We start from the raw sequence: 72,089 nt of genomic DNA on the forward strand, positions 1-72,089 counted from the left end.
TTATGAAATCTTTCCACATATTAGATTTTGTTACAAACAAAGTGGAAGTTGCAATATTCAGACTGTTTCTAAATATTACTCTAGCTTGTAAGTAATTTTGTGGCTAAACAATTGCTCCTCAACTAGCTATGTCTCATGTGTGTGTGTGCGTGTACATACATACATGCATACACACATACATATAAACTCTCAATTTTCTTCCTAATTCTACACATTTCATATGTTTTCCATATAATACAAACCACTAGTTTAGGAATTACTTAGAGATTTCAATCTAAAGTATTCTACATTTTGCATTTATTACATTTCTAGAGAAACTAATCTCAAGCATCATATCATAGTTATAATTCTTATGTATCTCAAGCATCATATCAAGAGATTACATAGGATTATGCAAGTGTGCATAGATAAACAACACAACTAATTGATATGGTGCACCTTTAAATGTTGATTTTGATATTTATAACAACGGGGCATAGCTTTAATTAGTAATTTCTTTTATATCTATAAGCTTACAATTATTCCTATTGTTAGCATTTTGTCATTTAGGATTGTGTTATTAATGCCATACTTGAAAATTGAAACACGCACACACACATGCGTGCACACACACACCCCCACAACTCTAGATTATGCAAGTGCACAAAGAGTAATAACATAAATAAATCAACCAAGAAAAATTTCACGAGCTATAGTAGTTTAAAATCCCCCAAAAATTCTATGATTGCTTTCTGCCTCTTTGACCTAATCCTTTTACTTGGCACAATGTTCTATTAAGCAATAAAGTCAAATTTCTAACTAATCTCTCCCAAATGTCATGATCTCCAACCAATATTTGGATACAAAAAATTGCTATATTTGTCTAATTTGTTGTTGATTCCAATTTCGTAATTTATTTTGAATCATTGTTAGCTTAGTAGATCACTAGGGGAATGCCCCCTCCACTATTACAAAGGCTCCAACGTCTTCACCTCCTCATGATAGACTCCTTATCAAAGTAAGTGGGACGGTTGTTCAAAGTCCATTCAATTTTGCTCTCATAACTAATGGAAAGGCTTTTCTTTATCATCAACTAGCAACCTTCTAGCTAGTCTCCACATTCTAGCCACCAAGATGGATGATCACCACCTCCTACTCAATGGCAAGAGAGTAGGGTCCTCAACATCCGGTGCTTGAGTAAATTCCACCTAATATTCAAGATTCACAACCAAAAGATGGGCCCAAAGAGGAAGAAGACATGAATCTCACTAGTTAGGAGCCAATGGAAGGTGAACAAGGCCCATCTAATAGAGGCTAATACCCGAGTGGTCAAGACCCCTCCCAATACTAATTTTATAGCATTAGTTGGTCGAGTATGCGTTTGTATGTTAAAACTTTAAATTGTCAGTTTAGACGGTTGTTTCTATTTGGGGCATTATGTATTGTAGTTGTTTCTTTTTGGTGGGCCACTTGATGCTACCAGTTTGGATAGTTCGGAGGGCACAATGCCATTCCATCGGCATTTTTTGGGTACATTTCTCCTTTGATATTAATATACAACTCTAATCATTAAAAAGAAAAAGACCGGTAGACAGTTAACCACAGTACCAAATATCTCACTCAACAATAAATTAGAAAATTACTAGAAAAATGCTTTTTTAACACTAGGATCTAATCAGGAGAAATCAGGAATCAAATAAATGCTAAAAAAAAAGAGAAAAACTATTGTTTTAATATTTAAGGGCAATTTAATTATGCCTTCAATTTAAATTTTCTAGTGCTATTCTAGAATAAACTAATATGCATGCATCCTTTGAAAGATTGTTGCCTTGTTGTATGATTTGTGATTTTCATATAAGACAACTAATGGCATTCTAGTAATCAAGAATGTATTAATCTAAGGCATCAATGTTCAAAATAGATATTAAACTACATGGTATGGCTAGATCTTGTGTCTCCTATTTTTAACATATCGTGCACATAGTCTTTACTAACCTAATTTTCCCAATTTTCCTTGTTCCTCCCGATTTGGCCAAAATTAACTTAATTTGACCTAATTAAGATCTTTGATGTCAATTTGACTAATTTTCCCTTTTTAAATTTAATTAATTGAACCCCTTTTACTAATTATTCTTCCTCATCTTTTAATCATTCATCATTAATCATCTCCTTTTAATTAGTTAATTAAATAATTTAAATAAATTATTCAATTATGAGAAATAGAATTAAATAATAATATTATTTAATTAATTTTGAATTCACTTTTTAATTAAAAGATTTTAATTATTTAATTAAATTTTCAATTTCTACTTCTCATAATTGAATAATTTATTTAAATTATTTAATTAACTAACTATTTCATCATAATTAAATAAATATCTTTATTTATTTTATTATTTTCAAAATGAAAACAATTTATTTGTTTTATGTGTTTTTGCACCAAATCTTCCTAATTTTCGAAAATGGGAAACTAATATTTTCTTTGATTTTCAGAAATATATCTTTTTGAAAATACCTCATTATTCTTAATTTTAAATTCGAAGAATCTGCTTTTTGTGAAGAGAATAAATTATCCTCTCGAGATAATTAACCAAAAATTTCATCTGTCGCTCAATCAAATCGATCTGGGACACCAAAAATCATTTCGATCTGAGACCTTATTCTTCATTCGAATCATCTAATTTTCATGCATTTTTACTATCAAATTATCAATCTAATTTTTATGCTTTGTCATCATCTAGCATTCATTTTATCAATTTAATCACGCTTCTCTGTCCTTGCTTTCAATTTGTATTTGCACCTATACAAAAGCATTCAAGGATGGTTTGCATCATGCTTTGTTTTAATTACTTTGTTGGTCAGATTAGGAACAATTTGCATCTTGTTTGAGCTCCGTGATTAGGTTTGATTTCTCTCATTCCTGATTTTTTCTGATATACAGATTCAGGCTTAGCAAAAGACTTGGCCAATTTCAAACCATACGAGAGAAACATGCTACTGATTGAGGGCAAACAAAACAGTTTACTTGACATTATTCGAATAGTTTTGAAATTAAATTCATGTGAAACAAAATACGTACCTTACGTAACTTTTCCTTATTAAATCTTTTTTCATTATATCATTCTTGGTGCCAAGTCTGATCCAACTCTAAAATGACTTAGATTATCTCTAGCTGGTTTTAATTCTAGTTACTAAGAGAGGTGTCCCCCATGGAGTGGGAACCGTTTTTATTCTTGTGCCTCAAGCAATCGATGCGAGATATTTAATTATAAATCTGTAATACACAAAACCATATTCATCATATGCATCTACTTCTTAAACAGGAGATTATCAGGCAGGGATGGCACTGGTGGCCGCAAATTTGAATCATCCATTTGAAATATTTTAGGGAACAAAACAAATATTGCTGGAAATTGCTGCAGATTCTCAAAATGATGTGGCAGAGCAGAAGACCTCATAGAATAGGACCATTTTCCACCAAAATGCACTGGCATTGTCTTAGCGGTGTCATCAGACAAAAATTACACCTAGGTGAAACTGATAGTACTTGAAATAAAACTAATTAGAACCATGCGCCTTTATGACACCTACATTAACTTACAGCTATTTTCCACTCTGCTTTGATCCGGTGAATTGGCCTGTTTATTTTTGGAAAGCAGGCTGCCCTCCTACATTATACAGTCCTTTTCTGAAACACTTACAATTTATGCCTTCACCTGAGCGTGAAAAAATTCTCAGCTTATACAATCAAGAAGTTAACTCTTTCTAACCTTTAACTTTTGTACGAAACTCAGCATCTACCTGGAGCCTGCCTACAAAGATTTGAGCCCGAATCATGTTGCAATTAGTGCCTCAGTTTATGACTAGATTACAACCCATTAGATGAGCTATTTTTCATTCAAGGAAATCAAGAAAAGTTTATATGACGAATCATGATCCTAACGTGTAGTAATTTTGTCTAATTTCTGTGTTCATTTTTCCTGTTAGGAGTTACCAAATTATTCTACTCTACCATGTCATGAAAAAGCTATTTCATAAAGTAATACAAATACTTGAATGCTTAATGGGTACTTGAGCAGATTACTACTACCAAGTAACCTGATTATGTTTAGCTGTCTTAAGAAATATTTAGTACAGATCATGTTCACTTGTTTTACTATTGAAGCATCATCATTTATTGCAATTCATAGCCTTTTATTGCATAGCATGATAAGTTCTGCGTACTGTTACATTAAGTTAAGCTCGAAAAACACCTTAGGCCCTAAGTACGATTACATTGATGAATCCGACATGACAGCATAAGAGAAGTTGTATAGTATTCAGTAAAGATCACATTCACTTGCTTTAGTATTGAAACGACATCATTTATTGCAATTTATATCTTTTTATTGCAGAACACGCTAAGTTCTGCATACTGTTATATTCAGTTAAGCTGGAAAAATACCTTAGGCCGTAAGTACGCTTATATTGATGAATCCGACATGACAGCATAGGAAAAATTATATTTCACTGTTTGTGAACAGGTGTTTTGGACATCATGATTCAAGAACATTTGGACGGATACTCGGAAGATTGTAGGTATGCTATGCTCACAAATGGGTAAATATGAAATCTTAAAACCATCATATATAATAGAAGCTGAAAAAGAGGAGAGAAATTCAAAGAATTTGGTCAAAGAACAATCCAATATATTTAAAAGACAGAAATACAGAGAGACACGAGTGAACCAAAAGGAAGTTGTGGAGAGAAACAATAAGTCATCTATTTTAGTTAGTAAACCCTTAAAACTCTGAAAACCTCAAAAACTTGCCCTGGAAAAAGGTTCTGAAAATCTAAAAAATTCACAGCAGGATGAGAAAAACCACCAAAAATCACAGTACACAGGCAAAAAATTGCACAGGCCAAAATTTTGTGATTCTGTTTTTTTTGGTGAGTTTATTGTTATAAAATGGCCATACAAGAATGGTCATTTTTTGGCAATTAGTGGGCAAAATGTTGTATTTGACACTTTTATATAAAATCACAATTTTCGGTTGACTGATTTTTTGGCAATTTGTGGGCAAAAAGTCGTTTTTTAAACTTTTATATAAAATCACAATTTTAGGTTGAAAGACTGGGTTTTTATGGTTATTTCCAACTTCTCACGATTTATTGCAATTTTTTCAATGGAAGTGACATTATTCACAAGTCATGGTCCTTACACCTGAGAAAAATGGGACAATCTGTTTAAAAATGACCCCAAAGAAATATACAGCTACCTATCTAAGTGCCCATCAGTTTTTTATATAAAGAAGAGCGCAAGGAAACTTTCCCAACCATTGTTACCATTTTGCCAAACAAGGATCAAGATGGTTAACTACTATATAGTGAAAATTACTTCCTCACTCTTACAATAAAATTGGTTGAACATTAGTGAAAATAAGATTGGAGGTATTGAACATAAATAAAAATGAAATCTTCAAAGCTACATCGAATCAGCAAAAAGTCTTCAGCTTATCTCAATTCTCACATGAAATCTGCGAACATAATAAAAACAGAGGTGATCAGCGAAGTACTAATGAATGGCAGAATCAAGAAAAAAATTACAAACTCTATGCAATAGAAAAACATAAATCTCAGATATAAACAATGAAAATTCAAGGAAAAACAACTTGCCTGTGGCTAATACAAAAGATGTCCAAATAACAGTGGAATCACTTCAGAAAAATGGAAGCCCCAGATTTAGGCAACAAAGGCCATCACAACCACATACAGTTTCTTTTAAAAATTGTGCATTTCTGGTCCAAAATGAAACTGCAGGCAATCAAACGATTCACATCCAATTGCATTTAGCTAATCCCTTTGTTTACTGAAGTATCAATGCTTTGGATGAATATCACATGCATGGAAAACCTATTACAATTTTCACTACCATATTCAGTTATCTCCTTATTGTCCATTATTGTCATAGTATCCAGATTCAGATGCAATACAGGCAAGACAGAACCAAGTTAAAAGTGACTAGGACATGGCACAGAGAGTCAGCAAATATAGGAAATTGAATAATCATAAAATATAGGAAATTTCATTTAAAAATACTTAATTGAGAAACAATATGATATAAGAAGAAAACCAAACTCAATCCTGTAGCCTACATAATAGAAAACCCAAATCTGTGATTCCCACCACAGAAAATTGATCACAAATACAGTGCCACTTCACTAACAACCCTTGAACTACTAGAAATTGGGTGACCCGATATTGAAAAATATATTTTCAGATAAATATTATATGATAAAATTCAACAGTAAATTCTGCCAATAAGAATAGGTACATAAAAGGTATTCATTGAAACTAATGAGTTTTAAGGTTTGAGTTAACATATAAGTAAAAACTTTAAGAACCTCAGCCTACCCACTACAAAAAAAATCCAGACTTAGCGAGAACTGTCTTAGTGATGGTGTCTAACTCACAACTAATGTGAAGTGAAAACTGTCTTAGTGAGAGCATAGTTTGAAAACTCGACTAGGACTCGCAGGACTCGCGAGTCCTTTGGCTCGCCAAGTCGACTCACCACGGACTCCAAGCCGCATCCTGCTGAGTTGCCCCAAAAAACACCTGAGTTTTTGCAAAAGACTCGCGTGAGTCCTAGGGTTGGAATTGCAAGTCCTGACCTAAGACTCTCGCACCTGCCTGGAAATGCCCAAACAGCTAGAAAAGACATTTTTTTTTTCCATTTCGTTCTACTGTTTGGTGCCCAAAATAGGTCTGCAGGTGTCCATTTCTTCACATTTTGGTTCAAACTCGTCCATTTTCAATCATCAGAAAAAGAAAAATCAAAAGCACAAGTGCATTTCCCAACACCCCTTCTATTATTGGGCTTTTCTCATATCTAACACCGTGTGCAGCTTATCATCACTGCCCCTCAAACCCATTAGGGTCTTGTTGATGTGTTTTTTATGCACATGCGAACACAAAATAAAATACCAAGGTATCTTATCCTCTCTTGAACAAAGTTTCCTCGAATGCTGAAGATTTCGCCTAAGGATCATTCGAGAAGACTTTAAGGTTCTTATATGTACGGTCTCTACGTGTGGATAAGCTCAATTTGGTCTGATGTGATTATGCTGGAATCACAAGGGGACTTACATTTGAGTGTCTAAGCGTTTAATCTGCTGGAACTTGAAGGGATTGAGTCAGGTGGATCTCCTCAAGAAGTCAGGTCAATTGAGTGATTAGGAGTTATTTAGATCATTCCTAGGATGTTTTTTGTGTACTATCCGGTTGCACTTCAAGTTGCTAAATCAAACCCTGGTTGAATGCATAATGTCCTCCTAGGTCCCATCCCTTACATCAAGGATAGAGTGAATTTGCCTTAAGAAGTCTGGAATGTCATCCTGATCCTCAAATGTCCTGAAATTTGGCGTTGTCTGGAATGTCATCCTGATCCTGAAATTTGACTAAGTCTGGAAAATTGAAGAATCCTCCAAAATCTAGATTTTGCATTATAACTCCTGGAGGTCCGAAACCACTCTCAAACATCCGGACAATATATATGGAATATAACTTAAAGTATAAGAATACTTAAATGTTATATTCCCTATATGAATCCTCACGGAGAGACTAACATGTCAAATTTCGCTCCTGACCCTTCCAAAGGGTCTAGAGCGAATTTCCTTATATCTCCCTTCTTGGTCCTAATTTGCCTCATAAACCTTATCCCTATGGCGTAGTTGAGAGAGTATTGATGAGTGAAACAAAGTGAAGTGATGAAAAGTGAAGGATTTGAGCATAATTGCAAATTTCGCTCTTGACCCTTCCAAAGGGTCCAGAGAGAAATTTTTCTAAGCTCCTGACCCTTCCAAAGGGTCCAGAGCGAAATCCTCCAAATGACTTATTTCTTCACTAGGGACATCAAATGGTGGACATACATGGCAAGGAAGGGATTCAAAAAGGACAAGTCTAAAGCAAGCTAAGTGAAAAAGGATGAGAATTGAGCCTAAAACATCAATTTCGCTCCTGACCCTTCCAAAGGGTCCAGAGCGAAATTTTTCTAAGCTCCTGACCCTTCCAAAGGGTCTAGAGCAAAATCCTTAGGAAGACTCTCAATTTCGCATAGTGCACTAAATGAACCTTGTTTTGATACCAAATTGACTTGATGGTGATGGGAGGAGGTGTAGTAAGTTAGATTCAAGACAAAGAAAGGATGAATGGATGAAGAAATTGGGCCTAGGAAGAATTTCGCTTTTGACCCTTCCAAAGGGTCCAGAGCGAATTCTCCTAAAAACACTATTTTCCTCCTTGTTCAAACCAAGATCTTTGTTCCTAGGACATGGTTGAGGGAGGATGGATATATACTTGCCTTAAGAACTGAATGGAAGTGAAGGCAATGATGGATTTGAGGTCAAAAGACAAAATTCGCTCCTGACCCTTCCAAAGGGTCCAAAGCGAATTTTCATAGAATCCTCCCTTTTGCTTCAAATTTAGACTAATTTTGTGCCTTGGAGCCTTAGCTTGGATGTCATCATGCCTTGGAAGCAATTGAGGGGTGAAAAAATGGAGGATTTGGGCCTAAAATGCAAATTTCGCTCCTGACCCTTCCAAAGGGTCCAGAGCGAAATCCTTAGGATAGCCAAATTTTCTTGCCAAAAACGTTGAAATGGACATCACTTTGAGGGTAGATGGGCTTGATAGTATGGGGGGAGGACCCAAAGGCCTAGCCTAGGATGAAAGTTCAAAGAAATGATGAAAGGTTGAGTACAAATACAAATTTCGCTCCTGACCCTTCCAGAGGGTCCAAAGTGAAATTCCTAAAACCTCTATTTTGCTCCATGTTTGAAACCAAGGTTTTTGTTCCTATGGCGTAGTTGAGGGAAGATTGTTGTATTCTTGCCTTGAGAAGAGATTTGAGGCAAAGAGATGATGAAATTTGGGCTAAAATGCAAATTTCGCTCCTGACCCTTCCAGAGGGTCCAGAGCGAAATCCTAGGAGGTCTAATGTTTTGCCTAGGTCCTTGAGCAAAACCTATTCATAAGCAATTTTGAAGGCAAGCGACTTGATCTTGGTAAGGTAATGTTGAAAATGAGGTCTAATTGAGCAACTTTGTCAATTTTCGCTCCTGACCCTTCCAGAGGGTCCAGAGCGAATCTCATTATAGGTCCTGTCCCTGGAGAGGATCCAGAGCGAATCTCATTATAGGTCTTGTCCCTGGAGAGGATCCAGATCGCATTTTCTTATAGATCCTATCCTTGGAGAGGGTCCAAAGCGAGTTGATCTTAATGCTTTCTTGTTGATGATTTAAGGTAAGAAATGCTATGTTAAAGTGAATATGTCATGTATTCTTAATCATCTTTTGTTTGTTTTGCAGATCAACAAGACCGGGCTAGAAGGAAGAACAAACAACGGCGACCTATTCAAGTTCCATCATCATTAAGGACACCTCAAAAGCATGGAGGACTCAAGGTGCTTCTAAAGTGTTGGAAGACTTCAAGTGTTCAAACAATAAAGCTAACCATCCTCAAAGACCCCATTCTACTGCATGGAGAAATCACAGGATGTCAAGTAGAAAGATCTTATAAACATGTCGATATGAGCTACCAGAGGAGGAGTGACTTGACCAGGAAGGAGGCTTCATCAAACACGAGAGAGCCAAGGAAAGGTGCGCGACTCATCAAGTGCATCAAAGACAAAGGAGGATCGACCAAGGTCATCACAGAGCAAGTTCCAAACAAGGTGGCATCCCAATCATTGTTCCTCTAGTCAAACAGCTCCACCTCAGCATGTCCAGATTCAATGTACCTGACTTACCAGTGATGGCACAAATTTTGAGGCACCTACCCCGATTTCCTATTGGCTCACAAATATTGAATGTAATTATTTCATTGGCTAAAGGAGTTTGTTGTAACAAACCCTCATTAGGGTTTTCATCTTGTAATTCTAGTTGTTGATTGTAAATCAATCAGAGCCATTGAAATGTAAAGAGCTCTCTATAGTTGGTGAAGTGTGTTGTTTCTTTGCAATATGCATGGTCTCTTGTTGAATCTTCATTTTAGATGGTAAATAATTAGATTGAATGAAAGAAGTTATTGAAAGGACTCGCGTGGAATCTGCCTAGTCCAAACCACTAGCCTCTTGCTGATTGTAAGTGCGCCCTGTGTGGTCAACTGGCATAGAATGAGCTTAATCTCAAGTCATTACACGTCTATTGTTCATGCATTAACTTGAATGGTGATCAGTGTCTGATGGTGTACGATTTGGATATATTTGAAGCATCCCTTAGAAGATCGCACTGAGTTGGTGTCGGATTGTTCATCCTGATGGTGAGACCCAACCTAGTAGGACTCCACCTAGTCGTTCATCTATCTTCTAACATTCTAGGTCTTAGATTAGACTCTCTAGATCCTTCACCTTTTGCTATTTCTTTATCTTCTAGCTAGTAGATAGGACTTGAGTTCCAGCAAATTCAAATGCTCAAGCATTCGAATGTAAGTCCCCTTGTGATTCTAGCATAATCACATCACATCATAAGAGCTTATCCACACGTAGAGACCCTACATATAAGAACCTTGGAGTCTTCTCGAATGATCCTTAGGCGAAATCTTCAGCATTCGAGGAAATTTTGTTCAAGAGAGGATAAGATACTTAGGTATATTATTCTGTGTTCGCATGTGCATAAAAAACACATCAACAGGTCTCCACTCCCAAACCCCCACTAGTTATTGAGTATGAATTATGAAATTTCAAATATTAAGTGTTTAAAGATCATATTATTGGAATCATTTGCCATTGAGCCAAAAGCTCGAACTATCAATGCCCAATACAAATGCCAGATTTAACCCGACCCACAGGAGGCAGTTAATCCATGTCACGAGTCCCCAAGGAGGTGCTGACCATCAAGTCAACAATCTCCCCCTCATCACCAACTGAGCCTTCAGCACCACTAAAGAGAGACTCGAACCCATGACCCAAGGCTCTGATACCAATTGTTGGAATCGTTTGCCATTGTGCCAAAAGCTCAAACTATCAACACCCGATACAAACGCCGGATTTAACCCAACCCATTGGAGGCGGTTAAGCCATGTCACAAGTCCCCAAGGAGGTGCTAACCACCAAGTCAACACATATGATATGTGCAATGTTTGAATTATGACAAATTGATAGTCAAAATAGGCTTTTATGTTCTCTAAATGCATTAATTTCTTTTTGTTTTTTGTAAAACTATGGATTTTTTTTTTGCCGACTCTTGAGTCCAAGTCCTATTTTGGGCAGCCAAGTCCACACCAAGTCCGAGTTTTCAAACTTTGACTGAGACTAATATATCACGTTTCTTTGTTACTTACGTAAACAATATAAAAATCAACGTTTATGACAGCGGTTGACCATTTAAGACTTTTTGAGGTCAATATCTTCAATGTTCCCACTGGCTGCAAAATGAATGACTACAGATCATAGTTCCAAGCCGACAGACCCTAGCTGAGTCTTGGGGACTCGGGACTCTCTAGGACTCGCTCTAGGCAAGACTCACTAGAAATTGGTTTTTTTGCCGAGTACTACCGAGTTTTTGCCAAGTCCTGCAGATTTTTTGCCGAGTCCCAAGTTGGGTCAGCCTAGCCAAGTCCGTGCCGAGTCTAAGTCTCGTTTCTATGCTACAGATACAATATATATTGAAGTAGTAAGATTTGTATCTTGAAAAAATATGATAGTACAATACAAAGATCATGAATATTCTCTGCTAGAGTTTGAGGAACATTTAGAATTTACATAAAACAGCTTGAAAAATTAATTTTAACTAGTCCTTGTTTGTTGGCAGATGTTTTACTAGGTTGACAAATTCCAGACTAAACAGCAACATTATCCTACTTAGAGCATACATAAAATTTTTAGTAAATGGCTACAAAAGTTCATAAATGTTTCAGACAAGGAAACTTCTGAAAAATGTAGCTTGTAATTGTTATTAATACCACTTAAATAATGTGTATATTTTTTATAATTGAAATCATTAAAGCACCGTAGCAAATAAGACTTGCAAGGTCAATAAAGTCTAGAACTACAATAGATTTCTTCTCTCAGATGCTATTCTGCTGAAGCCTGAAATATATATGTACAAATGTTTGTTCACACATATGTAGTGCACTACACTCAAGTTGGAATTGTGCTGCCAACCTTTGAGAGTTGGTCCAAACAATAGAAGCAAGACTCGGCCATAACCCATAGTTATTTGCTATTAATTGCAGCCTGGTACAAAAACCTTGCCAAATCAAACAGCCAGCCCAGCTTCCTGACAAGGCAGGGCCCTTATTGAAAAACCGCAGGTTACCAAATAACTCACAAGTTATTCAATTACCTGCAGTTATTTGGCTCTTTTTTGTACCTCCACTAAATTACAATGACGACCTTTTTTCATTTTCACTTCATATTAGTAGTGTTACACTTCAAATTAAAAAGAAAATCAGAGCACAAGCTAACTTAAGAATATTTAGATCAAAGATTTGAATGATTTTTAACATCAAACAATTAGGGAACACCCTAGGGCACGTCATTTCTGCTACTATTTACACATTCCTTCTAACCTTATGGCTCAAGACAATGATTACAATTTGATGTTGGCAACGTTAAACAAATTATATTTTTATGCCATATTTCTGTTTCTATTTCTCTGCACAATATATTTGGCATTAAACAATAACAGTTTTTCCCCTTTTTTTACAAACATTTCATAACTTTTAGTTTGTCAAGTTTCTCCCGTACTTTTAAAGACAAGTAATTGAATTCCATTTCAACATTTTAGTTTTCCATGTCAATGATATGCAAATGGAGTGCTTCTATGGTTCAGACTCCAAAACCTTGCTGGATATACAAAAGCTACAAGTTGATACCTGAAACTTTTTCTTGCGGTCAATGTTTTGTTAACAAGCTGAGGAAATAGTTATATTTGGGGGATCCTAATGGTCAACAAGCCTAGAGAGAGAGATCAGGGGTTGATTTTATGTTAATCTTAGCAATCCGATTGGCAGTAAAGATTAGAAAACACAAATGCACACATAACACAGTGATACCCTGTGAAAACCTCCCTCTTGGAGGTAAAACCCAGCGACAATAATCTCAGATCTGATTTGATTAATCACAATAGCAGATTACAAGTTCACCCTTCTAGGGCATAAATCAACTATAGCAAAACTTATCTTAATCTGGAAGTCAGGGTGATGTGCAGATCGCTGCCAAACTGAGACAGCCTTTGGGCAGCCTTGACACGCTCCAGCAGACCTAAGACAAATTCGGCAGCCCAGAAGATCTTCGCCCAGCCTAGAAAGAACAGTTACTGTGAAGTTCGCTGCCCTTAATGGTTTTCTGACCTTCAAGTGATGTTCGCTGTGCTTCCAATAAGGTTCGCTGACTTCAAATATGATTCGCAGTCCTTGAATTACAATTCGCTGACAAATGCAGAGTGTATTTGTCAGTATTGTTATTCGCTGATCATAGGAGATATTCGCTGTGTATGGTGTGTGTTTACAATGAGGTAGACTTCACATATATAGGAGACATTGCCTTCAAATCTCCTAGGTCGGCTTCCAAAGAGGAATTTCTTGCGGTTGTTGGACCTATCATTTTATACTTTTCTTGCTCAGGAGGCCTCCTTTCAAGAATTTCGGGGAAAGAGGTGTCCTCTGGCCTGAGAGTGTGGGTTTGCAGTACCTCTGAATGTCTCTTCCATGCTTGATTTAATGCTGTTCTGCATAATGAACATGTTAATTCTGAATGAGCGGCATTGTGAACTCTGCACCAGCCGGTTAGAAGTAAATCCTTAATAGAATCTTGACGTTTGAGATGAAGCATCTGCTCCGTGTATTTGCAGAAAATTCCCTAAAGCTGCTAAATAGCTCACTTTCCTCTGGTGACGGGATCTCTTTATCATAATCCTCTGCAATCCCTTCCAGATTTTGGACTGGGTTTGAGCATTGTACCAACAAAACTTCGTTTGTTGAGTCAGCGTGAACCCTGTAAGTGCCCATATCGGATTCCAGAAACAAGGTCTCATTGGCCTAGTTATATTCGGTGATCATTAGTTTAAGCCTAGGTTCGGACTCAATCCGGATCTGATTTGCTACCCCTCTCCATGGTAGCCACAAATGAGTGAAACTGGAATGCAGCCAGCCATTAAGGACGCGGGTCCAGTCTCGACTAAGCAGCATGCCATATGCTCCCGGGATGTCTACTACTTGGATATCAATGTACATCTGGATACGCGGATCTGCAGTCAATTGCATGTGTATATTGTTCAACTCCCCCACTACCATCACTTCAGATTTATCTAGTTGAGTAACCTTTTGGTTAGTCTTGGTGGGGGTTAGGCCTAGAGCGCTGCACACTGATAGAGGCATAACATTAGCTGAAGCTCCTGAGTCTATTAGACAATTGTGCAAGTTCTTGCCAAAGATTCTGAGAGTTAATAGGAAGGGCGGAGGTTCTAGCTTTTCAGTGAACAAACTAATAGTAGGCTCTGATGGCAGGGTGTCATTGTTCATGATTGAGATGTCCTAAGTTCTTCCTCGTGCACGCACTCCAAAACCAGTTTCCATAGGCTCATCATTTGAGAACTCGGGCGGTGCAACATAATTTACTGTTGCACCCCTGGGATTCGTTGGTCCTCTTACCTCATTGCTGATCTTCTGGGGTTGTCCTTGCAGTACTCTCTGTCCGGAGTTCTCATCGGTTCCTTTGGACTGAACTGGCAAGGGTTCCCTAAGGCTGCCCAAGACCACTTCCCTAACTTCGGAGACTTTCATCAATTCAGCAAGGGATAAGCTAACTTTGATCTTCTTGAATTCATCTGCCACCAACTGGCCTAGTTTAGTAATCTCTATATTGCTAGATGGCTTATCACTGGAGCCCTGATTTGTGGCAGTGGTCGACTGATTCTGAGGAGTAAGTATTCTGGGAGGGGCTTGCGCCTTTTGCGGCTGACCTTGACCTGCATACTGCTGCGATGCCCTAGGATAACTTGGGTTGTTGATGGCATTCTGGTCTGGAGGAACTTGAATATCCTTGGGAGGCGTGGAAGTAGTGTAAGGACCACTATTGCTGTTTTGGTTATTGTTGTTGTAATACCCCCAATTGCCGCGCTGGTATTGCTGAAATGCATTCACATCAGCAGGCTGATTTGGGTCTGCCACCTCATTTTTGTCCTGATTAGGGAAGAAGAACGGGGGGATGTAGGTTTCTAAGACAAGCGTTGTATCATACCTCGGTGACGATACTATTTCAAATCTGGTGGGAGGAAGCACTGGCTGAGGCATTGTGTTCTCCACTTCTCACTGGAATATATTTGTTGCAACCTGAAATTCATCGCATTGCAACTCTGGGTGCTAGTTAGTATTATGCAATCAGCACCAATTCAATAGAGCTGCCTCTGCCAAGAATACCCTATCTGTTGGCCTGTTTTCTCATGCCGGCGGGTTATCAAGTGGAGTGGGGACTCCTCCGTTATTGGGACGGGTGTTCCACGTCCTTGTGGGTCGTTGATATCCTTGGTTTTGGCATTGACCTTGGTGCTGACCTTGCTGCTGATTTCTCTGACTATTCTGCAATTGGTTATTCTGATTTCGCAGATAAGTGACCTCAGAGGAAAGCTTCTTCATTTGGTCAGTCAACTCTCGCATCTCATCCTTCTCCTCTTGGGTTCTAGACGACACCGTAGTATTTTGCAGATATATGGGTTGTTTAGGAGGGATCTGGGATATAGGTGGTCCTGGAGGGAGAACTAGCTGATTGGTAGATTGTTGAGGCTGATATGCCAATTGCAGAATTAGATTCATAATAGGCATTTGGTGAGCCAAAGCCTGGCTGATTTCTTGAACTTGATTAGGCATAGCGGGAGGTCCTAATTGCACCAATGGTCCGGCGATGTTTTGGCCTAGTCCCTTGCTGATCTCCATAGCCTTAGCATAGGCTTCAATTAATGTGGTCGGTGCGAGGTGTGACTGTCGGACAAACATAGCAGTTAGGTAGTCCAGAGCTGAATAGTAGATTTCCCTTGCCGAAGCATCACTTACCACATACGGATCTTGCAATCGGATAAAGGCTTTATGGAACCTGTTGTTGAAGGAACTGATCGGCTCATGTCCTTGTATTTTGACTTCTACAAACTGCCTGTATAGCTCTGTCAGGGTTATAGGGATACCATACTTTCCCGTAAAAGCTGTTTTCAGCTTCTCCCAAGAGTCAATAGAGGATACTGACAAATGGATAAACCAATAAAATGCGTCTTCCCCCAATGAATAAGGGAAAAGCCTACATGCAACGTGTGCATACTCAATCTGTCTATTGCGTAACACATCTTCAAAGATTTTAATGTGTTCTTCTGCTGTTCTGTTTGGATCATTTGCATGAAAAATGGGACAAAACCTGTCCGGGCTTTTAGGCATATCATGGTAAGTTGGGAAAATGATGGGTGATGGATTGTCCACTAACCAAGTGGCACCATTTGGAGCAGGTGGATTGTGCGCCATCTGTGGCTGATTTGCTTGAGTTATAATAGGAACCGGAGTTGTAACTGCTGGAACTGTAAAAACTAAACTTGCTGGAACAGCAAACTACTGATTTGCAGAGCTGGACTCACTGGGATTTGCAGCCCGGCGATAACTCCTGCGTCTGTAGAACTAAAATCCAGCAACTCTTTCCCGCTCTGGGCTTGACCTTAGGACTCTTTCGAATCTCTCCGGAGAGAAGGATCCAATTCGTTCCAATGTGAGTTGTTTTTAATGTCAAATCTGTTGGTGCGGTGCGGGAGCTAGATTAACTTCTTCTTGATCTCTCTGATTCTGTGCGTCGATACGATCAGCAATCTCCTGTTCTTCCTCAAGGATGATGCACATTCGAGACCAGTTTGGATAGTTTCTTTTTACTGACCAGGCCAAGCTATATAATTCAGTGATAAGGCTCTCTTGTTCGTCGCTGAAATTCAAATCTGGCTGTATCACTAGTTGAGGGTCTCTTTCTGGCTGAGGAGGATTAATGGGTAGGCCCATTGTTCACCATATTAGTGGACCGGAAAGAAAACTGTCGGATTTCCTTAAGAACTTGCTTGCGAAGGGCAGCAATCCTTTATCTTTCTAAATTTTCCCTGATCACAATCTCTATTTGCAAACCCTTTTCTTCTTCCTGATTAATAGTGCGACTTACTCGTCTGAAAAGAGGGTGATCTGCTTCTGATTTCCAAGCCAGGGATCGTAGCTGGTTTGCAATATACGACTGGTTCAGTCCTTGATCAGGCTGCTCAAGGGGAAGGTTGAGCGGGAATTCATGCAGCAATACCATACTGCATCATTAGCCGCCCTCCTAGCGCCACTTCTGTTGCGCGCGGAGGAGGGTAAAAAAGCTATAAGGTTACTCTTTACAAATGTGGACTGATATGATGCGGATTTAGCTGTTTAGACATTCATCATAGGTCCCTCCTCCTAGCACCAATTCTGTTGACGTGTCTGGAATCGCATTGCTGCAAACTCCATACGGCCAACACAGAATAGAATAACCAGTTGAGTATCCTATCCTCTCTTGAGATAAGGAAATCCCTAGTGCTGTTTTTTTTATGTTTGATCAAAGGGGATAACCTCAAGGTTTCGTTTGTCAAGTCTTGACTGCGGGATTTCTCAGTGGTTTGATGTGTTTATGCTGGAAACACAAGGGGGACTTACGGTGAGATAGGCGATTTATAGATAAGTTCCCTGGAATCTTTGTGATCTTTCTTATCAAATGATTTCGGTTAAGTTGATACTGTTTTTAGTGGGACTCCGGATTCTCTTGATAAAAAGGGGGAAAAAGGAGGGAAGGATAGGGAGAGAGAGATACATGAAATGTAAATTCTAACTAAGATAGCAGTTTCAGCAAACAGATGGACACCTCCAAATAACTAGACTAAGCATCACCAGCTACTTGAGCACAATGTTTACATAAATCTAGTGCAATCTTCAAAGGGAAATAAGATTTTCATGTTATCAACTACAACATTAGAACTTTACATTCATAGTGAGTATTCAATAACCGAACTTAAGCATATAAAAGGTTCAGATTAACCATGCAGAGAGAAAGGCAATCAGCCATTCCCCAATGATGTGAACTGCGAGGATTCTGTCAGATGTTTGTTTGAAAATGCTACAGAAAAATGAAAGACATAACAAAATAATTTAAATGGTGAAAGAGACCATGCACTCACAACGAAAAGAAAACAGCCTTAACTTTGCTTTAATCCTATGTAAATTTCGCCAGAGCTTCAACAACAATCCATGAACTTCTTACAAAATTAGGGAAACCAGTCCCCTTTAAATAGGCTCCAAAATTGGATGAATGGCTCAGATCTAATCTAAACAAGTGGCCCAGATTCATCCATAAAGCATAGCTGCCCATACCCATAAATGGGAGGCAAATATCAACAACTGCCCCAAAATGAGTAATAACTACCCAAAAAGGATAATTAAAACTTATCCAAAATTATCCAAAAAGGTGCATTCATAAAGTTTTACATTTTAGTTGACTTGAAAGTCAAATATGACCCTTTTGGCCAAAAGTGCACTTTTCAAAATTTAAAAAAGGAAAAAAGTGCACTTTTAGGAAAGCACTTTTTCTTTTCCAGCTTCAAGTCCTTTTATCAAAAATTGACTTTCTTCATGCAAATATTCCCGCCAGAGATCTCGACCTGCTGCACGTTCCTCACGAACATACTCCTGGAACCTGATACATAATTTGAAAAGCAGACTGAATGGAGGCATAGGAGGATGGCGAATTTTATATTGCATGCCTTTGAGGTATTGGTCTACCTACTTCAGACCATCTTGCCAACTGGAACGATTACGCTCAAAGCACAACATGTCCGAGTGGAATTGACCGGCGAAGCCTAGGTCCTTAATGGAATAAGTGATCTTATTTGTTCCCAATCTTTCCTCCCAGTCTGGTGGTATCACTTCATCGGATTGGTCATTTACCCATCCCGAAACCATTGATCGAAGGATTATCTTGCCAAGTTCCTGCATGGTTTTCAGAACTACCTCGCATGCATTGTGTTCTCTATCGATGATTTCCTTCGCATCATTCTTCATGTTGACAGTCCAGTACCATTCCTTAAGAGTGTTGATGTTATGAGGATCTAGGATGGCGGGTAATGTAGGAATTTGTGCATGGGTCTAGAAAAGAGCATTCATGAGGGGAAGAGTAGTGGCAGCCACTCCCTGGATGTGGAGGGATTCCCTCTTTACCTCTAATAACTTAACCAAAGTGGTTTCCTGGTGGCGAGCCATTTCCTTCACTTCCTCAAGGATTCGTTCTCCCCTTTTTCTAATGCCTTGTAACCATTCCTTGACGGCCCTTGCGGTGTCCCGTACTCCTTCAAATTCTGTTGTGTTCCTCTGTGCCAATGCTGTCGGGGGAATGTGGGATTCAGAGGCATTGTGTAATGGTCTCAGGAGTTGATCGATGTACCCTTCGGCCTGTTCAACACGGGCCCGATACATATCCTTCTCACTCAACTGTTATCTCTTCAAGTTGCCTGAGTGTGTTTTGCACTGAATCCTTGAATTCTTCTTTTTCTTGCTCCTTAGTGGCTCGTCCAATGGGGACAGTCGTGATGCTATAATCTGCCAGTGTGATGTGATCTGATGTGCTGGCTTATTTGCAGGCGGGGTGGCAATGTGAAGGGTATGGTTCCTTTGCTCATCTTTAGTCATTCTGGAATATGCCTTGGGCTTTTTCTTCCCCTTAGCTTTAGCTTGGTCTATGCGTGAGAATATGTCCTCGAGGTCGATAGGTGGTTTGGTGGCAGCCTTGATCTGGGCTCTGGCAATTAACCATTCTTGAGGCACTGTTTGGGCTGATGATATGGTTAAGTTTGCATTCTGTTCTTTGAGGTTTTCAGCCGACTCATCACAGATTTGCAGCTGTTCCGTTACCGAAGGGGTGGGGGAGGTGCCAAGTTCCTTACTTGCAGCTGAACTTTCTCCCATTTCACTGAACAATTGTCTGGCGCCTTCGTGTGATGGTTGCTCTTCAGTCCTTTCGAGCTCGCGGGTCTCCTCTGCCCTTTGCTCTCCTTCAACGGTAGAGTCATCTTTGGTTGTATTATGGAGCAGCAGTTCATGGCGGCTCTGTTGGGTGGGTTCATGCACTTCGATCCCTTGAATGGATGGAATCTCTCCTTCCTCTATTGGGTTACCCGGTTGGGTTGATTCAATGGCTCTTAGCTCAGCTTCTAGCATGTCGGGTGCGGGAGGATCATCAGTTCCAAATGCATCAATGTCACTTTGAGAAGGCAGAGCAAGTATATAATCTAATTTCACTACATCATCGGACGAACTGGGGTCCTTTGACGATGAAGTGACCTCTGGTCTCCTTATAGGAATCTTTTCCCTTCTCGTTCTCTTGGACGTTCGAGTCCCTCTACAAGCCTTAGCCTTCTTTCTCTTCACAGGTTTCTCAATTTTTTCTCTGAGTGCACTGGACGTTCCTTCATCTTCGGAAGACCGAGAATCGAGGCTGCCCATTAGATGGTAAGTGAACTAGACTCCCTCATGAATTAGCCTCTCAATCTGCTGACGTAACCATTGGTCTGTGTATCTTGCTGGGGCTGCCATGATTGCCTCAAAATCAATGATCGAGTCCTATGACCAATCAACACCTGGCAAAAGATGCCTTACTGCCTCAAATTCTCGGACTTTAAGGCAATTCCCTAAATCCGTGAGTTGATCTAGGACCCGGCGATATTCAAAGAGCCGCATTTGTTGCACACTCAGCTTAGAATATTCACGTCTCCGAACCTCGTAGTCATCAGAGCAATTTTTCCAATAGTCTTCAACTGATTCCTTTGCTCTGTACCGCCTGCCATAGGCTCTCTTCGCCAGATTATCGTGATCGAAATATTTTCTCGGAAAATGGTCCTATAGGCCATAAGAGGCCAGCTCTGCGAGGGATTCCTCTGCTAGGGTGGGGGTCTTCAGGTGGACATCCTGGTTGCCTATGATCATGGGGAACGTGAATCCAGCCTGCTTGCTTTCTCTGAGTAAGATGTCGGCCGGAAGTGACTGCCTTGCGACCTCCATAAGAACTACTTTGTCGGTTGGGTACCTGTTGTGACGTTTTCACACATCGCCCCATTGCAAATGGGGACCCATGTTTTTTGCTTTTTAGGGTTTGTTTTCTGGGTCCTTTAGGGTTTTGTTAGCTGGCCTTTGCATTTTGAGTGTTGTCGGGGAGATCAATTGGATAGCAGGTCCTGCTGGAGTGAAGTCCTGATCCTGAAATTTGGCTAAGTCTGAAAGTCCTGATCTTGAAATTTGGCTAAGTCTGAATGTCTTGATCCTGAATTTGACTAAGTCTGGAAACTGAAAAACCTCAAAAAACTAGATTTTGCAATATAACTCCTGGAGGTCTGAAACCACTCTCAAACATCCTGAAAGTATATATGGAATATAACTTAAAGTATAAGAAATGTCACTTATACTTAAATGTTATATTCCATTAAAATTGTCCTGATAGAGAGTTCGAAAAGTCAAATTTCGCTCCTGTCCTTCACTGAGGATCCAGAGCGAACTTCGCTCCTGTCCCTCTCAGGAGGACCAAGGCGAAGCGCTCCTGTCCCTCACCAAGGGTCCAGAGCGATAATACTTATTTGACCCATTCCTGACCTTGTTTGGACGAATTGAGACATCAAAGGCATGGTGAAGGACGAAATGAGCATGATAGAGCATCCAGACTTGATCAAAAACAATGAAGTGATGAAGTTTTTGCCTAGAAGGTCAAATTCGCTCCTGTCCCTCACTGAAGGACCAGAGCGATTTTCTTTATATGCACAATTTTAGACCTTTTTGGGACATTAACTTTTATTCATACCATTAAGTAAGATGATATCTTCCTTAGCCAAGACTTTTTTTGATGAAAATTGTAACGATTTGGCCTAGAGAGCAAATTTCGCTCCTGTCCCTCAGTGAAGGACCGGAGCTTAAAGTCTGACATTGCTTTGTCCTCGCAGGATTTTAACGACTTGATGATTTGAAGAAGTCCAAAGAGATGCATTTTACCAAATGAATATAACTTGAAGTGCCGTCGTGAAGAAAAATGAACCAAAATGCAAAAATCGCTCCTATCCCTCAGTCAGGGACCAGGGCGAAGTCTATTGTAGCTCTCGTCCCTCTCCCAGGGACCAGAGCGAAATTCTTCATAGGGTATGCACTGGGCAAAGATCAAGCAAGTTTTATGTTCGAAGGCAAGAAAGGAGGTGAATTGAACCCGTTGAAGATAAATTGAAGATTATAAAACGTCAACAAGGGACCCAAATGCCCAAGTTCGCTCCTGTCCCTCAGTCAGGGACCAGAGCGATTTTTACTTTTGACAAATTTCTTGCCAAGTTGCAATGATTTCCAAGCCAAAGGTGAATAAAATGGGGCACAACAAGACCATTGAAGATAATTTTTGAAGGTGGCAAAGTGTAGTTGAGCTTGAAACATCAAATTCGCTCCTGTCCCTCAGTCAGGGACCAGGGCGATTTGCACATGATCATTCATTTTCCTTCAAAATCAAGACAAGGCAAGGATAGGCAAAATCAAGGACGCCATTTGGAAAGCGATGAACAAGAAGCAAAGATTGGAAGTTTGCAAATTTGAGCCAGGACACCAGGATCGCTCCTGTCCCTCACCAAGGGACCAGGGCAATATTTGCTAGAACACTTGTTATCCTTTGAAGATCACGTCAAAGCAAAGTTGCACAAAGTTTAAAACATCATTTGGAAGGCGATACAAAGGAGGAGAACGTTAAAATGTTACCAATTTGAGCTTGAAATGGAGAAAACATCAAGATCGCTCCTGTCCCTCTCCAAGGGACCAGGGCGATGATCCTCTAAACATCAAATATGCCTCGTAGAAGTCAAATGAAACAAGCGTGGAGTGGAGAAATGATGTCATTATTCGCCTTATGATGAAGATTGGAGATCGAAGATGCAAAATCAAGGAGAAAGCATGAAGATCGCTCATGTCCCTCTCCAAGGGACCAGGGCGATATCACATCTAAAGGGCATTCGTTTGCAAAAACAAGTCAATCAAGCTCGAAATCCCTAGCAAAAATGGCAATTTCAACGTAGGAATGAAGATTTTGAACGTCAAAAGTACAAGGATCGAGACTAAAATGGTAGATCGCTCCTGTCCCTCAGTCAGGGACCAGGGCGATGAGGTTTGAATCTTCCCACTTTTCCAATTTTTGCGCTAAACAAACATTTTGAATTTATTTAAATGCTAGAAAATTCGATAATTTGAAAATTTAATTAAAAATGGCATTTAAATATTGTGCTTGATCATTAATTAATTATTTTTGCCTTGCAAAAAAAGATCGAATTTATTAATTAAAAAATGATGGCATTTAATAATTAATTATTAATTAATTAAAAAATTAAATGGAGAGCTTGGTTTATGAAAGTCGGCCTTTATTATTTATTAAAAATCATTTAAATTGTCTTATTTTATAAAAGTCGGCCTAAGTGAATTGGTGGTGTAAGCGCTTATAAAGGGTGGTGAAGATTGTTATTTTCACATTACCATTTTATCATTCAAGTGCGATTTGAGGAAGACAAAGGAGTAGTGCGAATTGTGTGTTAGAGGTGCGAATTTCATACAAAGGAAGGGCGAAATTATCATTCAAGAGGAGGTGCGAGTCTTATCAATAGGAAGGCACAAGCATTATCAAAGGAGTTCAAGTTTCAAGTTAGGCGAACTTGCCAAGGACATTGAAGAACACATCAAAGACTCCAAGGGTGGCGAATTGATAAAGAGGACATTCCTTATCCTTGAAGATCACGTAAAAGGCTTCAAACATTAATTTTGCCTAGGCAAATTCCTTGTTTTGCATTCTAGAGTTAGCTCTCAAGTGAGGTATGGCGATATGGATTTATTGTTTTGATTTTGAACGTTGATCGTCATAGCTTAAATTTTGAATTTTGAATTCCCCTAGCTCAGTCGTTTTTTAGGAAATAATAACTCAAGGATTTATTATGAAGTTTCCTAAAAATTAATCTAATCTATGTTATATATTGCAAAGTCATGTTTCTAATTTTGAAATGTTGTGTAGGCATCAAATGGAGATCTCATCAAGAAAAATCAAGCCGGATCAAGGACGATCTTCGCCGGGACGATCAAGCCAGGACAGGGGCGACCTCTCTCAATCCAGCGTTCCAAGGCGAGGTACATCATCATCCTGCACATCAAGGACACAAGGAGTTAGAACAAGGGCTCGTTGAAGAAGTAAATAGTTCCAGATGAATTAATTAAAGCAAGCTTCTCAACAACATCAAGTTGAATATCTACCAAGTTACAAGTGTCAAATGAGGTGGCGTCCTAGTCATCATTTCTCCAATCAGTGAGGTCCACCTCAGCATGTCCAGATTCAATGTACTTAACTCATGGAAGGTGGCACAAACTCCGATGTACCTACCTCGGCTATCCATTGGTCGATTTTTCTAGAGGGGACATGTGTCCAAGCAATACAATTTTATCATTGGTCAAGCATTAAATGTTATGTAATGGTTGTAACAAACCCTAATTAGGGTTTTCATTGTTGAATCTTGGCCATTGATCTTGAATTGATCTAAGCCATCAAATTGTATTGTGGGCACTATATAAGCCCAGGCATTTCATTTGTAAAGGCTAATTAGCAATAATTGGAGATAATATAGAAATAGTTGAAAGCAGTTTGTAGGTAGAGAGTAGTTAGAAATTGATAGAATAGCAATTAGAGTAGAATAGGAGGACAAGGCAAGAAATTGTTGCCATTGATTGTAAACAAACTCCATTTTCATTGAAGTAATGGTGAAGTGTGTCGTTTCTTGCAATTTGCATGGTTTCTTGTTGAGTCTTCAATCTTAGATGGTAGATGATTAGATGAATGGAGGAAATGCGATTGATTAATGGTGGAATTCGTATATCCATACTACTAGCAGTTTGTTGATTGCAGACTTGCCTTGTGTAGTCAACTGGAATCATTCAGCTTAAGCTCAATTTCAATTTGTCGCTTCTTCATTGATATGCATCAACTTGATGGTGTCTATGCCTGCGGTGATGATTTGAACATCATAAAGCTTCCCTTAGAAGATCGCACTAGCCTTGTGGAGATGGTCCATTGATGTCAAAACAAGACCTAGTTAGAGTTTCATCAAAAATCAAATCATTGCTCCTACATTCTTAGTATTAGGATTAGATCTTCTCTTTGCCCTCATCCTTTTTCCATTTTTTCAAATCTAAGCCAGTAAGAGCCTGTGTTCCAACAAAGCAGATCGGAAGTTCAATCATCAGATGTAAGTCCCCTTGTGATTCCAGCAAATCACATCATACCACTGGAGTTTATCCACACGTAGAGACCCTACTAACCAGAACATTGGAGTCATCCTAACTGATCCTTCATGCGAATCTTCAGCAGTTAGAGACTTTATTCAAGAGAGGATAAGATGCCTTTAGGTATTTTATTCTGTGTATGATGGTGTACAAAATACACGTCAACAGTACCGTGGAAGTCGGAGAGGGGCACCATCAAAGCCCGCTATTCGGATATAGGAGAACCTTGGGAACTGGATGAACCAAGCCCCGTATCTTTGTACTAGAATAGTAGCCTGCTCTAAGAGCCTTATGTGTAATCCTCCCTGCATTAGCCTGACCAGGCGCATTGTGAAGGTGTCATTGACGCGCTCATATTGGCCAACTGCATAAGCTGGGCTGCTCTTTTCTCTCTGAGCTATATCTTGGAAATACAGTTGCGGGTAACAATCATAGACCTTTACCTGACTAGGCCCATTCCCGATTTCACCTTTCATTATCAAACCTAGCAGCGGCTGGTTCTTGGCGAACATGTAGACCAAATAAGAGGTCATAGTGAAGTATTTCTTCGTTTCAAGCTCAATCAGCTGAGTGTGGATGTTGTCGCTTATGATCTGGGCCCAGTCAGACTTAGACTTCCCAGCGAAGACTTGCTCTGTGAAATAAAACATCCACTCTTCAAAGTAGTTGGATTTAGGAAGTCCCATAACTCGGCTGAGTAATGTGACCATATCCCCATGCTCATTATGAAAATCACTTCTGGGGGTCTTTTTCACAATCCTGGCGCTCGGAAGCCTTCTCTCCTTGTACCACTCTTCGTTGATCAGTGCTTTGCATCGGGCCAGATTCATATCATATGCCCCCTGTGCTTCATCTATAGTAGTGGCCGTGGGATTGTTTGGGAAGGGAATGTCGAATGCGTCACCAATGGCCTCAGGAGTGAAGTTGGCGAGAGTCATATTCTTGAGGAGCACCAATCTAGAATCTGGCTGATAATGTCAGGCAGCCTCTACCACTAACTCATAGTTCTGTACTACTGGAGGAAATCCTGCCGCCTGGGCGATGCCACTTTCCACCATCTGTCTAGGCTTGCCATATGCGTTAGGGGAGAAGACCCGATTCCTGAAGTCCTGGATGTCGATATGGCCTAGGTCGGTATCACCGATATTGTCCCAGACGCTCTGAACTTTTGACTCCCTCAATCCTCCTCTTTGATACTGATACTTCATCCTTTCAACTTTGCGTGGGATATCTGATTTGGGTGCTCGCGATGTCTCGACTACAGCGGGCATCTTTGATGATTCTACCGCCGATTTAGGCATTTACCCTGCACAGCCGGACACGGATTACGAGGTGATACAAAAAAGTAAGGCGGGTTAGATAGAAAATACTCCAACATTCAAGGATTAATTCAAAATTTAGATTGGATATGGAGTGACATTTCTAGCTAAGAGCTTGATTGATTTGAACCAAAGTATTCATGAAGCTTTTGATTGCGAATTTACACTTAACACTTTCTGGATTAATTTTTTTTTTTAACAGGGACAAAGCTCGATAAATTCTCCTAAGTTTGAAAATGCAATTTCTGGTTAAATCTTAGGAGCAAATTCTAATTTTGATTGCTTTGCACAACGTTTTACAAGTGGAAAGAGATGTGAACTTTGAAAATTTAAGCATTTTAATCAGATTTCGAACACACGTCTATTTGATTTATAAGCATTTCAGATGATCAAGAGAGACAAAGCGTACTTACCTGATGAGAGTGGATGGCGAGAAATTGCCTGACTTGCTGCGTAAAGACCAATGGATAGTTCTGAAAATTTTGAAGATTAACGGTTATCTCCTTAATTCGAATTTTCGCGGTTGTTGTTTGAAAGGAATTTATCATTTTAGACTGAGCGATTTTTACCTTGGGCAATTGGTAATTTGAACTTGAATGACTGGAATGGTTTGTGCAGTGTTTTACCTTCACTGTGAATCGCGCGAAACTAGCTCTGTCTCTCTTTAACCCTTACACGATCCTTTTCTTACGCAAACTTCGACAGTATGGAGGGGTTTTTCAAATTCGAATTGCGTTTTCCTTGATGAAATGCTTGAGTGCTATCACACAAACTTCGGACCTAAGCGACTTTGGGGGGGAATGGAGGATTTTTATCAACTTCGAATTCCTTACTTGCCCTACGCGTTGCAATTTTGAAGTTTATGGCGAATTTTGGAGCTATGGCGTTGTTTTGCAAACTTTAAACTACGTTTTCTAACCCTAAGGGCGAACTTCGGAGCATGAACGCCTATTGGAATTTCGCGATTTTACAAGAACTTCGGAGTTTCGGACCTTAAACGCTATTTGGAATTTCGCGATTTTCGCCCACTTTAAAATAAACTTCGGACCATGAACACTTTTCGGAATTCGAAGAAATTTCGGACCATTGGGCATATTTGGAATTTCGCGATTTAGACTCTTTTGGCGAATTGAAAGAATTTCGGAGTTTTCGCGTTTTGGTGACCCAAAGGCATTTTCGGACCATCTGCTTATTTTTGCAAATTTCGAAGAATTTCGGACCATAACCACCTTTTGCAAATTTCGAAGAATTTCGAACCATTTGCCCTATTTTGCAAATTTTACGAATTTCGGACCATTTGCCCTATTTTGCAAATTTATACAAAACTTTGAATTTCGGCCCCAAGGTCCGAAATTGGATGTTTTAAGTGAAATTCGGACCATTTGGGGTCTTTTGCAACTTTTCAAAGCATTTTCGGACCTTAAGCCAGTTTTGGGAAATTTTGAATTTTTTGAAATTTAACCCCAGGGTCTGAAATTCGGCCCCCTGGGCAATTTTGGCAATCTTTTAACCTTGTGAAGCTTTAACATTTTTGGCCTCTGGGTCCGAAATTAGGCCCATAAGGCAATTTTGGAAACTTAAGTGAAACTTCGGGCCTTGGACCAGTTTTCGCAAGATTAACAAATTTTGAAATTTCTCTTAATTTGGCCTAAAAGTCCAAAATTTTACTCCTAGAGCGATGTTGGCGATTTAAACTCTCCTTGAGAAGCGCGAGCTTGGGCACTTGGGCAAGTTTGTCAACCTTGGCACTTTGGCCAAGAAATTCACTCCTTCTTCACCAGCAGGCGAAAATCATCCTTCGTTCAAATCCCATAAACATCGCAAAGACAAACCTTATGCAATCTATCTCATCACTCTTGTGCGAAAAACGGCAACTTTGGGTCCTCGTGCGACCTTCAAACGCACTGCTCTTTGCTTGGCAGGCTTTGCCAATCTCTATCACCTTACGCCTATTCAAGGCGATTTCACGATTTTGAACAAACTCTTGGCAATCGTGCCCGAGGGCTAGACTAGCCTGATGGATTCATCGGCTCTTTTCATTGACATCATCACTTCACGGACCAGTCGCGGGCTCGCTTGGAAGGGCACGAGACACTCTGCGCGAAACTTAACAGGGCAAAGACGAAAGGCTCAAAAACAGGAAGGGGGACCCTGTCGGCGACTGGGAGCGTGTGCAACGCACAACAGTGTGCTAGGCCGGCCCTAGAAGGGCTCCGACCTAGCTACATACATCAACATCAGGGATAATATAGCAAGAAAAAAAGAATGGTTACTAGTCCTAGACTTTAAAGTCATTCTAGAATTTACAATAGGAATTTGTAAGGTCAAAGATCACAGAAAGTTAAGAATTTCAAAATCATATATATATATATATATATAAATGATTCAGTCAATTAAATAAGATTTATTTTTATTCTATGGCTTAAAATCTGGATTTTATAGAGACGTTAATTTGGCACATCATGTTCATTTGGTTCTCAAATTCTTCTAGTTATTGCTCCTTTGGAAATCTAGATTCCATGAAAATATTGTATATAAGAGGATAAGCAGAACCTGTTTCTCAGCCAAAAGTTGATATTATTCAAATTGACATACCATTTCTAAGGGGTAAAGAGCAGTTCTTTGTAACTCTTTACAAAGTTGGTGCAAAGTTTCAATTGTTCAAAGCAGTGAAAAGCATTAATCATTTGGGGAATTAATCGGCAAAAGATAAGTAAGATTTTTTGAAAAAATTGGATTTACAAAAAAAGGTAAAAATTGCAGAAAAACAATCAAAAACTACTTTTTTTTATATTTAAGGGCATTTCCATAGCATAGAGATATTGTAGGCAAATAAAATAGACACTTCAACAAATGAATTGTCGAAAATAGATTTTTCTTGTTTATATTCATATTGATGAATATCTTTATATTCATAACTTATTCTAGCCTACTTTGTTGACTACAGAGAGCTTTAGTCAAGTTTATCACTAGGTAGTTTGGCGACAGACTAAAATGAATTGCATAAGCTAGAAGTCACTGCCTTCTGTCACCTTGGGATATGCCCCTGTTTGTATTTAGGGTATGGTTCCCTTCAACCACACACTGAACTTTAATTTTAGTCTTCCACTTGACTTTTAAGCTTAATTTTCCTATCTAATCTATTTCTTTTACCATGCGTTTGATACTGGTCCAAACAAGGGATTTTATTCCAAGTTGTGGACATATGACTGTAATATATCATATGACTGTATGCATTTTTTAAATAATATACTAATATAGTATTATTTTAGATACTATAATATATCATATGACTGTATTCTCTATCTATATTACTGTATTTTATTTACAGACATCTATTAATAGATTAACGGATGACTATCTAAATAAAATAAAAAATCTATCTATTACAGTCATATATTACTGTATTACTGTAATAGATGACTATCTAAATAAAATATAGCAATATATGACTCTAATATATGAGGTAATTTAGTCTATCTAATATGACAGTAACATATGACTGTATTGTGAATTGTCTATTACAGTAATTGAGATAGACAATACAGTCATAATTGAGTCTATCTAGATCCTATATTACTGTAATAGATAATTTAGTCTATCTATATTACAGTAAGATAATACAGTCTATATTATTAATTTGTAATAAATATATCTAATTTGTGCTAGGCTAAATTCATTTTCTGTAATGTTACAAAAAATGTGATAGACTATATTACAAAAAATGAATTTAGTCTGTAATATAGGGTAACCCGGCAAATAAATCGCAGCTTGCAGTCAGCTCTGGTAAATTCATGGATCCCTGTGTCTGCCCTCGACTTGCACAAAGAAATTTCCATCTGCCCTTGACTCTGTTAGATGAAAAACAAGCGTCGTATAAGGTTTTTGCGCCATTTAGGTTATGTGTTTTTTTCCACTATTTTATATGCATTTAAATCGCGTTTTTTCATGTTTTTTTGACGATTTTTTCAGAAAAAACGTTGACCAAGGTTGACCGATTAATTCCGATTTTTTTGGGGGGGGGAATCGGCAAAACTCCTGACTCCCGATTAATCGGGTATAATCATGAATTTTTCCAGATGTTTGCTTCTTTGGTTCAGAGAAAAAGCATTCAACACTTTAAGAAAACAATGTCATTAACTAAAGTCATGACCACCTGTCCAAGGGCATTTGCAATAACAGTATCTTTAAAAAACTAACTTTTGCCTGAATCAAAAAACAGTGTTTGAAACAAAAGCATGTGTTTACTTTTAAAAACAAAAACAAAAACAAAAAAATGATTACCTAATACAGCACAGAAAAGTCATATCCTTCAACTTTCAGTTGCATTACTGTTGTAACCAAATGCGAAAGCAGGGCATCACATCAAGACGCTGTGAACAACCTGCAAATTTCAAGTTGTGCTCAGGCCAGAAAAATCAGAACACGTTTACTTTCATAACATAATCTAGAAGCAAAAATCCTAGAACTTAGGTTACTCAATAATCATGACACAAAAAATATTTTACATTACGGGTAAATAGTATGATTGCATGGAATTGAAAAGTGTTTAAAGTAAACCTGGTTGCTAACTAATTCTGGAGTTTCAACTGGCAATATACTAATCTGGGCATCCACTGTAGATTACTAGATGCAATTAGTATTTTGATGTTCGGTGACTTATTCTTGTTTACACATGCTACCAGTCCATTGATACAAATTATGCTCTAAAACAACAATTAGCAGGCATCACAGTAAATGAATTTACATTAGAAACAAATTAATCTGCAGTAGAGTCCACTAGCAATCAACATTCTGTATGCGTGTTGTGTGTGCTGCCTTGTTTTACAAATGATATGCTTTGTTAGAAACTTCTTCCACTACCAAATGGATGCTAATTTTCTATTTTCATTCACCTACTCATGATTGTGTATACATTTGACATGTCTGTTAGAATGGATTACATCAAACCAGTAAAGACTTGAAGGGCAAGAAAGATTATTCTCAATCTCAACTGTTGTTTGGATCAATGATCAAACTAATTCACATTTGGCTATTTATATCTATGGATGATTGATGGTTGTCTCAAATAAAACAGTGCCATCCGGTCATTTATCAATCCTCAATGGCCTGAGGCTATCAATTTCTATGCATGATAACTAAGTGATCCATAACAACAGTACCATGTTAGTACTTGAAACCATGAAAACTCTTGCATTGAGATATTCGTAAGTCTGTGAATATATTGCACACCTTACATATTTATATATCTAGATACTGCACTGTTAAGACTAAGTGTGTTCTACACTTCGCAAGTCCTAGTTACAATGTTTGATTATATTTGTAATATTAGGCTTCTAGGTTATAATCTTCAGATCCTAGATTATTATTGGAATTATATAGCTTTATACATGTAAATGGACCACTTTGACTTAAGGACCCATAGGATTCTTACCAACACTTGCATGAGATGAAGCATTGAAAGGATGAGTTATGAGTTGACTAGTCCAATTAGAAAATGGCACTCCATTTTGAGAGGGGGAAGGGTCACTATTTCTCATAGAAAGTCTTTGAATGCATGGTATCCTTGAAGAGATGTTTCCCTTTTGCATGTAACTTATTCACACATATTGAGCATTATGACATGTGTCTCTTGGGCTCTTCTGTGGTTTCAAATTCCACTTGATGGTTTTATTCAAGCCTGAATTCTATAAATTGAAGGCTTAGGTAATTAGTTTCGGTATCACAGGTTGAAGGACTTTTGTTGGGCTGCTTGTATTCTTCAAGAAGGAGGTTGTTCCTACATCAGATGTCTGGATCAGATCCTTGCATTAATATATAGTTGTTAAAATAACACAATCAAGAATCTCATTTTGATACTGGATTTTTTCCCAAAAGAGTTTACCCAAGGTATGTGTTCTGTAACCTCTCTTCTTATCATGTTGATTTTCATTACATTTTCAAGTGAGCATAAGTATATCTCAGATTTATATCAATACACTAATATCAGATTTAAGATATTTTATTGTTCCTAACTGAAGAGTGAACCCCTATATTCAGATTGGAAAATAATATACCCATGGCAGCCTCTTCTGATCACAGTGCTCAAGGAATGAATAATATTAAGTCTTACGCCATCGTGATGCCACCATCTCCTCTATCATGGCATTTCTCCAAAACTTATTCACTTTAGAAGAGATCTTATCCTACAAACTTTGGTTTATTGTCTGTACAAATTAGAGTGAAACACATAGGAAATATAAAGGAATGTATCTTTCAAGTAACATTTGTTGTTTTATAAACCTTCTCCAACTACCAGTGGAGATCTAGCCACATCTACATCTTGTTCTTCAAAATTTGTGTCAGAGGTGCTCACATCCTCTCCATCCATATTGCAATGTCCACTTGATTGTTCATTTGTAGATGCATCTCGGTGCTATATTTTAAGTTCAAAATGAACCTTATCACTCTCCTTTACATTTGGTTGTTCATCCCTGAACAAAACTAAGTTCCCTAAATATGACATCTCTTGAGTAGAAAACCTTCAATGTCATCAAATTCAAAAGCTTGTAGCCTTATACATTCTCACTATACCTAATGAAAATGAGTCTTTAAGCCTTGAAGTCCAACTTAGACCGCTTCTTCTTTCACACTTAAACAAATACCTCATGGCCGAACAATTTGAAGTGTATTACAGCAATCTTTTCACCTGTCAACATCTCATATGGTGTCTTCTCCTCAAATATTGAAGTAGGAAACTTATTTTATAAATGAAAAGTAATATTAACCATCGCAACCCAAGACTCTTATCCTGAAACAACATTGCTTAATAGGCTTATAACTCATTCCAACAAGATTCTATTTAACCTTTCAACTACTTCATTTTATCGTATTGTGTAGGGTGTCGTTATTTGCCTAATAATATCAATGTGCTTGCAAAATGCTCAAACTCTTTGGCGCAAAACTGTTGGTGTTGGAAATAAGCCACACCCGGACCAACGATGGACTGGTCCAAGAGGGGCCAGTAGCTCAGTGGTAGAGCACTCCAGCAGCGTATGGAAGGTCCTAGGTTCGAGTCCTAGCTGGTCCATGTCTCAACATGGTATCAGAGCCAGGTTCAGGCTAGGAGCCCCAAGCACACGAGAGGTGTGGCTTAAGAGGGGGTGTTGGTGTTGGAAATAAGCCACACCCGGACCGACAATGGACTGGTCCAAGAGGGACCAGTAGCTCAGTGGTAGAGCACTCCAGCAGCATATGGAAGGTACTAGGTTCAAGTCCTAGCTGGTCCATGTCTCAACAAAAACTCCCACCATTTTCTAACCTTAACAATTTGATCTTCTTACCAATCTAGTTTTTTAAACCATAAACGTATGAAAATTCTCAAACTTTTTTCTAAGAAAATGCACCCAAACATGTCTAGAATAATCATCAATAAAAGAGGCATAGTATCAAGACTTAACAATTGAGTGTGCACCCACAAGACTAAAGACATCACTATGAATCACTTCCAATCTCGCCCTTGCTATAGTGCTTCCTAAAACAAACTATAACTGATTTTTCTTTTTAAGTGAACTATGCTGACAAAACTCAAACCCAACAGAAAAATCTGAAAGATCTTCCACTATATTCACACTTACCAAGGTTTTCAAACCTTTTTGTCCTATATGACCCTACTAGTGGTGCCAAACTAACTCAAATTCAAGTCTGATTACATTGACTAAGTTGCACAATGTTGATGCCTCCAACCTAAAAGGAATCCATGCCTCACCCCTTTAGCTAGCACCAAATTGTCTTTAGCCAACCTAACACCATTTTCATCAAATTTAACATGCATAATAAATTCAATCCTCTCAGAGACAAAAATCAAGTTTCTAGCCAAACCTAGTATATGTAAAACATCAAAAAGTGTCCTCACTCTCCCATCCATGAAAGGCACTTTCATCTTTTCTTGACCAGCTAATTAGACAAGAGTATTATCACCAAGAAAAATCTATCATCTATCACACTCCTAGTGATTGGAGTACCAGTCCCTATGGGAAGTCATGTGGTATAATGCATATGAGTCAATCAACCAAGAATCATCACCAAGAATGTTAGTACATACAATAGCATCACTACCATACTCATCAATATCAAAGGATCTATAAGAGGAATCATCCTTCTTCTTGGACTTGCACTCCTTTATGTGACATCTCTTGCCACAATTTCAGCATTTTACTTTAGGTTTACTAAAATATTTAAACCTATCCTTCTTAGACTTCTTATCCCAAACATCCTTCTCTTTACCTCTCTATCCTTAGATCTACTCCTTACAACCATAGCATCATGAGAGGAATCATCCATGGGTTCTTTTGGTTTGGGTGAAAAACAATTACCACTAATTGTCATAATAGATTTTTACCATGAATGGGGTAAGGTACATTATAGTAAAATGTACTTATCCTCTTCTTCTATCTTAACTTGTGTTGACATTAATTGACTCATAATCATATTGAAGGTGTTGAGATAGTCATTTACAAAGTCTAGCTCTTTCATCTTTGAGGAATATAACTTCCTTTCCAAAAAAAGTTTGTTTACAAGACTCTTGGACTAATAGAAAGTTCATATCTTCTTCCACAATAAATATATAAAGGGCTCTTTTGACACATTCATCAATACAAAATTTGAAAGACATGGACAAATAGCACTTCTACCTTTCTAATCTAATCTATTCTAGTCCTCATCAAACATACCTATAGGCTTCACTGAAGATGACACTAATATCCACTGACATCTCTCCACCAAGAGATTTTCCACCTTGAACTTCCATATCTCAAAGTTCTGCCCATTGAACTACTCGATATTAGACCTTGACCTACTCAATATGAATCTAACAACACATGCTCTATATTCTCACAAGATCCTTCAAAGGCTCCCATTGAAACTAGTATATGCATACTACAACAAACCCTCACACCAAGATTTCAAAATTGCAATCTCTCAACAATTTCACTGCTCACATGCATAGTTATGGCACCAAAATGGCATGGCTTCACCCAAGCAATCATGCTTTGATACCAAAAGTTGGTAATTTAATCCTTGCTACAATCAACCAAATGACATGGCTTCACCCAAGCAATCATGCTTTGATACCAAAAGTTGGGAATTTAATCCTTGCTACAATCAACCAATAGACTAGGATACTAGGACACCTTAAAATTGTGTGATCAAATCCAATTATATTTTTATACCAATTCAATTAGCACAATAAGGGAATACATGAAACTATTTGCATACACATGAAACAAATTTAAATGGAGAACTCTTATGGGCAAACCCCCCCAACAAAACAAAAAGTTGTACTTGCAAGAAATATGCCAAATACAATAAGCATTTCCTGCAAAACATATCAAGCAGCAAACTACAACATACAACTTACAACTAGCATCTAAACAAACTTCATTCCATCTGTACATGCAAGTAGATGCAGGCAACAAGACATTCTCATGGAATACCAACCATCTAAAATATCTAACTGTTGACATGGTCAGCATCTCCTTCAAGATTCGCGACATGTGCTTCCTCCCGCCTCCCGTGGATCCTTGTCTCTAGCCACTCTCCCGTTTGTTGACAGCTCGAGCTTTTGGCGTAACGGCAGCGGTGATTCCAACAATTGGTATCAGAGCGTTGGGTTACGGGTTCGAATCCCAGGAGGCCTCCTTCATTCCGTCGGTGTGAAACCCTCAGTCGGTGCTGAGGGGGAGATTGTTGACTTGACCAGCACCTCCTCCGGGATTTGTGACATGTGCTTCCTCCCACCTCCCATGGATCCTTGTCTTTGGCCGCTCTCCTGTTCGTTGACAGCTCGAGCTTGTGCATAACAGCAGTAGTGATTCCAACACTAACTACCATATAAAATAACAATAGTCATACAACCAAAAAATGACCATACATGGACATTAGCATATCGCACATTACATCAAACTTGAATTCTTCACATAGTAATCATTGCAGATAGGTATTCATTGTTGCTCACAACTTGATTTCTTCACATAGATAATCATTGCAAGTAGGTAGTTATTGTTGCTCACAATTTGAATTCTTCACATAGATAATCATTGCAAATAGCCTAGTAAGAAGTCATTGTTGCTCACAATTTGAATTCTTCACATAGATAATCATAGCAAATAGGTAGTCATTGTTGCTCACAATCTGTCAAAAGCTATTTACCATCTTCACCTAAACCGCATACATGTCTTCCTCCAATACAACCAAACATCATCCATGGCTTGAGGTAGCAAATACAAACACCTGATTGCTTTCAGCTACATGCAATACCTTTAAGCATGCCCTAGAAGGTCACCATGCTCCTAGCCATCACTGCATATATTCCAATAACCAAGCACAAACACTTGCACTATCATACACAATCCAGTAACTAATACGATTATGCAATTGAGACTTCTCCTCCAAATGACTTGCAATTGCAACCATAGTGACACTAGACTTAGACAAGTCTCCATGCTAAATTACAACATCTAAAACTTATCACAACTTACCATAGTGTCATAGCCAACTTCATAGCTATTTCTAAGTCTACAAGCAAACACTTAACATTAAATAGAAAAAATTCACCATTTTATCTCACCAAAAACCTTATTAAGAGCCCTTTGTAGGTAAATAGAACCCCAAAGTTCCAATATTCATCACAAATTAACTACCTTAATAATCTCTAGTCATACAAAAATAAAGCACAAAAAATGCTTGCAAATATAACTGCGTTGTTTGCCCAACAAAAAACTAAAAGTATATGACCTATATTATCAATCACTGAAATTAGGACTTCTGACTGCTGCCCCCAAAGTTAGGGTTTCTAACTACTGCATCCATACACGGTATGAGCAATAAAAAGTTAACATATGCATGCAACTTCAAAGACATGCCAAAGATTTTCCTAGAAAAAATTCAAATTTGATTCCCTAAAGGCTAACCCCCAAATCTCGGTTTGAGGAGTTTAGCTTCAAGGGGTGGTGAGCAGATCTCTAGCAGTGCAAGCTGCTTGTAAGCAGTAACATAACAGGCATGCACTAACTGAATCGAAATGAAAAGAATTTGAGTCCTGTAAGATGAACGCAAAATTACTGTGAAAAGTTGGAACCCTAAGCTGTATCTTTTCCTCTGCCACTGATCGTGCTAGGTTATTAACATTAAAAGCTGTGACTTTAAGATTACTAATATAAAAATTCTTCACTGCCTAAGAAAAAAAAGAAAAGCCTTGCTCATCCTGCCAATGTTGATACATGCTTTCAGCACCATGACTTGTATTGATATCTTTATATTCTGAAAATAAGGTTGAATTCGGAGAGAGAGTACAGGACACTTGAAATCAGACATTAACACAAAGGATCTTATCATAACATTTTTGAATGATAAACAGTGTAAATGATATGTTACCTCATGAATACTGGCATGAAATAGTTATATTCAGACAAGATGTGGTATCTTTTAGAAAAGAATTTGAAAGTTAATTCCTTTGATCAAAACCTCAATATTAATTCTGCCCAATTTCCTTCCCCGTATCCAATATCTATTTATTTGACTGGCGCCTGATGTAATTTTGCGTTTTCCTTGCCAAATAGCAAACGAGGGTATCATTCTCTTGTAAATTCTGGTTTGCTTTCAAATTCATCCATTAGTGATGTGTAAGCTCCAAAGTCTGAAATAAAACCAGTCTCGTCATGTAACTTCCTAGATACTTCTGAATTTTTTTTCTTACTAAGTCCGTGAATTAAAGTGTTATAGGTAATATCATCTGGCACTAAGCCTCTGTCAATCATTGTTTTCAAAAGCATGTTTGCCTTCCGTGTCTGGCCTTTCTTACAAAGTCCACTAATAAGAGCATTATAATGGATCACACCAGGCACCGCTCCATTATGCTCCATCTCCTTGAATAGCTTCAAAGCCATTTCTAAATTGTCATTCTTGCAGTACCCATCAATAACCATTGTGTAGGTTGCATCATCAGGCATGAAACCTGCCTTTAACATCTCATGCAACATGTTGTGTGCATCTACAACTTTTCCTTGCCTGGTAAGTCCAGTTACCAGAGCAGTGTAACAAACATTATCCATCTTCATACCTTTCATAGCCATCTTGTTTCGAATCTCTAGAGCCTTTTCCAAATTACCTTCCTTACAGAATCCATCAACTAAAATAGTATAAGTGATCTTGTCAGGCACCAACCCTGTTTTCACCAATAGATCCAGGAATCTTTTAACTTCCTTTAACTTTCCAGCCCTGAAGAGCCCATGGACGAGTGCATTGTATGCAACCACATCAAGTTTTATTCCTTGTTTTACCATTTCATCATGTAGATTCAAAGCAGCCTCAATTGTGCCTAACTTACTGTGTGCATCGATCAATGTTGTAAAAATGACACCGTCTGGAATCACACCCCTTCCTTTCATCTCCTCAAACAACTTACACGCTTCCTCCAACCTGCCTTCCTTGCAATGCCCATTAATCAAAGAGCTGTAAGTCACAATATTAGGGCAAATGCCCTGTTCCACCATCACAGTCAAAAGCTTGTAAGCATCACTTATTTGCCCCTTCTTACAGTGCCCACTAATCAAAGTATTGAAAGTCACCAAATTAGGAGAAAGGCCCCTCTTCTCCATTTCATCAAACAAACTACTTGCTTCTCCCAGCTTCCCATCCTTACAAAGACAAGTAATAGTCATATTTAATGTATAGACATTGGGACATACTCCATATTCTACCATTTCATTATATAAATCCAAAGCAGAATCAGTAGATTTAGACTTAAGAAAGCTCCCGATAATGGCATTGCAGGTCTGCAAGGAAAGCACAAACTTGTGTTTCTTGATCAATCTTAAACACTGTATGGCATCTGGGATCATTCCACTCCGTGTGTATATATTCATTAACATATTATAAACAGCAGGGGGTGTATGTTTTCTGGGGATCTGTGTTTCTACAAGTACCTGGAAAACAGAAGCAGCTGAATGGCGTCCCTTCCTCGAGACTATGATTTCCAGCAGAGACCGTGCTTGCGGGAACATTCTGGCCTGGCACAGAACATGAATCATAGTACAGTACGATCGAACCGTATGTCTAAAACCCTGCTGCTGCCCGGCCCAGTTGAAAAAATTCAGCAAGCAACCAACTTTCAATTGCCCTCTAAGTATTACTTGGATCACATGATCAGCAGTCAATCTGTGAGAAAGCTTTTTTAGAGAATCTAAACTGGGTTCTTCCTTTAATGCCATGTAGACCTTCTGGACTATTTCCGTGTTATCATTTTTAAGATTTATTGGTGAAGAAGGATGGACAGCAGGGAAACGTGAAATGGGTTTATTAATTGCTAAGCTTCTATAATATCGTCGGTGGGCGTTGGAGAGGTTGAGCAAAAGGACTGACATGTGGGTACTTTTTTTAATCATCAGGATATGGTTTAGAGAGTATGACTGTTTGTAAGAATAAGAATGATTTCGTAGCAGAACGAATATATATATATACCGAAGAGAACTTGCACAGCAACTGGTAAATGCTCCGCCACAGAACCAAAATGAGACTGAGTAGCCGACTCGAGATCATTCTAAACAAAGAACTTTAAAGTTTAAACTCAAGCTCCTGTATGCTTAGTGGAATTTCTGCTAAAATTGCTGAAGAGTTAGGGTATGAAGCTGCTCCTCAATCGTTTTAAAAATTGTTTGTGGTAGGTGTATCTTTTCTCTATATTTTTAAATAAAATATCTTAATTTTGTATTAATAATATTAATAACTAACAATCACATTTTGGCGTGCAATGGGTACCATGAAAAAGTATGGAAGGTCAATTAGAAAAAAAATTGGTGTGATTTGCATACAATAATACAGTGTGTAAGATCAATCCGTAGGTCATTTAAAAAATGTTGTGTGTGCATCCAAGATCTCAATATAGAAGTGATAGCTTAAAATCAACTATGCATCTTGTTAGAGGGATCCAAACATGACTAAAATAAAATTTTAAATTATGAAAATAACTAGGTTTCGTTACCAACAGGGACATGTTATGGTTTGCAATAGGTGGGGAGATATAGGTAGAGAAGGAGGGAAAAGAAAAGAGAGAAATAGAGAGGAGAGAGAAGTAGAGAGAGATATAAAGGAGGGAGTTATATGGAGAGAGGGAGAGATAGAGATAAAGAGAGGGAGAGAAAGGGATAGAAATGTGATATAGATAAATAAATATAACTTGGAAAAGAATGAGGATGAGGAGAGGAGGGGGGGGGGGGGGGGGGGGCGAAGAGGGAGAGAGAGGAATAGAGATAGAAAGAGGGAGACAATGAGAGGGGGGAGATGTTGACATAGAAAAATAAAGATACTAGAAGTGATATATAGAGAGAGGTAGAAGAATATAAAGACTAAGAGAGATGGAGATAATAAAAGAGAGATAGAGATAATGAGATATAGATAGAGAGGGAGAGGAAGAGATGGTAAGATATAGTTAGATGGAGCAAGAGAGATAAAGGAGGTAGTAGAGAGAAGAGAGTGGGTTTTGATAGAGATAAATAGAGAGGGAGAAACAAGGAGTGTGTGTGAAAATGTGAGACACATTGAGATAGAGGTGGGGACGAGTAATAAGGAGCGTGTGAGTGAGAAAGAGAGAGATAGACATATGATGGAGAAATAAAGAGATATAAAAAGAGGGAATGACATAGATAGATGGAGAGAGAGGGAGGGGGAGAGAGGGAGAGAGAGATAGGGAGAGATAAAGATATAAAAAGAGAGAGATGTGGAGATGGAGAGAAAGAGGGAGAGGGGAAGATGGAGAGATAAATTAAATGTATTATATAAATATATAAAAAAATCAAAACATAACTGTTTTACAATAAATTAAAATTTTAATAAGATAAACAATTATAAATTAATTTTATTCTAATAACTTTTAATTATTATTTGTACTTTCATAAAAGACATAAATGATTATAAATAAATTTCAAACTTACATCTAAATTAAAAATTAAAATAGAATAAACTATATGCAAAGTCAAAATATATGAAAATCCAAATATTAATAAAAAACAATAATTTAAAAAATCATATTAAATAATAAACAATTTAAATTAAATTAAATATAAAAAAATAGTTTTTTTTATTTATTAGAATTGAAATATTAATAAAATATGTACCTTAAAAATATTATTTATAGATTACAAACAACATTAACATTAATTGAATCACTAACAAAACATAATCCTAAGATTTATCATATTTTGAATCATGTATTATGTAGTTAATTAGGGTATGTTCTAGCATTTTAACTATAAGTGTGTTTTTGTTTTTTTTCAATTGGTTCTTTCATTTCTTGTGGAACTTCTTATGTGCAACTTAGGCTAGAATTAAATCATAATTAAATTTATAAGAATTAAGGTTAGAATTATTAACATTTTAATATCAATTTATAAATTTGACATTAATAATAAATATTTTTTTAAAAATTAAGTATTTTTAAGCACGATTCTATTTCTATGTGGGATTAAGTATTTTTAAAGCTTACAATTAATTCTAAAATTATAATAAATTGTATTATTTTAAATTCATAAAATATTTACTATCCAATACAAATAAATTAAATTAAATTAAATTAAATAATAAATCAACAATGACTAATTATAATTTTAGAATAACTTAAAGACTAAAATCTATATTTAAAAGTATTTATCTATTCTATCTTATTCTTTTTTGGATGCAAATCATTTCATATTAAAAAAATTAAATGATTAAAAAATTAAATAATCAAATACAAAATAGATATATATTAAATAAAAAATATTTTATTTTATTTAGAAAATCACTTTTAGTCAAAAATCAACTTAAAATTAAAAAGTTATTTATGTATTTAATTATAAAATAAAATATTCTATTTTACCAAATGAAATTATTTTCTAGAAAAATCAACAAAATTTTAAGATTTTATATATCTCTTTAAAACAATTGTATAAAATAAAATAAAATAGATTTTTTTTTTTATAATTAGATAAATGAATTTATAGAAAGTTTCTTGTCAAAGGCATAGCCAATGGGTCTTTTGTTGCTTTTCCATCCAACGGTTGTAAATGTTTCAAACGTCTTGCATGTCTTTAAGATGATATCAATTGTCAATCGTCTAGTTAAGCTTGTAAAGCTCACATAGGGAATGCCCTGGACGTAATAATTTGTGCACTTAAAATGGATTAAAAAATGAAAATAAAATGTTAAAAAAAGAGGGGAAAAAATTATGAAGGCACATGACATTTTTGCTAATATATAGTTCTAATTCTTAAACAATAGTTGCTTCACTAGGAAAAGATTTTAAATTATCTTCATTTTTTTTTAACAATTTTAAACTTACATAGGAACACTTAACTACAAAAAATAGAGTTAAGCAACTGCATGAGAACATGGATTAGCTCAAGTCTTGGAGGGGTTCCTAAAAAAAATCAATTTTTTAAAGTATTTTTAAGTGTTTGGTTTCGTGAATTTTTAATATCTTGAGGCTTTTTACAAATGAAGTTATGCTGCCTCAAGAGGATCCTAAAAAAGTTTAGTTTTTTTTAAGTAATTGAAAGTGTTTGGTTTCATTTATTTTTAATTTCTTGAGGCTTTTTACAAGAAAAATAATTTTTATTTATTTTGTTATATATATATATATATATATATATATATATATATATATATATATATATATATATATTGATGGAAATAAAAAAAATTATGTGATTGACAAGTGATTAAAAAATTTAAGTAGATAGGAGAATTTTTTTAGTCCTCCCTTAAAATTACAAACTAAAAATTGGAAAAGTTCTAAGTAATCTTATAATACAACCTTATGTGGGTGGATTAAGAGCTTAAAACTTTTGTTTAGGTAAAACTATTGTTTAAGGTGTTAGACATCAATGCAATAGCATCAAAACCACCAAAAATAAATAAAGTTAAGACGCAAACATGTCATTGAGGGATGTACAAGAGAAGGGCTAATAATCATGTGGACTTACTCATGGACTTACTCTATGGCCATGTAGTGGTTACATGAAATTGTGTAGGACCTCCATTTTTATAGAAATATGATATGGAGTCTTCTATGTAAAACAAAAGATTAGAGGTGTGACTCATCATGCAACTTGTCACATCGACACATCTAATGAGAAGTGTACATAAAATAATTTTAAAAATATTTGAACAAAAAATTACCTTGGAATCTCTAGTAGTTGAACAAAAGAATCTAATTTGTTATAAAATATAACTTAAATATAATTTATACGATCTCGATACCTTTTGGTAACCATAAATCTTATTATCTAGAGCATTTATATCCAACACAAATGACCCATTACTTGGACATAAAATACTATTTATTGTTATAAAAATTAACACATCCTATTTTAAAATACAATGTATATTCAACTTTGAATGATCATAAAACTTTTTGACAACATTTACACTTCTACAAAATACAAGTTGTTTATTATACTCACCTATAAAACCAAAATATCCTTCTACCTTCTACTAGAAACAAAAGGCATAGCATAAATTTACAATATTGAATGCAAAATATATTAGATCAAATGTGATCAATTAACATGTTTATGCATAAGTCAAAATGTACATATAAGACCTTGCTTATATAGACAAGGTTGAAAGATGTGATTAACTAGAATGATGACAAGTGTCTTAATCCTATGTCATGTGATAACTAGGGGATAAGATCACATGTCTACATGAAACTTCTGAAAATATTCCTAAATCACTTAGTAAACTTAACATGTGTGAAAAGGTCCATGCTAGGAACTAGTTAGATAACGTGTCTTGTTCACACTTCTAAAAGGGAAACTAGATAGAAAATATCTTTTCCACACCAACAATAGGATATAGAAATCACACATAATACGAAATACTCCAATATATATTGTTGAGACATGGACCAGCTACGACTCGAACCTAGGACCTTCCATACGTTGCTAGAGTACTCTACCATTGAGCTACTGGCCCCTCTTGGACCAGTCCATCGTCGATCCGAGTGTGGCTTATTTCCAACACCAATACCCCCCCTTAAGCCACACCTCTTGTGTGCTTGGGGATCCTAGCTTGGACCTAGCTCTGATACCATGTTGAGACATGGACAAGCTAGGAGTCGAACCTAGGACCTTCCATACGCTGCTGGAGTGCTCTACCACTAAGCTATTGGCCCCTCTTGGACCAGTCCATCGTCGGTCTGGGTGTGTCTTATTTCCAACACCAACACCCCCCCTTAAGCCACACCTCTCGTGTGCTTGGGGCTTCTAGCCTGGACCTGACTCTGATACCATGTTGAGACATGGATTGGCTAGGACTCGAACCTAGGACCTTCCATACGCTGCTGAAGTGCTCTACAATTGAGCTACTTGCCCCTTTTGGACTAGTCCATCGTCGGTCCGGGTGTGGCTTATTTCCAACACCAACATATATGCATTGCCAAGTTGTATTAAAAAATAATAATATTTGTCCATATAACAACAATACTTGTTTAAATGAACACCTTATATAAATGACACACTTATATCAAGGAAGTTATTTTATTTTACATATGGAAAAAATCTATTTGTTTTCCTTGTTAATTAATGTATTTATAATTTTTTATATGGTATTCATAAGGTCTTAAGTGTTCATGCAAGGAGTCATCTTGACAAATGTTTGATCATTAATTGATTTAAATGTGAAATAGCTCCTGACAAAATACAATATAAAATATATTGCCTTACTAATCTTTAAACCATAATTGTTATACCAACAATAGAACCACACTCAACTATCGGCATATCTTCCCTATGACTCGTTGTCTTGCATGTCGTTATATGATTGATTTTTTATCTAACTTGTAAAAAACAAAAATTAGGTACAAATATAATAGCTATTAAAACTTAACTTTATAAGTCATGGATAAAAGTCAAAAAATAAAGGGATCTATTGTGCACATCATAATAGTTATTGACATGTGAGCAACTACTTGGCCCTCTTACTTTTTAACAATAGTCACCATCAAATGAAAGAACCAATTTAACCTCATGTACAAGTTGAACTTAAAAAGCTATATTTTACTTGATATTTGTAATATATTATTTAAATTTGTATCATGGTTTAACAATTAATATGAAGAATTTGTCTTGTAATTATTGCAAAGAAATAATTCTTTTAATTTAACCTTTAGGACAAATTAATTAATCATCGTTAACATCAAATATTTTTAGCAATAACATAAAAAATGATAAACAAGTTGAATCGCATTTTTTTATTTGTAAATAGTAAATGTAATTACTTAGCTTTGGGGTCGATGTAGAATATGATTTTGTCAAATGTTCAGAGGTGATGTGTCTATATTGCAAATGAACACACAAGAGTTTATAACCCTTTTGTTTATTTTTCTATATATCATTTTTACAACTGTGGAAACAATTTGCACTTACAAATTTAATCAAAACCTTCGGATTGTATCTCTATGAAACTTCAAAAAAATTTAGCTTACCTCAATGCTCTCACTTTGGCCTTCCGATAAAAACTTGAATTGTACGCTTGAAAGCTTACACATGAAAAAGATAGTTGACTCATATGTTTTAAACCTAAATAAGGGTTTCAAGTCAATGATTTTAGATAAAATCAAGGACAACAAACAACCATACAATATGCCTTGGGATGTTGATATGATGTTAATATCACTAGATTATTCTTTTTATGAATACAATGTATGCTTAAAGATGATTTCATTCCATGTGTTTTCTAAATGTCTTAATGAATTAGAGCATGTCCTTAAATACAACACACTAGCATGCAATTCAAGTATTTCGCACTTCAAAACGACTCTTAACCATCACTTAGAGATAAAGTAACTAAGCTCATTTTTTGTATTTTCTTTGAAATCAATGAATCAATTCTACAAGAGTGAAGGTGATCTAGATTGCTTGTGTGATTATGGATCTAACGAGGAGCATAAAATGGATAAACTAAGAATCAAGTCTTATTTGGATGTAAATGGTCATTTTATCAAGTAGCAATATTTTTTGGATAATATTTCTCCTCTATTAGAGAGGAAGGTTGTTTTATTAAAATTCAAAAACCTAAACTAATTATCTACAACCTCTACAATAATAAGTTACAAATTCTTTACTTTGGAAAGGATTGGGATATATAAATTGTTAAATATAAAAAGAAAAGAAAAAATGAAAGGAAGGTGTGCATTATGTTGAATTAATAAAATTTATCTCAATAACACATAAGTAAATTTATATACTTTGTATGATAGTTATATAGTCCCATAAGTATAATAAGAAAATATAGGAATACAAGATTTACTTCATACTTGAAATATGTTGGTTGCTTGATGCAAAGTTCAAGGACAACTTCATGATTAGGAGATCCTTCTTTTCATGTCATTTTTTGTATCTTGCCCTGAGTGCAGTTAGATTCTACATTTTCAAGTCCTCTTTTTATCTTGCCCCATGAGCAGTTAGCCTTAGTGTGCAAGTCTAGAGTAGTTAGCTCTTTTCTTTGTAATCTATTATACATAGTGGATATATTTTGTGGGCAAGAGTTCGTCGTGGTTTTCCCCTATTTGGGTTTTCCATATATAAATATTAGTGTTCATGTGTTGGATTAGTGTTGTCGATTAATTGTTCATATGTTGCATTTAATTTTTGTTTTGGAATGATTCACCCCCCTCTCAGTCCTGCCTTGCGTTCAACACTAACAATGTTAATATGAACAATTGTTGGTGTGATTTGACAAAGACAATTGTAGTACTTGACGATTTTAATGATGTATGGCTTGCTCGAGAAAATGTTAAAAAAATAGTAAGTTATTTTTGGGGTTTATCAAGTTGGACTAAATTGCTTGACAATATTTCAAATCCCAAAAATTTTAACCTAGGTTTGTCTTTATAATCTACCAAGAGAATACTAGGAGCAATCTATTTTGAAGGACAACAGTGTGAGTCTATAAAATTTTCAATATTACAATGAAGACACCCTCAATGATGACTCAAGAGTATATGTTAGAATCTGCAATCTAAAAGTTTTATCTCTATCACTCCCAAAATCTATCTTGCTAGATTCAAGTATGGGCACATGAGATAGCTAGTTTAAATTGAATTATATCCTTCATTTTATAGATTTTAGAAATCAAATTCTCATTCTTCTTTTAGCTATAAGTTCAACTCCTCTTTAAAGAAGGCTAAAGAGATAGAAAAAGAAAAAGGAAATCAAATCCCTATCACAACAAGGTAAAATGTTATACTAGTCTATTTAGGCTCAAGTGAAAACCTCCTCATTTAACTTTGCAAGGGGCCAAGAGCTCGATCTCCATTTCTAGTTAAAAAGATAGAATCTTAGTTAATATGTCTTAAAGGGTCCCTTGCTTTCTCAATTCCTAGGTGATGGAATTGATTGAATAGGACTAGATGATGAAATTAATCTATTAGGACTAGGTGATAGGGACTAGGGAATATTTGGTTGTCTACATTTTTTTTTTTCTTTGATACAATGCAATTAAGTGTTATTGTGTCAAAAAGGATTAAAAATTAGGGTGCAGTGAGGCTTCAATGGCAACTTTACCTTGTCACTTAGGGATGGTGATAGAAGTGATGATGACCCCTCAAGAGAGTTGTTGTGTGAAATAAATTCCTAGAGGTCTCTTGAAAAGGAAAAGATGTGTCTTGATGTATAAAAGGTGAGTTGTGAAAGATCACATGGGATGATGTGCATGTCACAAAGAGAGACTAGACAATTGGTTAGGATTAGGCATATCGATTGATGTCACTTAGGTGATTGAATGATAAAATTATAGATGGTATAGATATACCTATTGGATAGTGAAATCTCACGAGGATGTAATCCAAAAAAATGATTCATGATTGGGATTGCAAATGAGTGAGGATGAATGATAAAAATGGATGACAAAAACATGTTGTCATAGTAACTTCATTTGAAAGGAGCAACTTTAATTTTGTTGTGGCACTTAGCATTATAAACAATGATATAAAGGAACATGATGTGTTGTGTTATGTGCATATGAACTGACACTATAAGGTCTCCGACTTTATTTTAGTTATTATTTGTAATATATAAAAAGACATAAACAATTAAAAACACATTTCAAACTTAAATATTATTTAAAAATCAAAATAGAATAACCTAAATGCAAAGTCAAAATATATAAAAAAGTCCAAATATTAATTAAAAAAATATTTAAATAAATAAATAATATTTTAAATTATTTAATAATAAAATAAAAAATAAAACTAATTTTTAAAATTTATTATGATTGAATATTAATAAAATATGTACCTAAGAAATATAATTAAAAGATTACAAACAACATTAATATTAATTGAATCACAATCCAAATCCTTACCCTAAGATTTATCATATCTGGAATGATGTATTATGTAGTTAGTTAGGGTATGTCTTCGCATTATTTAAATCAGATTTTTCGGATATTATATTGTGTCTAATAACTTAACAATAAATTTGACATTAATAATACATATTATTTTAAAAGATGAGTATTTTTAAGTATAATTCTAGTTCTATGTGGGATTAAGTATTGGATTTAAAATTATCAATCAAATCACCACAATTTTTTTAAAGCTTACAATTAATTCTAAAAATAAAATAAATTATATTTTAAAATTCATAAAATATTAATTATCTAATACAATTAAATTAAATAAAATTTAAAAATAAATCAACAATGTGTAATTTGTGTAATTATAATGATAACATCATGTTCCCATGCGGCTGCTTAACTCTATTTTCTACTTAAATTTAAGCAGTTAAGTGTTCCCATGCAACTTAAAAATTGTCAAAAAAGGGATAATTTGGAATCTTTCCCTGTTTTGGTGGAGCAGCTATTGTTTAGGAATTAGAAATAAGCTATGGAACAAAAGAGGGGGCTAGAAATAAGCACTGGCTGCTTATTAACAAAAATGCCACATGGCTCCACAGTTTTCTTTCCCTCTTTTTTTAAAGATTTTATTTCTTTTTTCATTCCAAATTTTAAGTGCACAAATTAGTATTAATGCTATTAATACAAATTTAAGATGTTTTGCTTAAAAATAAGCAGCAAAGATAAATATTCATGGGGTCAGCTGCTTCACAAATAATCCCTAAAAATATTGAGCAGTGGCTGCTAGCCAAAATAAGCTAAGCAGTCGCATGGGAACATGCCCTAATACACAAACTTATAAAAAAAAAAATCATAAAAAAATGGCAAGCACAAAGAGTGAGGAAATTAGGTAGGGAAGAGATCTTGAAGGAAAGACCTGGAGTGAGGTAGAGGAGGTAGAGTTTCTGAACAACAACCATGACAAGAAGAGAGTGAAGAGACAAATTACACAGTAGGTCTACGAAAATGGCAAGTGAGTGGATAAATTCCTTAATCCTATCCAAGAGAGACAAAGACCCGATAAAAAGGAGATGTGGCAAGAACAAGTGAGGCATGGGAATCCTAAAACATCAGATCGGGGATGGAACAATCATATCATAGGTCATACGCAAAGAAAATGGGGTGGATTCCCAGATCGAAATCGATTTTGGGGCAAAAAATGGGGGCTACCATGGCTTCAAACATAAAGGAAAGCACCCTCAAGGAATAAGATCAATGGATTCCGATGAACACAATTTTAGGAGTACGGGAGAAATTCCCAGCTATTTGAATTTCTAAGTAATTAAGGGTTCAAGAAAGGCAATCCTAAATGGGTGGTCCAAGCAAACAAAAATCCCAAAGGCGGATTTATCCAATAATAGGTGAAGCAAAGGAAAGATAGTATTTGGATGGGAGGTATGGTCATGAACCAGCAAACTATGTAAATGAAAATGTACCATGGTTAGGGGCAAAGGGCCATCACACCAATATGTAGATCCATCTAGTAATTCACTCGACCCCTATAGGCCAAATCACTCTATTTCAATCGATGGAAATAAAATTAGGAATGTTAGGGAGAGACTTAAAGAATCAAGAATCTTTATCAAATGGGGAGGAGGTCCTAAGGAAACTGAAAGCATTGAAACATGGTGTCACAAAAAATGGGGTTCCCGCATTCTTGTGAGAGCCCTACCCAATGGATATTTTCTGGTAGAATTCCCCAATATGTCAAAAAAAGAGAAAGCCCTAAACAGTGGCCCACACTATATGGATAGTATAGGGGTGCATCTAAATGATTAGTATCCTCACTTCAATACGTGGGAGCATAAAGTTGGGGAGGGTCCAGTGTGGATCTAATTATACAACATCTTGATTGTTTATTGGGGGAAGAGATACTTAGAGAGTTTGGATGGGGTTTGGGAACCTTTATATCTATAGATAAGATCTTAGTGGACAGGGTTTGGGGAGCCTATGTCAGAATGTGTATAGGATTAACTCATCATCAAACACTATCATTACAAATAGATCTTTACACAGAAGGGGGAGTCTGGAAACAAAAGGTAGATGGGGAGGATCTCTGAGTGTTATGCCCTAAGTGCAAATCAAAAGAACATGGGACACTAAATTGCAATGGAGCTGTCAAAATCAATAGAGCCAATGAATACAACGAGAAGATAGCATACCACAACATAAGGGTGGGGGAATCACCATTAGGAGATGGTCTTTGGATAAAGGAGAAAGGGTCCAAGGATCCAATGGTGGATATCATGGAGCTAAACAGTCAAATTTGGGAGGATAGCAAGATGAATCCTTTACATACACTCACAATTGAAGAAATGTGTGGCATAAGAATGAATATGGATTAGGAAGAGCAACCCCCACATAATAAGGATAACAATCAAAGCAAAGAGAATTTTATGGATGGTGTTGGGATAGAGGAAAGGGAGAAGGCAATAAACCAGGAAAATGTTTTTAAAAGTATGGTTGAAGAAGAGGATGCAATTGAATACAACAATCCCGACATTGAAGAAAATTAGTTGATAATCACAACACTGGAAGGAAAAAAACCTAGGAACTCTTGTTAGAAATAGGGGGCATGTCTAAGAAAGAGAAAGAAGCGCCTACTAAAGCATTAGAAGACGAGGTTGTAGGGGCCATGTTAGAGATAGATGAGATAGATGCAAGGCATGTGGTGGTAGAACTAGAGAGTGTTGAATCTAAGTCTAATCAAAGCTATGAAGAAGACCAAACAAACATTCTAACCAATTGAAGCATAGAGCAAACACAATCTTAATTAAAGAAGTTGAATATTGAAAGAAAAAAGTAGAGGGGGTGCACATCCAACAAAGCTAAGTTGCCAATTGTAGGTAGTGTAAGGTGCTAGACAAAATTGAGAAACGAGAAGGAAATACTCCTTTCTGAGGAGGCATGAAGCTCATTACCTAGAATGCTAGGGGCATCAAAGCCCCTTAGCCTAATTAGGTGTCAAGTAGATACAAGCAAAGTTGATATGGTACTATTACAGGAAATTAAGTGATGTAAGGGGTAGTATCAGGAAACAAAATGAAAGTCTAGAGATAGCAAGAGGGGTTTTTTGTGGAGTCAGATGATGCTTTTAGCGGGTTGGGCTTAATCTATAATCCACAATTTCTCAAATGTACTCCTATCCTACAAAATTAGAATTGGATGGTTGTCAAGTGTAAATCTCTCAATCAGAATAGAATATTTGTAGTAATAAATGTGTGGGCCCATTTCAATTATAGCTAAAAGAGAATTATGGAGTGAAATCACTCAATGGTTGAAATAGCAGGGTGGTTAAAAAAAAATCATAATAGGGGGTGACTTCAATGCCACACTAGACAACTCAGAAAAGAGGGGGGTCTTCAAAATTTGTTAAGGGTTCAACTTGATTCCTAGGTTTTTGTAGATGAGAACACTTTGAGGGATGTCCCAATAAGGAATGAGAGATTCACTTGGACTAATCGTAGGCTAGGATTCACCAACATAGTAGAAAAACTAGATCATTTTTTCTTGTTTGGGGAATAGGAGGTCACCACAAACACCTATGAGGTGGCTATCCTACCATTCATTGGTTCACACCACTATCCAATGCAGCTAACCATAAATCCAAAATGTTGGCATTTTTGATGATTACGTTGTGATTGTCATTGATGGACACATACTTGCTATGAGATCACTTTTTGTATGTATGAGTTATGCTCAATCGATATTTGTTTCAAACCTGTATTATGTTATAGTCTTTAGACTATTGGTGTCTTGCAAAAAGTGTTTACCAATCTCAAGCGGCATGAGGACCTCAACCGGTTCAAGGATCTCAAGTGGAACGAAGCAAAGGAACTAGAAGCGGCAGTTATCATTTTCTCAATCTTCATTTCTGTCAACTAGTAATCTGTTTAATAGTTAAACCGGTATTACTCTGAGTTACCAACCAGTAATCAGTAAAGTTGTATAAACCGGTAATACTTTGTGATGAGTTACCAACCGGTATATCTTTGTGATGAGTTACCATCCACCAACACTTTGACGGTGATTTTGTGTCGTGTTACCAAATGTGTCTAGATACAATGAACCTAGGAACTTGCAATGTAATCCTATTGGACCAACATGAAATCAGATTCCTTCTAAGGACATCATGTCTAGGGTTTTAATAAATGTGTAGTTGTTAGGGTTTGTGGTGGTTGATGAGTTCTTGTATGTGCGATCTTAACAGAAAATATCAAGTCTGTGTGTTGTAACTGAGTGTGGATTTACTAAAGACTAAAGTAATGTTGAAATGCATTAGCAATGAGCTATCATGGATCTAACCTAGCAGACTATGCTATTTGCTAGATCATTCACTTGTTGATTACTCACATCTTTGACAAGTTAGAAACCCTTAACCGGGTAGGCCCAAAAAAGCCTTTGTAAATCCTCTAACAAGGTGATTCACATATGTGGATCTAAAATCCTCTCACAAGGTAGTCTTTAATCGGACTTATCTCCTAACAGAGATTGAGATTGTATGACCTTAACCGGTCTGGTTACTATTCTACAGATAGTTACTTGTGAGTTTCATCTCACCATGGTTTTTCCCATTTGGGTTTCCACGTCAAAATCTCTTGTGTTATGGTGATTGTGCTTCTGTGGGTGAATGCCTTACTTGCTATTTGGTTTGCATTTGTGTTAACCGGTTTGTTAGTTAAACTGTTATACCGGTTTACCACTAGACTGATAAAGTGTTTGAGTTCAGTAATTTTTGGTATACTAATTCACCCCCCCCCTCTTAGTATTCATCACAAAATACAATGAGGAGGGATCCCCATTCAAGTTTGAAAACTTGTGGCTCAGAGATCCTACATTATTTGATTTGGTGAAGGTTTGGTGGAATGAAATCAGGGTGGGGAATCACTCCAAGTTATACATCTTCAATAAGAAGTTGTCACACATCAAAAGAAAACTTAAGGAATGGAATCAGGAACACTCCAAAAACATCTTTGAGGAGAAAATAAGAGTGGAGGTAGAACTACAGATTTTAAATGAGACAATAATTGAGAAGGGTACAGAGCTAGCAGACTTTGAGAAAGATAAAGAGATAAAGACCATGCTAGCAAAGATTATGGCAAGAGAAGAATGCTATTGGAGACAAAAATCAAGAGAAGTTTGGTTAAAGGAGGGGGACAAAAACACAAAATTCTTTCACAGATCTGCAATTGCCAACCGAAGTAGGAAGAGAATTGTAGAAATAGATAAGGAAGATGGAATGATGGCTCGATCCATGGAGGAAGCTAGTCAGGAGGCAAGAAGATATTTTTAGTCTATAATGAATCAAGAATCATAGGATCATAGAGAGGAGAGAGATATGTTCTTGAGTAGAATACCTTCTTTGATCAGTGAAGCAGACAACTTGGAACTATACAAACACATAACTCTAGAAAAAGTTAGAATTGCCAACTTTCAATTCAACCCTGACAAAGCTTTGGGACTGGATCGTTTCTGTACTAAGATTTTTATCAATTCTTTTGGGACATTTTGAAGGAAGATCTCTTAAATGTGGTGGATTATAGGAGAAAAACAACCATGCTTGGGGGCTCTAAATCACACTTTCATAGCACTTATGCCCAAGAAGAAAGAAGCATAGAGCATGAGCATTTTTTTATCAATAGCATTATGCAACACGACATACAAAATTATAACCAAGGTAATATCCAATAGGCTAAAAAAAGTGATAAGTGTCAAAAGAGCAAAGCGAGTTCTCTCTAGGAAGGTCAATAGTGGAAGGTATCATTGTGGCTCATGAGGCGATACATTCAGCCAAGAAATTAAGATCTCCTAGCATGATTGTCAAGTTGGATATTTGGAAGAAATATGATCTTGTGGATAGACAGTTTCTTCTTAAAGTCTTGGGCAAGTTTGGGTTTGGGGACAAATGGATCGAGTGGATTGGTAGTTGTATGAGGTCCCCAAAGTTCTCAGTATTGGTTAACGGAGTGTCCCATGTTTTTTTTGAAACCTCCAGAGGTATAAGACAAGGTTATCCTCTTTTACCATTTCTCTTTATCGTCATGACAAAAGCCCTCGGTAGAAGTATCATGCAGTCCATATCAAAGGGGTAGTGGAAGGGCATTGACATCATGCCTAATATTGATCTAGTCACCCATCAACAATTCACAGATGACATAATCTTATTTGAGAGTGCTACCAGAAGTGAAGCAAGAACTATTAGGAAACTATTGGATGACTACAATAAGGCTTCAAGGAAGAGTGTTAACTGGAGGAAGTTTGAAGTCTTTTTTTCTCAACACCAAACCTAGCCTTCGAAGGGAGATTACAAAGATACTAGGACTGAGAGTGGCTAGTTTCCCAGGGAGATTTTTAGGGATGTAATTAACAAAAAAAGCTATTGGGAAAGCCTCATCAACAATTGCAAGAAGAAGATGGAATTGTAGAAAGGAAAATCGTTGACCTCGACTAGTAGAATTCTAATGATAAAGGCGGTGCTTTTTGCAATACCAATATATTATATGTCATGTATGAAGATCCCTGTGAAGATTATTCTAGAATGGGGCTAATGACAAACATAAATTCTCACTAATATCATGGGATAAGATATGAAAACCCCAAGGTGCTAGAGGTGTGGGGGTTAAGCAACTCAACATTATGAATAATGATATGGTAGCAAAATTAGTGTGGAACATGTATTAGGGAAATAAAAAATGGGTCTAGAACCTAAGGAGGAAATATATTGATATTGATGACCCAATCTAAATTCTTACCACAAGGAACCCTTCAAGAGGCTCTTCTATTTGGAATTTCATTCTTGAAAGCAGAGACATTATCACTAAGCATATAACCTGGGAAGTTAAAAATGGCCAAAATGCCTCCTTCTGGGAGGATTCTTGTGATGGCAATTCGAAGCTACGAAATTTACAGCATTTGATGGATATCAAGAGGGAGACTATTAATGCACTAGGGAGAAAGGTCTACAACTATGGGACCATTTCTATGGTCAATGACACCCCCAAGTGGGAATGGAAGTCATTTAATGGTTTAAACTCCCCTTTGGATTAAAAAGATGGTCTAACAAATTTTTTGAAAAGCATATGCCTCTCCATCTCAGAGTAAGATGATGTGATCAGATGGTGTACTTCATTTGTGAGGAATAAAAGGTTAAAATCGAGTATAAACTAAGGGAGGTTGTCATGGATGATAAGCAATGGCCAACATACCTCTTATGAGACAAGCATTGCCTACCCAAAGCTAGAGTATTCTCATGGATGGCCATACAAATCACGATTCTCACTCTGAATAGATTGGCTAAGCTAGGCATTCCTGATCCGGGTAGATGCCCTTTGTGTAAAAGTAATGATGAAAGTGTAGATCACTTCCTTCTTACTAGTGCCTATGCAAAATCTTGCTAAAAACATTTCACTGCCAAGCTTAATTGGCAAAGCCCACCACCATAAAAACTAAAATATTGGTTCAGTATGTGGCCAACATGGCACAAAAAAGGTGTATTTGGTAGCCTGTGGTAGGTGATTCTATCTTTGGTGATTTGGGAATTATGGAAGGAACACAACAAGAGTACATTCAAGGAACAATCTGTTGCAAGGTGTGCGCCCTTGGTCTCCTTGTGTTGTGCAGTGCAAGCGATGGGTTTGCGACATGGATTAACCACCTCCTATGGATTCTATGTGTCACGTAGTTGTATCGAGCATTAACAGGTCGATATTTGGGTGCAATGGCAACCATGTTTCCAACAAGTGGTATCAAAGCTTGGTCATAGGTTCAAATCCCCTACTTGCACTAGGAGGGATTGTTGCAAGGTTTGTGCCCTTGGTCTCCTTATGTTGTGCAGTGCAAGAAATGGGTTTGCAACATGTCTTAACTACCTCCCATGGATTCTATGTGTCACACGGTTGTATCGGGCATTAAAAAGTTGATCTTTTGGTGCAATGGAAACCATGTTTCCAACACAATCAATGCCAAGAGAAAACCTCATAAAGAAAGTGGAGGATTTGATTGTTGAAATAGAAAATTTGGTTGTTGGAAGTAAAACCTTAAAAAAAATACCTACTCAAATTGGGATGGGGAGATGGTCAAGTTGTTCAAGGGATTGATCATTCCACCACTATTGAGAGATATCAAATCCAATCAATCCTTAGATCATCAGAAGAATGCACAATGGTGTGCCCCAGAGGCAGATTGGGTCAAAATTAACTTCAATGGCACCTCCAAAGACAATCCAAGGCCTAATGGAATTGGATGTGTGGCTCAAAATGAGTTTGGAGATGTACTCATTATAGAAAAATCTGAATTCATAGGTAATACAACTAACAACATAATATAATAGGTGGCTTGTCCCAATCAAGAAGTTGATCGACAACCTAAAATATTTCAAAATTAGTTATGTGTATAGAGAAGGAAATGGATTTGCGAATGAGTTGGCAAAAATAGTTTCAGAAGACAATGTGAGATGATGATTTGGCACAGGATGGCTGGCTATTTGAGAGTGGTTGATCACACATGTGGATTGGATGTTGGATAATTAACATTGAATACTTCAATACTCATATCATAACACTCTTTCTTTGGAAATAGAGTCGTAGCACACATGCCCTCCTTTGGGAGGTTTTTTCATATGCGCTTTATAGAAAGAAGGACGATTGCTAATTAACAAGCGTATTGCATATGGTAGCAATGTTACTTGCTACCAATATTTTAATAATGCCACATGCATCATCCATATTCACAATCAATATAAGGTTTGTGGAGTTAATACAATAAGGTTTGGTGAATTTTTGGCCCCAAAAGGTATGTTAATCTAAGATAGGCGTGGAGGATTTATTTAAGGCAATTTCAACATTTGAAAATGCATTATGATATTCTCTAAAACTACGAAGTCAGTGAAAAGATTCATGGACACGCCATTGTTGTTCGAATCAACCAAAAGACAAATGACGTTCCTAAGAGAAATCACAGATAAGAGACTAGTCATGATTATGGAATTTGGACATCTGTTAGTTTTACATGCAGTGAAGTAAGCATTGGGGAAATGATTTTTTAGGGCATTTCATCGCTACAAGGTGAAAACAAATATCACAACGATGTTTTTGGCATTGCTATTATATGGCAGGGTCAAGAAAGCGAAGGTGAAAAAGCTTTATCAAATCCTATTCAAAAATATTTTTTTAGGTGAAAATGACCTTGCTCTAGACAATGTGGCCCAAGATTTGATGGTTCCCCTTCCTCAAAATTACTATATGTTAAGCAATGGGAACAATGCAGTCAAGAAATTTTCAATTGTGAGGACATTGGAGCTGAAGGAGCTTAAGGAACGTTGGGAATCCATGGGTCTCAACATTCTCTTCCTCTAGAGACTGTCGGGAGTGATAGTTTGCAAGGAGGAGGGTTTGGTAGATGATAAGGCAAAAGCATAAGATGATTCCACCAATATGGGTCTATCTGCGACTGGGGAGGAGTGGCTGGAAAATGACACGTGAAGCTGCATGGAGATGGCAAGGTTCGACCCACCATGTGTGCAAACTAGAATGACCTATGGTTGCTCATGTTGTTGTTGCCCAACAAACACTTACAAATGAAAATGAAGTTGAGATTGATGAAGATGAGTAGTATGTTTGTTTGCTACTTTGGGGATATGATGACATAGTTTTTGTTCATAGATAAAGGTATAGAATGACAGTGTCTATGATAGGTTTTTTGTAAATTGTACGTATTTTGTGTCTATATGTGGGTTTTTGTCGATTTGTAGTTTGGGGGAATTTTTTACTGTTTATCCTTCATTTTTTTTTGTCTTTTATGGTAGTTTGGAGCAAAATAGATATGTCGGGTATATGGGATATACTTAAATTAGGTACATATGGACAAACTTTACTATAAATCTTTTTTATTATCAATACAACTGGATTTGGCCCTTATCACCTATTTTCTGACGCAAAAAAAAAAAATGACTAATTATAATTTTAAAATAAGTTAAAACTAAAATCTAGATTTAAAAGCAACTTTCTATTCTATTTTATTCTTTTTTTTGGCATGCAAATCATTCTATATTAAAATTTTAAATGATTAGTAAATTAAATAAAATTGAATATATAAGATACCAAATAGACATATATTAAATAAAAAATGTTCCACTTTATTTAAAAAATCACTTTTAACAAGAAAAAAACTTAAAATAAAAAGGAATTTAGTTGAGCTTGAGAACTAAATATGAATATAGAAAGTTTCTTGTAGTTGATGGGTTTTTTATTGCTTTTTCATGCAATGGTTGTAATTGTTTCAAACATCTTTTATGCCTCTAAGATGATATCAACCATAGATCTCCAGTTGAGTGTGGTAAAGCTCACATAGGGAACGCTTTCAGATAATTAATAACTAGTAAAAAATTATATAAATGAAAAATCATGTGACCTAGATAGAGGCATGAAAGTATCCAAATGTAGACAAACTTGTGTTAAAGCCATATATTTGGGTAGTGGAATATAGTCTAATAAGAAACAAAAATTAAACTAAAAAACAACCGAAAGTCATAGATATATTTCATTCTCATACAAACTATGAGCAAAAACTATGCAACTAATTATTAGGGCCATCCCAAGTGTAAAATTGTTGTTTCTTCATATCAAAATATATAGATTCAGATGGCATATTTAAGCAGTGGAAGGATTCTTGGGTTTTTTGTATTACCAAAACTAGTATTATTACCAAGATCAACTTAATATAAAGATGAATGCAAAAGACTATAGAACACACAAAGAAAAATGTGCTCACATGGATTACAAAGACTACAAGAAACACAAAATTATATTTGCTGAAAATAAATTAGAAGCTTTCCAAAAAAAGCAATTAGGTGTAAATCCAAATTCTATAAAATGTAATAGCATTAATGTCAAAATGGGAGTCTTGGAATAGCGCATAATGGAATTAGTAGATATTATAGTTGTAAATGCTTTCCTGGGTATGCATGTTATATGTGGGAGTATAGAAAAGGCACAACAATTTTTTAATATTATGCCTCAAACAAGACCTATGATGCAACTAGAGTCCCTACTTTTGCCAAAAATAGGATATTTGTTCTATGTTTAGAGTATTTAAGCAATACAAGGATTGCAATGCAGGAAATAGTGTTTTATGGGTTGGATTGGAATTAAAATTTTGTTGGATATGCACAAAATGGTTTATCTTAAAAGGCTTTACAAAATTTCAAAAAAGTACAGTTGGTAGTTGTAAAGACTGTCCACAACTTTTGTCAACTACATGCATGCTTATGTTGAAATGGGAGGTTTGGAACAAAATATGGATATCTATCAAAGGATAAATAAAGAGGACTTTTTGTTAGATTTTTTGTTTCAACTTTTTGAGTATGAAGATATAAAATCCTCATTTGAATTGTTTACTAGAATGCATCAACGAGATGTGCTCTATTGGATAGTTGGACTGCAATGATTTCACGACTTAACACCATTAGTTACGATGAGATCCTATAAACATGAATAAACAACATATTGGAAACTTTAAAATGCATCAAAATGCTCCACAATCTAAGAGAAAACTACTTGCAATTAAGTATTGCAATTCTCCACCAGCATTGAATTGAAATCTTGTAACTATGAACCCATTAGAGAGAAGAAATTTAGGATGCAATAGAACCTAAAGACAAAGGATGCCAATAAAAAATAGCTATATATCATAGATAAACATAAGGGAAGGGTGTCTATCTAACACTCAATCCACTCAATTATTAATTAGAAAAAAATGCATTCTATAAAATAAGATTGTAGTCTTAATATCAAGATTGCATTCTAGTTAATAATTTATATTTTATATTTTATATATGTTTCAATCTTAAAATTGAAAAAAACATATAATTAAAATAATTTTTTTTTCAATTTTAATTTAAAAAATCAAATCTTAGTTAAATTAGTTAAATATATTCTAATTAAATACAATCCTAATCTTATTTTTATATAAATATATATAATTTTAATTGTAACTTAATCTTAAATATAATTATTTAAAAAATTATAAATAAATTTTAATCATTTTTACCTTTAATCTTAATCTTAATAAATTTTAATGCTAATTAAAATTAACTTTTTAAACATAACAAAATAAATTAAAATTAAATTAAATCTAAATACTAACATAAAATATAAAATATAAACTTTAAAAAGAAATAAACATGCCCTACAATTATATTGGATCATTTTTACAATGCATTAAAATTTGTAGTTCATTATTATCACATATTTTGTGGGTTCTCTCAAGTCTTGTGTATTTTAAAAGGATACTTATTATTTCTTCTAAATGTGTAATTCTAATGAGATAAATAAACAATCTTTTTAAACATCTCTTAACATTATTAATCAACAATTCTTAAATTATTTAATCTATATTTTTTTAATATGATAGATTAAATCTTTTCTTTATAAAAGTTTAATCAAATATTTTTTATATCTAAAATAAATTATATTTATCTATACATCATTATTTTTCTTTTGATTATATATAGCAATTTTTAAAATTTTCTTGTAAATTATTATTTTAAAAAATAAAATAAATATATTTATTGTAAATTAAAAATAATTTTTAATAAATTTAATATTATTTTTATTTAAAATTTTGATTTAATTAATATAATGTTTTTAATTTATAAGTTATTTATTAACTTGTTAATACATATAGTTTTAATTTTAATTAAATTCTATAAATTCTATAAATTTATTGTAAATTTAAAAATTCTAATAAAATATTAAAGATTACATAATTAAATTTATTTTTCCCAAATTTCTTATTTAAAAAAAAAATTCTATTCCCTTTTTAAAAAACTAAATAAAATCTTACATTAACATTTGTTTTCAATTTTTTGTTCTAAAATAGTTATATTCCCTAATTCAAGAATAAATAAAATGTTTAATTAACATTATTTTAATGTCCTCATTTTGGGGCGTTGTTTGGCGGTAAGTGATTCCCGCATTGGACGTTAATAAATAAAATATTATATTAATGACAAAAATAAACAAATAATAAATTAATAGAAAGCAAAGAAAACATGGATATACATAGGGCAGGACGAGAAGTTGAGGGCATAAAAAACTTTAAAAAATGGACGGACGATGTATCTTGATTAGCTTGTACTGATACAAATGGCATTTGGATGCAAACATTAGAAATATTTCCTTCTTTTTGATTGGCTTAACGATAATTTCTTTTTTAAAAAAATAAAAAACCCTGACAAAAATATCAACTACCAATCAAAAAAAAAAAATTAGACAAAAATAAATTAAAAAATAAACAATTGCAAACTATAACATATTCTAATATTTTATTTAATGACAGAGTTTTCAAAATTCTACTAATTGAAAAAAACACTAAACTGAAAACATTAGTCTCTGACTTAAAGAGGGACTAATAAATCTAAGCACATATTCAACCCCATCCAACTTTATATATTCATTGATAAGAAATGAATTTTGAGGGCAATAGTACATTTCCATGGCAAGGATCATTACTAATAGTGATCCAAATATTGACTAGGGATAGATACGGGAGTCATGAGAGATCTATGCATTATTGCCTTAGCTAATGGAGAAAAATCAAATATAATATAATCAAACAATTATCCATAAAGAGGAATGCATAAGAAATCAATGGGAAGGAAAACAAGAGCTATATAAAGCCACTACTAATTCATGTGTTATGGTTGGGTAGTTTATTAACATGTCTAGCATACATTTAGTAGTAGAAGCTTCCAAGTACACCTATTTAGATACATCTTTTAAACACTAGCATAAAAGAAAGGAATTTCAACAAACTCAATTTTTTTTTGCCCCATTTTTATCAATGAAAATTTCCCATTCCTAGCAACAAAATTGATAGGAGATAATCATACAATTTCTAAGAAAATAAAATTGAAAAAATAAAAAATATTAGAAAAAGAGATTGATTTAATTTTTTTATGAGATATCAGTCTTTCTCTCTTTTAAAAATTAAAAATTATAAAACCTTGTAATCCAAAAAGGGCCAATCAATAACATTTTAAAAAATATATTATAAAAACTTACTAAATAATTTTTTTTTTAGAGCATGCCTTTAATTTTTGTTTTCTACAAAAAATTAGAAAAAAGGACAAAAATAATAGTTTTCCTTCTTTTGACAATTATTACTAATAATAAACACTCTAAGAAAATAAGTTTTTTTGTGTTTAACTAATTTATATATATTGAATCAGTTGCTATAAATATATGTTAAAGTAGATTCTAAATAAACTATTTTGAAGTTACGAGTATATTTTAAAGTAAGCCTAAAATCTATTATGCTAATCTAAGTTTATAGGTTTGCAGAGTCTATAAGGATGTTCTAATGTAACCATTATATTATTTTTAGAACCATTAGATTGAGTAAGGTGCTTTCTCATTTAAAAATAAAAATAAAATAAAGAGCAACATCAATCCATTCTCCTAACATAGATCTCTAAATCCAAGAAAGGAGGAAAATTGGACTCAAATCAAGGAGTGGGAAATGGTAGCTAGTCAATTCAATCTCTTTCTTAATTCAATTATACACCCACTAGGCTAGTATACATTAAACTATCAATTGTATCACCATTTAAGACCCCCAAAAAGCAATACTTTGATTGATCGTAAAGTTCCCTTGTCAATGTATGGTAAGGTTGTGAATGTGTGGGGTATGATCGTACGGTGAGGGTGAGGGTGAGGGTGTATGGTGGAGGTGAGGTTGCATGTGAAGGTGCTAAGTACGGTGAGGGTTTGGAACTGTATGATGTAGGTGAGGGTGTATTGTGGGGATGTACGATGATGATGTACGATGGAGTGAGATGTACCGTGGGAATGTATTGTGAGGATGTACAGTGGAGGTGAGACATATGGTTGGGGTGAGGTGTATGACCGGTATGTACGATGGGAGTGAGAGGTATAGTGGGAATGTACTATGAGGATGTACGGTGAAGATGTACGATGGAGGTGAGACGTATGATGGGGCGAGGTGTACGATCGATATGTACAGTGAGGGTGAGAGGTACGGTGGGGTTGTACAGTGAAGGCGAGATATACGGTGGTATAACCGTACGGTGGACTTCAGTGGTGTGCGATGAAGGGGTTGATCTTCCGTAAGTAATGAACTCTGAAAATTAGGAATCCTTTATGCATGTAAATCAGATTAACAAATAATCAACTGGAGAAAGTAAACACTAATGAGATTCAAGATTTGCCAGATCCAGAATAAGTATACAGAATAGAATACGATGAGGGGCGAATCTCACCAAAACTGCAAATACCAAATAGGGAGGGTCTTTCACCTCCGAAATGGCAGATAACAAAACTCCAACAGGAATTCACACAATAGAGAAAAATACCAAAATTCTCATACTAACACAAATGACAGATGCGGCCATAAATATGGGCTCTGGGAAATTTCCTGAAGGGTTACAAACGGGTCGACACGATCAGACTAAGACTTGACTAATCTAATTAAATAAAAGGGCTCGAAAGATTTGTTATTAAATTTGGGGCCTTACAATAAAGTAATTAAATTTATTATTTAATTATATCGGGGACATCACAGTCCTCCCGAGCCAAAAATTGCTTGCCCTCAAGCAATTGCAGGCTTGGATGCTCCAGAATTTGCTCGCCCTCCTAGGTGGCATCCTCGATGGGTAGATTATTCCAGCGCACAAGGAACTCCTTGACCGTGCGTGATCTCAGCCTCTTTTCTCTGACCTCGATGATCTCTATCGCCTCCAGAATTAGTTTTCCTTCCTCATCGATGGGTGGCAAATCCTTGGACACTATGATGTGTTGCCCAACGACCTTCTTGAGACATGATACGTGAAAAACATTGTGAATCTGACTTCTCTCAAGAAGCTCCAAATCGTAGACAACTTCATCCACAGTCTGAACCACGTTGTAGGGTCCATAGAAACATGACTTCAACTTCTCCTTACCACTTGTCTTCAAAGAGCATTGTTTGTATGGTTGAAGTCGGAGGTATACTAGATCACCCACCTCAAAAGTTCTCTCAACCCGGTGTCAGTCGACATACATCTATTGCTGGTTCTGAGCCTTCTGCAGGTTATCTTTGAGAGATGTCAAGATTTCTAAACTCTCCTGAAGCCAATCTTTGGCCCTCAGTGAACAACTATCTCCCAATGCCAGATCAACAAATGAAGAAGGTTCATAACCGTACAATGCTTTTAAGGGTGGCATGCCTATCGACATGTGATAAGTTGTGTTGTAACAATGTTCACCCAAATGTAGCCAATGAACCCAAGCCTTCTGTTGAGCTGAGATGTAGTTCTTGAGATAACCCTCTAGCCATTTGTTCACAATCTCAGTCTATCCATCTATCTGCGGATGATAGCTTGTGTTGGGCGACAACTCGGTTCCTATCAACCGAAATAACTCCATCCAGAAGGTACTCTGAAAATGGCTATCCCTGTCACTGACTATGTTTCACAGTAGAGCATGTAAGCAGAATACCTCGCAGAAAAACAACTCGGCCACTTGAACTTCTTGGTATCCTATGGGGATTGCAAAAAAATGGGCATACTTGGTCAAGCGGTCAACTACGACGAAGATGCAATCATTTCTTTTCACTTTGGGAAGCCCAACAATGAAATCCATCAAGATGTTATCCCATTTCTGGTCACGGATTGGCAGTGGTTGCAGCAAGTCGGCTGGTAAAGTGTTCTCATATTTATTCTGCTGGTAGGTGGCGCATTTCCACACATACTGCAGGACGTCATTCTTAAGTCCCTTCCAGGAAAAACTTTCTCGGATATGTCTGTAGGTTTTCAAGTATCTCGAGTGTCAGACCAAGGGAGAGTCATGCATTTCCTTTAGAATCTTTTCCTTCATCTTGGACTCGGGTACCAGATAAATAATGTCCTTGTAGTAAATGATGTTGTCAACCATATTGTATCGGTCATCTTGAACTTGACCATCCATTAGTTCACAGGAAAAAGTATTCTCGGAGTATTCAACCAATAGGTGTTCCTTTCAATCCACCAAAATCTGGGATATAGAACATATGGCAGGCGTTCTTGACAGGGCATCGTCTACCACATTATTATTTCCCTTCACATACTCAATGTCGAAATCAAATGCCTGGAATTTTCTCATCCACTTCTATTGTAGTTCATTCAAATCCCTCTGCTCCAAGAAATATCACAAGCTATTATGGTCTGTCCATATGACAAACTTTGCCTCGATGAGGTACTGTCGAAACTTCATCAGTGCGTGCATGATGGCAAGCATCTCCTTGTCGTAGACGGAGTACAACTGCTCATCTCTCGAAAGCTTCTGACTCTTGAATGCAATGGGGTGATGGGATTGCATCAACACCGCTCCAATGCATTCACCCGAGGCATAACACTCAAAGATGAAAGGGCGAGTGAAGTCTGGTAGTGCTAGAACCAGACACGTACTCATAACTTCTTTTAATTTATCAAAGGTGTGTTGCACCTGCGCAGTCCACTGGAAGGACCGTTTCTTTTTCAGATCTGTCAGTGGTGCGCCAAGCTATGAAAATCCTTTCACAAACCTTCTATAATAACTGCACAATCCAAAAAATCCATGCAGCTCTGAGAGAGTCTTGGGTGGAGGCCAATCCAAAATTGCTTAAATCTTCTCCTGGTGAGCTTGTACCCCCTGGGCACTGATGATGTGACCCAAGTACAAGACCTTGGTAATTCCAAATTCACATTTGGACCTTTTGGCATATAATGATTGCGATTTCATAATCACCAATACTTCATCCAAATGTCCCATGTGTTCTTCCCAGGTCTTGTTGTAGATGAATATGTCATCGAAGAATACCCATAGGAACTTACGCAGTTGTTTGTTGAAGATGTGGTTCATGCAGGACTGGAAAGTGGTCGGACCATTGGTTAATCCAAACGGCATGATCAATAACTCATAGTGTTCGTAATGGCAACAAAAGGCTACCTTTTTCACATCTTGCTTCCCCATATGGATCTGATGGTAGCCAGAGTGGAGATCAATTTTGGAGAAATAGACTGCACCATGTAGTTCATCCAACAACTCATCGAACCTGGGAATGGGGTATCTATTCTTGATAGTCTTCTTGTTCAGTGCACGGTAGTCAACACACATTCTAAGAGTTTTGTCCTTCGTGTTCACCAGTACCACCGAGGACGCAAAGGGGCTAGAGCTAGGCCAGATCCATCCTTTATCAAGGAGTTCCTGGATCATTTTCTCTATCTCTTCTTTGAAATTATTCAGGTGGCGATAGGGTGTGGTGATAACAGGTTTTGCTCCCTCCTCCAACTCGATGGTGTGCTCAAACCCTCGACATGGGGAAATACCAGGTAGAATATCAGCGAAGACCAAACTATGCTTATCCAAAACTGACTGAAGTTCCTCATCCTGCTAGTAAGTTGATTTCTCTTTCATAGGTTTTGTCGAGATCAAGCAATGTGCTGCCCAGACTACTTCATCATGTCTGAAGATGGCTTCCATCCGTTAGGCGAAAATCTCCCTCGGACTGCCATTCAACATTCCTCTGAGAACCACCTTCCTGCCATCTACCTTGAATGAGAACTCCATCCTTTTGAATCTCTGCATGTATTGGTCGAGGGTCTCCATCCATTGAATGCTCAATATGACATCCGTGTAATCCAAATCTACTACAAAGAAGTCATCGGTCACCATGTAATTTCCCATGGTGATGCTCAGTTGTGGAACCAGGTGAGTGCATGATAGGAAATTGCCTCCTGCTACCTTGACATCGAACCCTTCCTGCTCCTTTGTACATAAACCCCTTTGGGTGACGAGTGATGAGTTTATGAAGTTGAGCGAGGCCCCACTATCGAGCATAACTAGGAATCGTTGCCCTTCGAGTGTACCATGTACCCTAAATAAATTGCACCTTGGGGTACCTGCCAATGTGGCAATGATGCCTCCTCTCCATACCAATGTGGAGACTCTCTTTGCCAGGCTGGTTTCTTCAGTAGATTTTTCCCTTGGTGGTTCACTTTCTTCATGCTCCTCTTCTCCATTGGGCATCACTTCAATATAGTGAATCTTTCCTTTGCCCAAACATCGGTGTCCTGGTTCCCATGGCTCCCTTCAGGTGAAACAAAGCCTCTTCCTTCTGAGTTCCTATTTTGTGGCTTCATCGAGCGATGACCTCTTTGGAAAGGGTTTATTATCCTTCTCCTTCGGAACGAATGGTGGTTTGGTATGTGCAAATTTTCTAGAAGAGGAATATGTTGCCATCTTACGGGCCTTTTTGATTTCTTCCGTGAGTGTGCTGGGTTGAACCCTTTCGCCCAACCTTTTAGTGGTTCCATCAATCTGTCCATGAACAAGACCACCAATCTCTGCTATGAGATGTTTGTTACCAACACAGATAGTTTGTGGAACTCTGTAATGTAACTGTCCATAGGTCTCAACTATTTTAGTTGCACCAACTCCTTGAAATTGAGTTCTGGATCCTTCCCGTCAAATCGATCTATGAGCTTCTCCATGAAGTCGGCACAGGAAGTTATCTGGTCATGGCCTAGAGTGACCATTCCATGATGCCACCATTCGTGTGCGACTCCTTCCAAGTGAAGTGTTGCAAACTTGATAGCTTCATCTTCAAGCATTGGGTTGAGTTGGAAGTAGGTATCTTCTTTTTGAACCCAAGCTCGTGTCGAGGTTGCTTCGGTCCCATCAAAGGATGACAGGTTAATCTTGCCAACCTTCCGCTTGATGTCATTGTTATAGTGTCCATAATAGCCCCGACTTCTGTCGCCCAAGTATTTCATCCAGAGCTTAGTATAATCCTTAAAGGATATGTCCCCCTCGAGATTTGCATCCCTCCAATATTGGTTCAACTATGCTTGTATCTCCTCAAAGGTGGGTTCTTTGAATAAAAGGGTAAAAAATTTATTGAAAATCTGAATCAAGAATTACAAAGAGACCCAGAGCCCCAAGGCCCCAGTAGAGAACCACCAAACCAGCCCCAGATTATCCAACTTCATAACCATCCATGTCCTCAGTAAATATCTTCTACAGGTCCTGACAGTAATCCCTGAAGAGATGCTCCCAGCCTTCAACTTTCTAGTCCCTACCATGTTCCGAGGCCCACTTGGCCAAACAATTAGCTGCTCTATTCCATTCCCGAGGGATGTGGATAAAAGACACTTGCTCCATTAAAGAGCTAATTTGGAGAATCTGCTGAACAATCCCTACCAATTGCCACTGAATCCCACTCACCCTTTACTCAGTCAATAAGTTAACAACAATTTGTGAGTCCGATTCACCAATCACCTTCCTTCATCCCAACTCCCAAGCACGCTCAAGGGCATAGAGAATCACAAATCCCTCCATAAAGTTGTTAGACTGCCACCCTTTATGCACCGAAAAGAGGAAAACAACCTCCCCCCTGCTATTCCTGTCAACACCACCAACTCCAGCAGGGCTTGGGTTACCCCTAGATGAGCCGTCGGTGTTAATCTTTATAAACTCATCCTGAGAGGGTATCCACCTTCCCACCCTTTGCGCCTTCTTCATGGCCCGTCTACCTATCCTGACACAAGCTGAGGCCGGAGACAACTCTTGCAGACCAAGCCTACTCACAATATCAGCCTCATCTCTACCCAAAGGAAAATTCACCTCACATTTTGCTTCCACAGTCTCCCAGATCATTGCAATGATCCTATTCCACACTTGCTAAACAAACAATCTAACCTCACAAAAGATCCTCATGTTCCTCTCGATTCAGATCTACTACAGAATGAAAATGGGCCCAATATATCAAACAGTCTGAAGGAAGGAGGACAGGATAGGAGGTCTACCCAAACTGCTCCAGAACTCCACCAGAGAATCCATGTGGATACAAGGATGCTTCCATACCCCCCACCAATAATGCCAAATAAGCAGAGAGAAGGGGCATCTAAAGAATAGGTGTGAGGAATCTTCCTCCCCATTACCACACAAAACACAGATAGAGGTCCCCATAAATCCCCGCTTGTGCATATTGTCCCAGGTAAGACATCTATTCAAAGCCAAAGTCCAAACAAAACAATTACACTTCGTCCAAGACACATTACTCCACACTTGCTTCCACCAGTTCACCTCTCTTCCCTCAAATCTTCGGTACAACAATTCCCGGTATCCACTAGCCACCGTGAACACTCCCTTAGGATTTGGAGACCAAGCCAGCCCATCCCTACCCTTTAGGGAGCTACAATGTCTACTCGCCAAAATGCCCCGCAGCTTCGCACACTCTTCCTCCATCCCAACAACCGACCACTCATCAGGAGTCTTCCACCTCTCCAAATCCATCCGTCCACACCTATAAACAGCCTTGAAGTTACTCACCCTTGACCATCCAGCTTCCAAAAACCTTTGGCACAGGTTCCCAAGGTTAGGGAACTGATCAAGAATGGGAGGATATCCATCCCAAGAGTCATTCCAGAAAAGGACCTCTTCCCCCCTCCTGCAACTCCAAAAGAGTCCTGCCTTAATGAGAGAAGCCCCCCTCTTAAGAGTATACCAGATCGAAGAGCCCTTTCCCTCAAGTGGATATCTAGGGATTTCCTCCATCAGGACACTCTGCATATATTTGTTGGCCAAAATTCTAGCCCAGCTTTGATCCTGCTCCACACACCACCTCCAATACAATTTAGCCACCAACGCCTCCCCAAAAAGAACATATTGTCCTAACCCAAGCCCCCCCCAACTGCTTCGGGCTACATACCAAGTCCCACTTGACAAGGATCCATTTTGAAGAGGAGAGATTTCCTGCCCATAAGAATTGCCTAGCCAGAGAATCCAGATCCTTCAAGAACCACTTAGGAGCCACTTGAAGCATACAATGATAGATCAGAAGAGCCTGTACCACCAACTGAATCAACTGAGCCCTCCCAGCAAAGGATAGCCATCTATGAGTCCAGTGTTCAACCTTCGTGTGGAATTTATCCAAGATACCTTGCCAAGAATCCCTAGGAGGGTTACCAGGAGATATAGGAATACCCAAATAAATCAAGGGCAGGGAGCCAACTTGGAATCTCAAGATAAGAGCAATCCTCCTTTGAATAGTTTCAGGAGTGTTGAAAAAGAGGATAGAAGATTTGTCCTCATTGATCAGTTGGCCCGAAGCTGCAAGATAAACATCCAAGACCATACACAGATTATTAAATTCTTTGATCCGAGTAAGCCCCATAAGAGCCGTGTCATCCACAAACTGCAAATGGGACTGTGGCTGCAAGTCGTTACCCCATCTCCAACCCTAAATAATACTTAGGCCCACATTATGTTTAATCAGCCTCCCCAGACCCTCAACCATAAGAATGAATAAATAAGGGGAGAGGGGGTCCCCCTAACAAAGACCCCTAGATGCACCAAACAACTCAGTATGATCTCCATTGATAAGCACAGAGAAAGAAGTAGTTGTAACATAACTAATAACCCACTGGATCCACTCGTCTGCAAAACCAAAAGCCTTAAGGATCTTTTGAAGGAAGGACCACTGGACTTTGTCGTATGCGTTAGCCATATCTAGCTTGATAAACATAGCTTTTTCCTTGGAGGTTGCCATAGAGTGAATGGTCTCTGTAGCAATGGCCACCCCATCCAAAATTTGACGCCCTTCCACAAACCCACTCTGCTCCTCAGAGATAACATTCCCCAAGCACTTCTTCATTCTATCCACTATCAGCTTAGAGATGATTTTATAAATCACATTGCAGAGAGAAATGGGGCAGAACTGGCCTAACCGGTCAACCCCCTCACACTTGGGGATAAGAGCAATAAAAGTCGCATTCAGTGCCCTAAGCATCTGCTTGTTCCTCTCGGATTCCTACACCACCTCCAGTAAATCCAGCTTGATAATATCCCAGAATTCTTGAAAGAATTCAACTGGGAACCCATCCGATCCAGGAGCTTTTCCTTTTCTCATCTGAAAGACAATCCTCTCAAGTTCTTCCAACAAAATAGGACACAAAAGCTGTTCATTCATCTCCCCTGAGACAAGAGAAGGAATGCAAGTGAGAACCTGGTTCTCCTCCCCCATTTCCCCCCTGGG

The 72,089-nt window shown here is 37.0% G+C and overlaps 1 protein-coding gene across 2 annotated transcripts; it reads right to left on the reverse strand.

Moving 5' to 3' along the window:
• Positions 1-5,099: 5,099 nt before the first annotated feature.
• Positions 5,100-40,306, reverse strand: LOC131033894 (putative pentatricopeptide repeat-containing protein At1g09680). 2 transcript variants are annotated; one of them, XM_057965202.1, is made up of 3 exons: positions 38,043-40,306; positions 30,915-31,014; positions 5,100-5,495 (listed from the first exon to the last, which is right to left on the reverse strand). In XM_057965202.1, the coding sequence occupies exon 1, from the start codon at positions 40,049-40,051 to the stop codon at positions 38,240-38,242; it is 1,812 nt and encodes a 603-aa protein (XP_057821185.1). In that variant the 5' UTR covers positions 40,052-40,306; the 3' UTR covers positions 5,100-5,495; positions 30,915-31,014; positions 38,043-38,239. The 2 variants fall into 2 exon arrangements, with proteins under 2 accessions (XP_057821185.1, XP_057821184.1); XM_057965201.2 differs by lacking the exon at positions 5,100-5,495 and adding an exon at positions 5,641-5,772.
• Between the last annotated feature and the right edge of the window lie 31,783 nt (positions 40,307-72,089).

Source organism: Cryptomeria japonica, chromosome 3, assembly GCF_030272615.1.
Source record: "Cryptomeria japonica chromosome 3, Sugi_1.0, whole genome shotgun sequence".
NCBI classification, from domain to species: Eukaryota; Viridiplantae; Streptophyta; class Pinopsida; order Cupressales; family Cupressaceae; genus Cryptomeria; species Cryptomeria japonica.

Excerpts from the sequence above, each read along its gene's own strand:
- LOC131033894 (XM_057965202.1), bottom strand. The coding sequence starts at position 40,051 with ATGATTAAAAAAAGTACCCACATGTCAGTCCTTTTGCTCAACCTCTCC.